This window comes from Bos grunniens, chromosome 11 (assembly GCF_055505025.1).
Source record: "Bos grunniens cultivar Pamir isolate PY7600 chromosome 11, Bosgru_T2T1.0, whole genome shotgun sequence".
NCBI lineage: Eukaryota > Metazoa > Chordata > Mammalia > Artiodactyla > Bovidae > Bos > Bos grunniens.
In genome coordinates this window covers 16,601,819-16,673,907 of record NC_141175.1, presented here as the reverse complement: position 1 = coordinate 16,673,907, position 72,089 = coordinate 16,601,819, and positions in this window count along the sequence as shown.

The following is a 72,089-nucleotide window of genomic DNA, read 5'->3' as shown; positions in this document are numbered from 1 at the left end:
CTTCCCAGAGAACAACCAGAGTTGAGAGAGACATTGAGACCATTCCCACAAAGCTGGTTCTACGGCTTTAATTCTGAAACTGGAACTAACATCTTCCCTCTCTCACCATCTGCCACAGTATCGCTGAAGTCCAAGCTCCAATGAATTACATGTTATAAGAACAGAGCAATGAAGCTCTATTTGCAACCTGGACCAACTTTAGGCCTTTCTCATATTTTAATTTTACAGTGTAATGCGATATGAAGGACTTGGGCTTGTTTACTTGATAGGAGTGAGAGGATTTAAAAAGGACCAGATTTACAATTTGAGAGCAACTCATGCTTGTTTGGAATGCACATGAATTTATATCCTTTTCCCTTTTGGCAGGAATTGTGTAGGCTTAGAAGTAATATCAAAATGAGGTAAAGGGAATCAGTAATTTACTATAGGATGAAAACCATTATTTCTACTTCTGTTACATATTTAGCAATGTAAGTCAGGCTATATGCCGCTTCCAGAGGCTCAAAAATATCAGGAATAAAAAGAAATGCATTTAAAGGCCTCAGTGAATAGTTTGGGGTTTATTTTGTCAAGACTGAGGTATACACAATTTGGTAACTTAAAAAGTCAATTCCTGATGTTTGAATGTGTTCTATTAAGAGCCTGGTTTAGGACTATGTACATAATACCACTTCTCCCTACTCTCTGTCACTTGGTCATTTAAGTTTTATTTGAGAAATTATCTGGCCACACCTGTTCAAACACATTGCATACCTTTGCGCATTTCTGCGCTGCTACAAAGGTTTACAGTTTTTAAGTGTCTTCTTCATTCATCTGTACATTCCTTGAGGGCATGGGGTGAATCAATTAATATCGATCTTTGATCCCTCAAACTTTGCATAATATCTGAGATGTAATCCATGTTAAATATGCTCATTAAGTAAGGGAAGGAAAGAATGAACAAGGAAAGACTAGAGAATAAGCTGAGAGAAAATATATGTAAGCTCAAGAGTTGCAATTTTTACCTTCAGAATAATTTTACTGCTTCCACTGACTTAAAAAGAAAAAATAATAATATGAAAGTATAATCTCTCTATATGGGCATCTAAATTCATATATAGAATAAGAATTTCTGTATATTTTAAAACTATATTTCACCTCACAAGGGCCCTCTCATCTCTAGAAGACAATTTTATATATATATATATATATATATATATATATATATATGGGCTTCCCAGGTGGCACCAGTGGTAAAGAATTTACCTGCCAGTTCAGGAGACATAAGAGATATAGGTTCAATCCCTGGGTTGGGAAGGTGCACTGGAAGATGGCATGGCAACCTGCTCCAGTGTTCTTGCCTGGAGAATTCCATGGACAGAAAAGCCTGGCTGTACACAGTCCATAGGGTCACAAAGAGTCAGACATGACTGAAGAGACTTAGAACACACACATATGGTTTATATATATATGGTTTATCAAATATACATATATATATATGGCTTATCAAATATATATTACATACATTACAAATATATATTCCTAGATGGTACACAGGTAAAGAAACTTCCTGCAGTGCAGGACATGCAGGTGTGATCCCTGGGTTGGGAAGATCCCCTGGGGAAGGAAATGACAACCCACTCCAGTATTCTTGCCTGAGAAATCCCAGGACAGAGGAGCCTGGCGAGGTACAGTCCTTGGAGTCTCCAAGAGTCAGATATGACTAAGTGCACACACACAGACATCCACACACACACACACACACACACACACAGACACACACACACACATGCTGCAGTTGCTTTTGTAGCTCAATTACTAAGTTGTGTCTGACTCTTTGCGGCCCTATGAACTGCAGCACGCCAGGCTTCCCTGTCCTTCACTAGCTCTCAGAGTTTGCTCAGACTCAGGTCCACTGAGCCAGTGATGTAGATAAATGTTTAATGGAAACTAACAGCACCGAGTTTTTCGGGCATAAAAAATGAGCTATATTTAAAAATAAAAGTAAATGCCTCGATAAGAAGTACAAGAGTAAATGCTCTGCCGTGGATGCAGATTGGGAGGGTGACCAAGAGATAGAAGAAAAGGGTGGATATTGAGGAAAAGAGGAGAGGTGAGGGGCAAAAACTGCAGGCAGAAGAGAGGAAGCCACGAAGGTGTCTGCAGATGAGCTGGGAGGGGATGGGAATAGCACTCAGGTTCCAAGCACCACTGTCTCCAGCCTGGGTTGCTCTGTCAGCCTCCGGAACGCCCGCCTTCTGTCCTGATTCACCTTCCACTGAGTCCCAGCAGGGCAGCCGAAGGAGCCTTTGAAAACCAAGTCTGACCCTGTCTCTCCTCTTCCTCCAACGACTTCCACCTCACAGAAGGCAAAGCACAAGAGCTCGTGTTTCCCCTGACTACCCTGCCTGTCTGAGTTCATCCTCTGGTACCCGATCAGCCCCAGCCTCACAGATCCTCTATGGTCCAGCTCAGCGCGCACGTGGTAGGAACTGAGTATCTTACGTGGGGAAGAGTAGGGCGAGAACTCTTTGCGTCAGTTCCTTTCTGCACATCGGCCACCACGAGGGACCCCAGCCCCTCTGCGTTCCTGTTCTTCTTCACTTTAAATTAATTTTTATTGAAGGATAGTTGTGTAACAATGTCGTGTTATTTTTTACTGCACAGCAAAGTGAATACATATACCTATGTGAGTGCTCAGTTCGGGGGATCTTCCCCACCCAGGGATCAAACCCACGTCTCCCATGGCTCCTGCACTGTAGGCGGATTCTTTACTGCTAAGCCACCGGGAGAGCCCCATAAATACATATGTCCCCTCTTTTTTAGGTTTCTTTCCCATTTAGTAGAGCACTTGAGTTTCCTATGCTATACAATAGGTTCTCATTAGTGATCTACTTTATACACAGTATCAGTAGTGTATATGTGTCATTCACAACCTCCCAGTTCACCCCATCCTTGTGTCCCTTCTTAGATTAGTGGTCAGAGAAGTCACAGCTCTCATCTGTGACTCTGGGTCCCAGCTGAGCGAGCGCTCCAACCCAGTGCTGAAGCAAGAGGGCTTGGATTTCTCATGTGTCACTCAGAGAGGACCAGTGAGGGGGTCTGGATGCAGGCAGTCCTGGGTCTTGACCCTAACACTCTCCTGATACTGCCCAGAACTCACCCCTCCCCTCTAATGGAAAAGAGTGAACCGCGTTCTGCCTTCTCTCTCACTATTGACATCTTCTGCACACTCCTCACATCCCCTTGATATGTCTCCATTGGAGCTTTTTCTTTACAGGAAAAAAAAAAAAAAGGCAAATAAGGTAAAAGGAAGAAGACCATGATTATAGTCCCACACGGGAACCTTACAGAAACTTTCATTTTATTCTTTGTAAGTAGCCGGTACGGAGGACAAGTCTTTCCAACCAAAATGTATTCCACACAGTAGGTCTGTTAAGAATAAAATAAGAAAGAAGAGTCACTTATTTGTAATTTTATTTTTCTCCTCTTATGCACCATTGTGATTTAATTAATAGTTTCTCTGAGGTGAAGTTTAAGAAAAAAATGTCTATTTAATTATTTGAAAAGTATTGAGTATAAATTATTTTCTTAACGAAGCTGCAATGATCTCTTTGGCTTTTTCTTGGACATATTCCCACTATCACTCTCTCCTTCTATGTCCACATAGAGACAGGCTTCTTCACTTTTCCCTGAGTCCTGCCGGCTGTGCTGTGGTTAGCTAATTTATTTTCATCTTCCAGCAAGGTCAAGAACACATTGATATTTGTGGGTGAGCCAGACATCACGTCTCTGTAAGCTCCCAGAGAAGGTTCATCATCTTGTTGGGGGTTCTTTTCTGCAGCAAATGTTGGAGTTGACTTGGAGGAGGAACTTGCCTGGTTCTTAAGTCCCCAGGTTAGTTACATCAGGGGTGCCTTAATAAATTAACTGGAGTCCTTCCTTTGATGAGAGAGTGAATGTCAAGGCTGGCTGACCGCCAGCACCCCATGTGTCTCCTCTTCTCCCTGATGCAGGGAACCGGCGAGGCCAATATTCAGTCACTCCTTGCCCTGACAGTTCATTGGCACCAGGACAATCACAGCAGAAGACCAGCTGTTTAACACTGAGTGTCTATGATAAAGGTCCTATCTTATTTGATTTGAGAGCTGCTTTTAAAAAAAAGCAATCATTAATCAAGTATTGCATTTGTGCTTAACTATGGTTGAGAGATGGGGAAGGCAATGGCACCCCACTCCAGTACTCTTGCCTGGAAACTTTCATGGACAGAGGAGCCTGATAGGCTGCAGTCCATGGGGTCGCTAAGAGTCGGACACGACTGAGTGACTTCACTTTCACTTTTCACTTTCATGCATTGGAGAAGGAAATGGCAACCCACTCCAGTGTTCTTGCCTGGAGAATCCCAGGGACGGGGGAGCCTGGTGGGCTGCCGTCTATGGGGTCGCATAGAGTCAGACACGACTGAAGCAACTTAGCAGCAGCAGCATGATTGAGAGAGACAGAAATCTATTTTTATAGGCCCCTCTGTCAAACGGTTATCATTTGGAATTGTTTTACAAGGATATAATATCTAGACAGACAATACTTGGCTTAATTCTACATGCTGGTTTGAAAAAAAAAAAAAGGCATCTAGTCTACCACAAAGAAAAAGTCATGTTAGTTCCTTGTAGAAAGGTGAGAAATTTTTGTTTTCTGCAGCTCAGCTACCCCTTCAGGAAATTTTGGGTATTCGTGGGTTCTTTTTTAAACAATCATATGGGAATACTTCACAACAGAGAATAATAATCAATGAAGCTGTTGCCTTTATCAGGCTGTTTGAAGACCCAAATCTGGTTGGAGTGCCAGGGAAGGAATCCTCCCTGACACCTGATGCTTTGTGAAGCACTTTTCAAGGTCATTGCCAGGTGCCCTGAAGTGGGTTTGTCTTAGGTGAAGCTGAGCACAGTTTGCATTGGACTTTTCTTTACCTCATTGGGGAATGATATGAACAGAGAGTCCCAGAGTCCAGGTTACCTTTTCTACTCCCAACATCACAGAGACCTCGCACCACAGTGCTTTCCTGCTGCTTCCACAGCGCTGGGATTTCTACTGCCATAAACTTCATTCCATTGGATTTACTGAAGAACAGGTGAGTTCAGCCGGGCTGACAGTGAAACTGATCCTGCCCGTGCTGGTAGAAAAGTCCACTGGCTGGATGTTCCCCAAAGTCAGTTTGTTCTTTCAACCGTATGAAGTTCGTTCTTTCATCCATATACTTCCTGAGGATCCATAAAATACTAGTTGCAATTCAAGGTACCAGAGATATAACAATGCACAAAGCAGATGAAATTCCTGCCCTTGGGTTGTTTATATTCCAAGGCAGAGAAACAAACAACAATATAATATAAACAAGAGGTGGATAGACATCAGACATACTTAGTTCTGTGGAAAAAAGAAAAGCAGAGAAAGGGGTTGGAGACTGTAGCGGGTGGGGCAGAATTACATTTTGAAGAGAATGTCTGAAAGGTTATATAAATTTGTATAAATTTAATATTTACAATATCTTATAAATATTTTAAAACACTTAATATATGCTTTAAAGCTTTAAAATACACTATAGAAGGTTTTTGTTTGTCTTTTTCCTTGGTTTGCTTGTTTTCAGAGGTTGAGAAGAGAAGTTTATTCCGTAAAAAAAAAAAGTGGTGATACATCCCGCATTTATTCCTGGTCAATCTAGAAATTCACAGAGGAGCTATTTACATGAAACAAGTAGGTAATAAGTGAATAAACTAATGAGTGAATGAATGAATGATGTTCACCAAGGAGAGTTTTCAGAACAGGAGAGAGAGACAAGCTTACATCCTCAGGGAAAGTCAGACTCACAGGTAAGCCCTGGTCAGAGGTTGTGTCGTCTACAGGGGGACCAAAGGGCAGAGGTGGCTCAGTTGGTAAAGAATCTGCCTGCAATACAGGAGACCTGGGTTCGATCCCTGGGTCAGGAATATCCCCTGGAGGAGGAAACAGCAACCCACTCCAGTTTTCTGGCCTGGGAAATGTAAAGGGCAGAGGAGCCTGGTGAGCTATAGTCCATGGGGTTGCAAGAGTCAGACTTGACTGAGCAACAAAACCACCAGCCAGAGAAGTGGGACGTCGGGTGCAAAACGGCCAACTCAGCTCTGAAAGTGAAGGAACCGGTCCAGCCTCAAGGAGAGGAAATGGTGATGTGACCAGCTTTAAAGGCTGCGGAGATCAAAGAGGTGGGAACAGAGAAAAGGCCCCTGGATCTGATCTCCGGGGGGTTATCAGTCACTGAAAGCACAGGATGAAAGCCAGGCTTCCAGGGCTAAGTGAGAGGGGGGCAGGGTGAGAGGGGAGAGCCCCCTGCAGAGGGAGGGCAGTGCTCATCAGCCTGGAGACTCTTCTCTCAAACAACTGTAGGTTCTCAGCCATTTCAAACTTCACTCTGACCTTCTGGGTGCACCATTATGCAAGGAAGGAAATGGCAGCCCACTCCAGTACTCTTGCCTGGATAATTCCATGGACAGAGGAATCTGGCAGGCTATTAGTCCATGGGGTTGCAGAGCTGGACACAAGTAAATGACTATCACTATCATGCAAAATAAATACATGCATAAATATACATAATTTTTGAGATTTAATATATATTGGAAATATCACTGGACTTGGTCTACAAAACTACTTCTAATCAAGTCAGAAAACTCATAAAGGCACAGTTTGTTTATCTATACAATTAAAATAATACTCGTTCCACTCCCAGAGAAAATGAGAAGGTCAAATGAAATGGTATGTATGATCTTGATTTATAGCCTAGAAGTGTAACAAAAAATAAGCATCTTTCAGTTCAGTTCAGTTCAGTTCAGTCACTCAGTCATGCCCAACTCTTTGTGACCCCACAGACTAGGCACAGTATGCCAGGCCTCCTTGTCCATCACCAACTCCCAGAGTTTAATCAAACTCATGTCCATTGAGTCCGTGATGCCATCCAACCATCTCATCCTCTGTCGTCCCCTTCTCCTCCTGCCTTCAATCTTTCCCGGCATCAGAGTCTTTTCAAATGAGTCAGCTCTTCGCATCAGGTGGCCACAGTATCTGCATCAGTATGCTATTCGTGATGGTGGTGCACCCTCTACATCTTGGCTTTTTTCCTGTTTTACCAGTGAAACCATCTTATTATACAAAAATTCTTGAAAGCCCCCTCCAGACTAGTAAACAGCTTTGAAATACCTGGCAGTCTCTGCTGTGCTCCTAACAATTCTTCTAACCAAACTGGTTGAAAAGATTTTGCCAACTGATGATTTTTCACTCTTGGCCACTTCACTCTCCACCATGCCCCCTCCATGGCATGTGCCCAAGGCCATCTTTTCTGTGTCTTGTATGCTGGCACCTCGGTCCACCCTGTGCTCTTGTTTGCCTTCTCCCATCATCGCCGTTCCACTCAGGCTCTCGGTTTCCGCTGAATCTCCACTTTCTGTCTCTCTCTCCTTTGCCGTGAGTTGCTCTTCCTGCTGTCCCACGGCACTTCCCTCACAGCACTTGTATTTTCTGTCTCCAGTATAATCGGTTGTTTACATATTGGAGTTTCCTGCTACACTGAAAGCTATTTGAGGATGAGGACCAAGCTGCATTCATCAGCATAACCCTATCACTAATTGTGCCCTACAGTTAGTATGTGAGGGGATCAAACACACGATCGCATCTGCTCATCGTTTATCATCTCTAGGTCTTCATTTCATCACCCATGAAAGAGGGATGCTAGAGAGGATGATTCCAAGACCCGACTTGAATTCTGATGTCTGCAATTCCATTTGCCTACACTTTTCCCAATCTCTATTCTTTTCATTGCAATCCATGTTCACATATTTTGAGAAAGCACATTGCATATAATAGTTATACATATATAATTGAAGGAGAAATATCCCTTTGCACCACGAATACACACAATGTGATCTGAACGCAGCTATAAAGTGTGAAAGACTTCTCTTACTAGGACCAGTAAAAATTCATTCTATAGTCAGATGTTTCAAAGATGCTTTTGATACATTTATCCATAAATTCAAACTCTTTGGGCTTAGAAAAGCGTAGACTGAAAAAAAACTAATGCCTAGTTTATCACTGGGTTACGAAGATTTACACATTGCTTTTTATATAAAAAAAATTTTAATTTACTATCTAAAAACTGTTATTTACCCCCTCTCTTCTAAATGAGGAAGCTATAAAATTAGTTGACATTCTATAATATGGAGAAAAGGCGTTTTCTCTGATATTTCCTAACGCCGTCTTGTCAGTGTGGCATTGTGCTGGTGGCTGCACTGTGATATTACTTTGCAGTTTCTTGTTACAGTAAAAGTTAATGCTGTACTGAAATTCTGCTTAATATTCACACTTGCGTGAGCCGTGGAGATGATGCATTATCTTAAGTGCATTACCTCACCGTGTCTGTGAATCAGCATCATTAGATCAGGATGAGATCATTTTTAAAGAAAGATTGAAAAGAAATCAGGGTTCTGGGAATTGACTGGGGAGAAGGAGAGACCCTGCTAATGACACTTAGCGTTTATTCAAACCTTTTGACACAGACAGCTTTGTGTCTCTCTTAGCTTGCTGTTCAGTGTGTGGAATTTGCATGATAATGGGTGCAAAGTCGTTATCAGATCAAACCTTGGAGCATACACCGGGAGACATCAAAGTAATGGAATGCCGTATGATGGGCTACCCTCGAAGGAAGGGTCTCGATTAGCAAAATTTCATGTACTTTGCTCCCAAAGAAACTTCATGAAGAAATTAAAAGCAAAGATTTCAAGCACTGTTGAACCCTACAGCAATTTTAGTTTGCGTATTTGGCATCTAGCAGGTCCTGAAAGGTCTCACTTACCTTGGCTCTATGACAGATGTTCCCGAGTGAACTGGTCTTGGGTAATTTCGGTGCGTTAATCAACGTGAAGTGGATTTTAGCAACCTCAAGCATGCAGACCTGACTTCCTTTCTTACTTTCTCTTATTGCAAGCATGCATTGCCAGAAAAGTGATCACTTTTGTATAGTCTTGGCTTTTTACTAAGAAAATGTAAGTCTGAGGATGAAATGGATATTTCTGTTGGTGAAGGAGAGGGCAGAAGAGAAGTACTTATTTCCAGAATTCACCAACCATGGAGTAATAATACATGAGTGTTGATATTTAACAGAACTTATGGAGTACTTAATGGTTGTGCACAGACGTGCTAGGTTGCTTCAGTCGTATCCAACTCTTTGCGACCCTATAGACTGTAGCCCGTCAGGGTCCTCTGTCCATGGGGTTCTTCAGGCAAGAATACTGGAGTGGGTGGCCATTCCCTCCTCCAGGGGATCTTCCTGACCCAGGGATCAAATCTGAGTTTCTTATGTCTCCTGCATTGGCGGGCAGGTTCTTTACCACTAGAGCCACCTGGGAAGCCCAGTTAATGGTTATAAGGTGTCTTTCTCTTACTTTTCCTGTTGCTCCTTCTTTAGCTTCTGCTCATAACCAACTGAATCTTCCCTGCAACCCCAGCTCAGATCTGCAGAGGTTTTAATAGTGCCTTTTCCCTATTGTTCATCTATGTCTTTGAACTAGCTTTACGTAATCATTTTGGGATATAGACACAGCAGAGTTTCCAAGTATTAGATATGTTAGTGATTAAAAGGCAGGAGGATATATTTCACCCTAGTTGAACATGTCCACTCATGTAAATGTAATTTCACAGTAATTGCAGTTATTTCCAGACCTCAGAGTACAGCACCAAAGGGGCCTTCCTCTCCAGGATGCCCCTCATCAGCAGCTGTCCCAGGAGACAGCTCACCTCCCACCCCCACCCTGGGCCATGCATGCACAAGCTGCTTTGGGGACAGGATGTGTCCTGAAGACATTTTTCTTTCATTCATATTCAAATCTTGGTGTCTGCGACATTTCACTCCCAGGAAGAGTTACCTTGAACTCCATCTGTCTTTAAGTTTTAATTTTCCCCCACATTTCCATACCAGTGTGAAAACAACCTGGCATGTCCTAAATTGGTTGAGATGTCCTATCCAAAGAGCTTGTCACGGTGGTCTATGGTCACCTTAAGACGATGACATTTTAAGAAGTGAACGTCTTTACTTGCAGAAGAGAAAACTCAGGGGATAAGTGCTTATTAATGTATGATACAGTGATTTGACTCATCCAATGTGGCTCTGAATGACAGAACTGCCCAAAACATGGAAGAAATAAACCCAGTGACTTTAAAGGTCTTTTGTAGTGTATCATAGAGAAGGAGGTAGCTAGTTTAAAAATCCCAGTGTAAAATAAAAGTGGGACAGCTGTTTAAAAACTGGAAAAAAACTGAGAAATTAAAGGTACTAAATAAATATATATATATATATATTTTTTTTTTTTTTGGGGTAACTCTCTCTTGACCTGATGTGGAATTCTTCATTTGTAATTTAATGTTGTTCTTCCTTCAGGAGTGGGCATTTTGTGGGATGAGGGCAGACTCTGGGGGTGCCTGAGACCTCCACTCTGCCACCTGGGGTTCAGAGACAGCAGGCTGTCTCCCACCACCTCCAACCCCTGGCAGTGTGGTCTCACGCTCTGTGCCCCTCAAGGGACTGTACCTGCCCCCCGCCTTCTGTGCTGGGTCAGGGTGCATGACTGGCAAGTTGCCTCCAAAAGCAGTGAGCAGGGCAGCCTCCAGGTGGGACAGTTCCCAGTGGTGACCCTGCCTGAGCCCCCGGAGCAGTTAAGTCTGGACTGAGGCTGTGGGGGAGCCGGGCTGGGTCCAGTGAGCCAGGGGGTCAGGATCAGGCAGCCAGGGACCTTTCTCAAGGGCTTCAAAAGTGGCTGAAGTAGGACACGCCTGAGCCGAGGCTCCAAGGCCCTGGCAGATGCTCTGCTGGACCAACTTGTCTTTCAAAGCTAACATTCCCAGAAAAATAGTTAAGAATTTCAGGGCAAGAAGAGCAGAGCATTAAGCCCCGAGCATCGGGTCCTTGTGAGCTCGGGGCCACAGGCTCCCAAGCCTGAGTGGCAGATGTGTGGGGGGTGCAGGCATGGCTGTGGGCAACCCAGTTCCAGCAGGTGTGGGGTGAGCCCTCTGACATGCGGGGTGAGCCCTCGACCAGACGGGGACGCCAGCACCTGCTACAGTGCTGCCGTGCGGACGCACCGCCTGGAACACCCGTAAGTGCTACACCGGCATTGGTTCTGATGGTCAGCGGTGCTGTTGTTACAAACCCTTTCATAATTGTTGCCCCTTATATGCTCGTGAGGTCCAAGGGCTAGGTTTTGTGGGGTATGGATTCTCTGAGACTCACAGAGAACACCTGGTCTACACTCAATCTTTGCAGATTTTGTCATTACCAGATGATAATTCATTAAAGGAGGGACACGGACAGTTCATGGAAATAAAATATTGGCAATGGAGAAAATATACGGAAACTTACCAAAAGTTGTGTGCTTAGTCACTCAGTCATGTCTGACTCTTTGTGATCCCATGGACTGTAGCCCACCTGGCTCCTCTGTCCATGGAATTCTCCAGGTAAGAATACTGGAGTGGATTGCCATTCCCTGCTCCAGGAGATCTTCCTTACCCAGGGGTAAAACCCGAGTCTCCTGCCTTGCAGGCATATTCTTTACCATTGAGCCACCAGGGAAGCCCTATGAAAAGTTACATAGAGCAAAATTAGGATTGAAAAAAAAGCACAGCTTCCTGCACCTGCCAGGACCCTCACCCGAGGTGGCTGCTTCACCTAAAACTGTGGACACATCTGTGCCCTCAGAAGACCTGGGCGTTTTATCCTCACAAGGGGAGCACTGTTCAGGCTGCATCTTCTCACTTCTACACCAGCTTTCATTTTCAGACTAGTACCATCCTCTATGCGTTTATGTTGGCACCTTTAATTCACAGATTAATGGTTAGAATTGCTAGAACTGTTGCTGCTGTTGTTCAGTCGCTAAGTTGTGTCTGACTCTTTGTGATCCCATGGACTGCAGCATGCCAGGCTCCTCGGTTCTCCGCTACCTCCCAGACTTTGCTCAAAGTCATGTCCACTGAGTTGGTGATACTATCCGGCCAGCTCATCCTCTGTCGTCCCCTTCTCCTGCTGTCTTCAATCTTTCCCAGCACCAAGATCTTTCCCAATGAGTCAGCTCTATGCATCAGTTGGTCAAAGTATTGGAGCTTAAGCTTTAGCACCAGTCCTTCCAATGAATATTCAGGGTTGATTTTGTTTAGGGTTGACTGGTAGAACTTTTAGAATCATACAGTTCTGTGTCAATCAGGAAAGAAAGTAAGGAGCTAAATTTTTAGACTTGACAAACTTTTGTTGGCTCTCTTGGCTTTTCATTTCAGATGAAGCTATGCTAAAATCTCCTCCTATGATTATAATTCACTTTTTTATGCTTTATATATTTTGACATTATGGTGTCAGGGACATAAAACATATGACTGTACAAATTCTTGGTAGTGGAATGTTAATTTCATTATTACACAGGATTCATTTTTAATCTAATTTTCCTAATATTGATATTTTTATATCACTGTACATGCGCTTAATATTTATGTAGCAAAACTTACCATTTGGTATTTTGTGTTTTAATTTGATCAGTCATGCAATTTGATCATCTTTCTTCCAGTAGCTTAGTTTAGGACCGTTACATTCATTGTTACTTTGGATTCATGCACTTGGAATTATTTCTACTGCCTTTTTGTTTGCTTTCTATTTTTATCTTTTTCTTTTTTGCACTGCTGTTTCCTGGATTGATGACTTGCTACAGCATCTTTTCCCCGATTAAGACAGACTTCTCCTCTTTCAAAGAGACCTGTGTATCCCTGACATACGTAACTCTATTTTTTGCTTATGAATAAAGTTATTTGGTATTTCCTCCTGACCTTGCTTGCTTTACTCATTGAATATTTCTTCTGACCATATCATTGTTGTTTAGAGGTTTATTTTTGGCCCTTTACAATGAGAAGTGGTTTTCTTTGAAGGATGAATTGAGCACAAGTATATTCAGCGTATGTCCTCGCTCCGTTCAGCCACACACTCTGCCTGGTTGTCTTTCCCACGTGCTGACCTGTACCCTTTCCCAGCCCCTCGGGTGAGGCTGTGAGTCCTGGGGGTGGGAAACTCCCATAGTGAGCGTGTGTAAGAAAATACCTTTATTTTGTACTTTTAAAAAATGTCATGTCTAAATTTTGACACTGCTGATGGACAAGTAAGATAAACATACTATTGTTCTTGAACTCCTTTCCTCCTGATGTTTACTCATCATATTACTTTCAAGTGTTCAAAGTTGATAATGTCAAATGTGTTCTGTCATGTGAACATACCTGGTTTGGGTTCCACATTTCAATAGGTTCATGGCTCCTCAGCAGTGATACTTTGATCGAAGTTCCCTTCTCTGTGTTATTTTGTCCCCTTCTTGGTTGCTTACCTGGAAATTAGACATTTCTAGGTGCTGTTACTTTTGCTTGAGTGTTTAATTGCACACACTGGTCTAGACTGACCTGTCTTCAGCTGTGTGAGGCCTCTGCCCAGATGTACTCACTGACATCTATTATTCCCAGTAGGGAGTATGCTATCAGTCTAACTGTAGTTCTTTGGAGGTAATTTATCTTTATTTGTTATACTAAGTATACTTTCTAAATAAAAATTACACATCTCTTGACATCCTTATAAAAATGAAGAATTATTCCCATTTTCTCTCTGACACTCCCTTCACTCTCTTCTGGGATTTTCGCTAAAAGAATGTTGGACACAGTCTTCCACTGTTGGAGGAATAAGTGGGAAGGAAATGTTTTTGATTTCGCAAGTATTCATCCCCAAATAATAAACTACGGGTGTGTGTGTGTGTGCTACTTTCCCAAATGAATTGTTCATCCTGTCTTCCACTTCACTAATTCTCTTTCCAAACTCAAGTCTGACCCATATTTGGGATGCAGAGTTTTAAGAAAGGCCCACGATGACCCTTCACCCCTGTGAAATCCTCTCCTCTTTGACTGTGGGTTCAGTTCAGTTCAGTTCAGTTCAGTCGCTCAGTCGTGTCCGACTCTTCGCAACCCCATGAATCGCAGCACGCCAGGCCTCCCTGTCCATCACCAACTTCTGGTGTTCACTCAGACTCACATCCATCGAGTCGGTGATGCCATCCAGCCATCTCATCCTCTGTCGTCCCCTTCTTCTCCTGCCCCCAATCCCTCCCAGCATCACAATCTTTTCCGATGAGTCAACTCTTCGCATGAGGTGGCCAAAGTACTGGAGTTTCAGCTTTAGCATCATTCCTTCCAAAGAAATCCCAGGGCTGATCTCCTTCAGAATGGACTGGTTGGATCTCCTTGCAGTCCAAGGGACTCTCAAGAGTCTTCTCCAACATCACAGTTCAAAAGCGTCAATTCTTCGGCGCTCAGCTTTCTTCACAGTCCAACTCTCACATCCATACATGGAGCATCTGAAAAGGATGTTAGTTGTGAATGATTGAGTGAAATGGTGATTATCTGAATGGACCGAATGGCATTGTTTGAGTCTTTTCAAAACACAGAGCTTCTCTCTGGTGTTAGCAGGAGAGGAAGTCAGAGATATTCGAGGCATGAGAGGGGCTTGCTCTACAATTGCTGGTGTGGAGGAAGGAGTAAGGCTAGTGGCCTCCACAAGGACAGAGCGGCCTCAGCTGATGGCCGGCAAGTAGACAGGACCTTTACCAATGGGGACCAGGAATAGGACTCTGCTAGCAACTCCGGTGAGCTTGGATGGGGATTCTTTTCCAAACGCCATTTTTTTTGCTGTGAGATACCGCAAGCAGAGAATCAGCAGAGACCCCCCTGATCGTCAGACATGTAAGTAACAAGGTGTGGTTTTAAGCAGATAAATTGGTGATAATTTTTATGCAACAAAAAGAAAGCAATACTGAATCTACTACATAAAAAAAAAACATCTATATTTTTCTTCCTCAAATTTGTAATTGGCTGTTTTGTATAGCAATTTAGTATCTAGTGGTTTAGATAATCTGCAATTTAGGCTTGTTTTGTTTAAGACTACCTTTGTAACAAAAGTTGAGTTTTTATCCTTTAGAACATCTTATCCATATTCACCTGAAAGTCACAGTCTGCAGAATTAACTCTACCTTGAGTGAGCATCCCTTCTGATCATGTACTTCCTGTGTCTCACCATCAAATGATGCTTAACTTCTTCTGATAATTTGCTCTGCAGTCATTGTGCATGCTTTTTAATTATTCTCTCTCTCCATCCCTTTCTGATTATTCTCCCCAGCCTATGGAGCTGCCACTGCCTTCACCTGGCCTACTGTGCTGCCCTGTCCAGAACCAGAGCTTACAACTGTCATTCAGGGACTCTGTCTGTATGCTCTTGGTGACATTGCTACTCCGATTACAACGAGCTCGTGGGCATCTTGGTGTAGTTTCTTGTCGCAGACTGTTCTGTGTCCTCTCCCTCTTTTTAAAAGTCATTGTGGAAGATGGAATTGGCAACCATTTTTGGATTCAGGCTCCTTTTTGGACAAGAAAAGACTTTGCCTGGCCTCTGGCATCAAGATACAAGACTGGAGGGGGCACCTGACTCCTTTTACATCTGGAGGTGGACCTGTTTCCAAACCCAGCTGGTGTCCTGCTCCCACTTCTCTTGCCTGTTGAAGTCTACATCTGGCTCACAGGAATGCAAGAGCCCCAAAGAAGGTGGCGTCTTACTGCTATTCTCTGCTAATATTTTACCCATCAAAGTGTCTTGAGCAGAGGGGTAGGTCGAAGGAGAACTCTGCCTCCATCTTAGAGAGAAGTTGTAGTTATTTCATCTTTCTTGTTTCAGTTTTCTCTTCTCCAATGCAGAGAGGATGCTATCTGCTCTGCTTACTTCAGAAGTTTGTCAAGAGAGTCAAGAGGGATGCTGCTGCTGCTGCTAAGTCGCTTCAGTTGTGTCCGACTCTGTGCGACCCCATAGACGGCAGCCCACCAGGCTCCCCAATCCCTGGGATTCTCCAGGCAAGAACACTGGAGTGGGTTGCCATTTCCTTCTCCAATGCATGAAAGTGAAAAGTGAAAGTGAAGTCACTCAGTTGTGTCCGACTCTTAGCAACGGTATCTGAAAATTTTGAAAGCAGTAACGTTTAATACAAATGTTAAACTGTAGCATTAAAAGTCCTGTGCGTTACTTGTATCCATCACCAAAGGCTGGGAATGTTGGTACCTGGAAGGAGACTTAGCGATCTTAATGCCTTTTGCTTTAGAAGATTCAGCTAGGACACTGAGGGAATCAGGCCGCTAACACAGACTTCCTGATAGTTTAAGGGGTCTCAATCTATAGGATTTGTGCTCTCCATGACATTTGTCAAAATGCAGACACCAATTTCATGTACTGGAGGAGTTTTTTGGTTCAAGTCTGTGAAATGTCCCTTGAATATTCAGAATGGATTCAGACAAGTTGGGAAATAGTTTCAGATCATTTTCAGTGAAGAATTACATGAAAGAGCGTGTCTACTTCTCATGTGGGTTTGCAGCTGGAAAAGAAAAAAAAAATTAAAAGAACTCTCAGGATACACGTTGGATACAAATAGACTTGTTGCCAGACAGCCAAGTGGTAGGTTTTCATTAAAAGGGACCAGATGTTTTTAGGCAGTGGGTGAATTTATTCTGTTTCATTTTTTATCCAAATAATCCAGAACTTTGAATATGCAGCATTCCCAGATGGACCCAGACCAATACTATTTATGTTCAAAAAGCTTAAAATGAACTAGGGTCTGGGGCTTAGAAACGCACTCTGTAGGAACAGGGTCAGCCCAGGCAGGAGAGGCCAAGACACTGAAATCAGGCAGGTCCCAAAGGGAGGAACCATGCTTCTCTCTGTGATGATAAAAGGAACTGACAGCCCACGGGCAGACAGACAGAGCAAAGAGCGCAGCCGTGTGTGAGGATCACAGGAAAGGGACGGTATTAGACAGAGGGACACAGAGATGCCAGTTTCCCAGATGGCAAAGAACCCACCTGGGTAAAGAACCCGCCTGCCAGTATAGGAGCTGCAGGAGACGTGGGTTCGATCCCTGGGTCAGGAAGATCCCCTGGAGGAGGGCATGGCAACCCACTCCAGTATTCTTGCTTGGAGAATCCCATGGACAGAGGAGCCTGGCAGGCTACAGCCCAGAGGGCTGCAAAGAGTTGGACAGGACTGAAGTGACTTAGCTTCAAACATACACAGATGCCACGTGGCCAGTGCATAAAGGGATGTGCTGCTGCTGCTAAGTCACTTCAGTCATGTCCGACTTTGTGCGACCCCATAGACGGCAGCCCACCAGGCTCCCCCGTCCCTGGGATTCTCCAGGCAAGAACACTGGAGTGGGTTGCCATTTCCTTCTCCAATGCATGAAAGTGAAAAGTGAAAGGGAAGTCGCTCAGTCATGTCTGACTCTTTGCGACCCCATGGACTGCAGCCTACCAGGCTCCTCCGTCCATGGGATTTTCCAGGCAAGAGTACTGGAGTGGGGTGCCATCGCCTTCTCCGAAACGGATGTGGTTTGTGTTAAATATTTCTAGAAACAGAAGTAGAACTATAATGTATAAACTATATATTTATTCACATGTAAAATATATAATATTTCTTGCTGTTCAATTATGTCTGACTCTTTGCAATCCCATGGGCTGTAGTGCGCCAGACTCCCCTGTCCTTCACCACCTCCTGGAGTTTGCTCAAACTAATGTCTATTTAAGTATAAAATATATAACATGTATACACATATGCATATATATCATATAATAGCTAATATGTAATATAATTATCCAATGTCTAATAGATAGTATAATTATATATTATACAATGAATTTAGATTCTATCTTTATAATTATGCATAATATATGATGATTAATGTATTTATATTGTTCATCATTATATTTCGATAACAATATATTACACACTACATAAATATTTCATATACTAAGTACATATATTTTATATATTATTTATACACACACACCTTATGTATACACCCACATACACACATATGAACACACACACCTGAAATTTAAACTGAGATATTTTGCATTTTAACTTCTATTCTAATTTAACCCATGCTTAATGACTGCTCCGAGCCTTCCTTATGGGACCTGAGGGACGCAGGTTTGAAGTTGAAGTGGATTCTAGGATCCCATCTGAAAACAAAGTTGAGTAAAAATAGAAACTCTTGTCTGGGCGGCCGGGCCGGTGGGCTTCCTGCTTTAATCAGAATTTGCACAGGTCCCTCAATGGGGGGAAGGAAGTGCATGGTGACTGGGATGTGGAGGTCACAGATCTGTGTGCACAAGTGTGCAATCACACACGCACACACACGTGCATGGGCCATGAGTGGAAACAGAAGGGCGGGAGGAGCCGAGTGGGCCCCAACCAGGCGGTCAGCAGGAGCCCCTGGGACAAGGACCAGGGATTGGCAAGCGTGAGTTATTTTCTCTTTCTCTCTGGGTTGGAAGCTGTTGACAAGCTTGGCTTTCTGCACTAGGTCCTTTGCTGGAGAGCTGAGCTGTCACAGAGCCCTGAGAGCTGACAGCCCCACGGGAGAGAGGACCAGATGCTTCAGAAGGATGTCGGCTTCTCGAGACTCCGGGAGGGTCACCCTGCGGAGGATGGGCTGTCCTGCCTCCAGAAGTCAGGCGTCTTCCTGCGGCTTCTTGAAGGCAGCCTGGAACAGGGAAAGAGCGTGCAACTGTGGCCACACGGTCTGGATCCCGTTTGTCAGGATCTCTTCTCTGACTTCAGACATCTTCATCTGTCAAGTGACTTAAAAGTAATTTCCTGGTCTGTTCCTCAGGACTACCTGGAGGAACAAAGAAGAGGAAAACATTTGAAAGTGTTTTAAAAACGGTTTTTAAAAAGTGAATTAAGCCTCTTCATGTATTTCTCTGTGTGTATTTCTACCCCTTGCATTTGAAGGTCCGTAAGGCGGGGGGGACCCGCCATTCCTTCTGGGTCCCTGGAGTGTCTGCGTTCGTGCCTTGTACAGGAAACACAAACAGGTGAGTACCTGCTAAGTCACAGATGAGCGCAACCCTGGAACATTGCTAGAAGTTCACATGTTCACCTCAGGGACAGTCCTCAAATTCCTCAACGAACAGGCTTGCCATGGACTGCTTTCTCCTGAGAAACACTTTAGAAGTCCAGCTCTTTCCAAAAAGAATTTTTTGGAAGGAATGAGTGTTACAGTTTCAACCCCATTATGTTCTGAAATCTGGCATTTCTGAGGCCCCTTACTTTCAACTTTTACTGGTTCCAAATAGGTGGCGGTTGCATTTAATTTCAGCAGAGCTCCAGACAAAATAATACCCTATATTTGTAAAAAGTTAAGCTTATTATTCTAAAAAATTTTTGCAAAACAGATAGCTAAGGGAAGAATCTTGTCTTAAAAAGTCAGGAACATTGTAATAATCCTAAAGTAAATAAAACAAATTTCCTAAAGAGAATTTTTTTTAACTTTCCTTATATTCATGCTTGTCTTCTAATTGGATATGATAAATCATCTTCACATTAGAAAGATAAGGACAATTTAATCCTATCCATCTTTTCCAACATTTGGGAAGCAATATATAACTTTCTTTAGCTTTAAAATTCCAAATGTGATCTTCTCCTTAAAAACAAGTTTAAGGGAAAAAAATCTCTATGCATTCATTGTTTATTTACTAACTTATTTTTCTTCCACTAACAGCTCATCACCTGCTCTCTGTCCTGAGTCTTGTGTCCTGTTGTGTTGTCCACCTTGAAGTCAGGAAGGTCAGGTGAACTAGGTTTCTCACCTGGGTTAGCACGTCTGTCTATAACTTGGACTAGACTGAAGGGCAGGGTAGCCTTTGGGGTTCATGTTTGGAAATATTAGGTAGGGCTCCTGAAACCAAGTTTCTAAGTGAACTCCAGGCCCATTGCGTCTAGATCCAGGCCAGGATTTGGAGGCAACCAGGTCCCTGCAGGAGGTTTTTAAGGGCACAAAAGCTGGTGCCTGGTCTCCCAGGGGAGGTTGATAGGGACTTGAAGGCTCTGATGGTGTCCTGCGGGGTCCACCAGGGGCCTTGCAGACCAGCTGCAGAATGGCAGGGAAAGGTACATTTTCAACCCAGCTTGAGAGCTCTGGGAGGATCTTTACACTGAGGGAAAAAAAAAAAAATCATTAGGAGCTTGTAGCAAGAGCCACATTCAGGAACTCCTGGCTCTGCAGGCTGTGGGGGGAGATGGAGATGGGTGGTGTTTCCAGGTCCCCTTTCTCCTCATGTGGACACAAGCACACGGCTCACAACTCAAAGGTCTCTCCAGCACAGACACAATTTTTTGTCTTTGTTGTTGGAATTTTAACCTCTTTGCTTGAGAGTATTTTCTTTTTCCCTATTGACTTTGCTGCATGAATGCAAGAGATTAAACCTGTGGGGTATTCTTTCTTTTTAGGGAGAAAGTTGGCTTTAATTTTTTACTATAACTTTACCTAAAAAATAGTATTATGCAGAAAACATTCTTTTAAATATTATTAACTATACAGGTTGCTGTTGATAAAAATAGTTTCATACACTTGTTAACCTTGATCTCTTGTGAGAACTTGTTCATAAATACATATTAATAAGAGACATAATTGCCACTAAGACACCAAGGCTGCAAATTCTGCCTCAAGCCCTCTCCCTGACACTTCCCCCTGCTCATGTAGCTTTCTAAGATCATTTGGAGAAACTTGAGATGCAGTCATAACACTCTGGATGTAATGTACTCAGTTCAGTTCAGTCGTTCAGTCGTGTCCGACTCTTTGCGACCCCATGAATCGCAGCACGCCAGGCCTCCCTGTCCATCACCAACTCCCGGAGTTCACCCAAACTCATGTCCATGGAGTCAGTGATGCCATCCAGCCATCTCATCCTCTGTTGTCCCCTTCTTCTCCTGCCCCCAACCCCTCCCAGCATCAGACTCTTTTCCAATGAGTCAACTCTTCTCATGAGGTGGCCAGAGTACTGGAGTTTCATCTTTAGCATCATTCCTTCCAAAGAAATCCCAGGGCTGATCTCCTTCAGAATAAACTGGTTGGATGTCCTTGCCGTCCAAGGGACTCTCAAAAGTCTTCTCCAACACCACAGTTCAAAAGCATCAATTCTTCGGTGCTCAGCTTTCTTCACAGTCCAACTTTCACATCCATACATGACCACTGGAAAAACCATAGCCTTGACTAAATGTACTAATATATGTTAAAATACTCTTATCATTTTAAGGATCATAAATTCCAGAGAGAATCTGAATTCTAGAATCCAATTTCCAAATATGCTCTGCAAATGCTTTCCTTTGTGATTGCCAAAGTGTTCAGACTTTTAGTTAAGGAAATGCCATCACTATCTGTCTATTAGTTGAGATTTTCTGAGTGTGACCAATGCAGGTATTAATTTAAAAGCCTAACATTCAGGAAAACTTCACAAACTTGTTTTTGGCCTCTGCGTTTTCTGAGGTGACACTTGATATCATGTCAAGAGGTACGGATTGCCATAAACCAGTAAAAGACAGGCTTCAATTCTTCCATCATTGCTTACAACTTTTTTTTTTTTAATTTCTTATTTAGACTCTACAAGAGTCGCAGCCAATTAACAAAACAATCATTGATTGCCACACTCTCGCTCCAAAAGTGTTTTCCTTCTGGTCCAGTCAAATCCACAGGAAATGCCATTTGCTATCATAGACGGTATTTATAAAACTATAACCAAAACATAAAAGAAAATTTCAAAACTGATTAAACAACTGGAAATTCATATTAAAGGAATGACATTTTAGGGATGCAAAGAATTATCATGAAAGGGCCAGGATTACCTCATACCTTATATATAATTAAAAGAAGGTTAACTTTCAATGCAACTTTGAAGTCTACCACAGTCATCATTTATCCAGCCAGCAAGTATTTTTTAATCACTTACACATGTTATTTTTTCTTCTGTGGTTCTCTGTCTTTCCTACTGAAATGTAGACTATCATAATAATCAGAGTGTTTAAAAACTTGAAGGCAATGCCATGTTCAAGGGTTCGATATTCTGATTTTATTAAGAGGAAGCTGAAGCCCTGAGAAATAATTTTGGAGATTCATAATTGGCAAAGCTGGTGCTTTTTCATTATATATCTTTTCATTAGTCACTAACATATCCTAATCAATACTATCTCTATTGTACACCCCCTTCCCCCCCATACTGGGTTTTCTATCTCTAGAAAGACTTTGAGTAAACAAACATTTCCATTAAATTCTAGAATATAAAATAATAAGATGGTAGACAGCTAGATAAGAAAGGGAGACTTTGTCATTTTAATAATATGTATTTTTCAATTACATAAGAGTTTCCAGTTTTGTGGTTCATCCTTTTTTCTTGTTGTTCAGTCACCAGGTCATGTCCAACTCTTTGCAACCCCAAGCAGCACTCCAGGCTTCCCTGTCCCTCACCATCTCTTGGAGGCTGCCCAAGTTCACATCCATTGAATTGGTACCATCCAACCATTTCATTCTCTGTCGTCCCCTTCTCCTTCTGCTTCAATTTTTCCCAGCATCAGGGTCTTTTCCAATGAGTCAGCTCTTCGCATCAGTCAGTCGGTTCAGTGACTCAGTCGTGTTTGACTCTTTGCAATCCCATGGACTGTGGCACACCAGCCTTCTCTGTCCATCATCAACACCCACAGCTTGGTCAAACTCATGTCCCTCAAGTCGGTGATGCCATCAGGTGGCCAAAGTATTGGAGCTTCAGCTTCAGCATCAGTCCTTCCAATGAATATTCAGAGTTGATTTCCTTTAAGATGGACTGGTTTGATCTCCTTGCCATTCAAGGGATTGTCAAGAGTCTTTTCTAGGACCACAATTCAAAAGCAACCATTCTTTGGTGCTCTGCCTTCTTTATGGTCCAACTCTCACATCCATACATGACTACTGAAAAGACCATAGCCTTCATCCTTATGCTAATGGTGGTAAGTCTAATGTTGTGGTAATGGAGGTGTGTGTGTGTAAACATATCACTGTGGCTGCCCTCTCTGATGGAAAGTTGAGGTAATTATTGCCTCATAGTAATCATCAAATCATATTTAGATATTTAGCTAGAACTAGAGTGGCTTCCCTCATCACTCAGTTATTAAATCATCTGCCTGCAATGCAGGAGACCTGGGTTCGATTCCTGGGTTGGGAAGATGCCCTGAAGAAGGGAATGGCAACCCACTCCAGTATTCTTGCCTGGAGAATACCATGGACAGAGGGGCCTGGAGGGTTACAGTCCTTGGGGTCACAAGAGTCAGACATGACCTAGCGACTAAACCACCACCACCACCAGCGTGGTGTCCAGCAGAAGGATGGGCTATCCCATTTGCAGGACAGGCTACAGAGGGGTCACTGTATATATATAAACCACCAAGGATCACAGCACGATGAGTGAACTTGAACTACAGCAAATACCACAGTTTGATCATCTCTATATATTTGAAGGAGTTAAGTTTTGTAAACTTACCTTGCACAGGTAGGAAGAGGACAACTTTAGTTTAATTTAAGAGAACACTTTTTTAGTATTGAAAATTTTATAAAAACAAATGAACTTTCTTATGGAACCATGAATTTGGCATCTTCAAAGCTTCTGAATGCAAGAAAAGCTTGGATTTGGGGACGTTGTATAAGAGCTTTCTGCAGCAGGTGGCAGCTGTCGTCTGACAGCTCCTATGAAGCTGCCATAGGTTCAGGGGTAAAGCTGTCCACTGCCGGGACGCAGCAAAGCCAGCCTCAGGCCACTGCACACAGGTCACCGACCCCCCCCCCCACACCCTCCACCCCCCCACCCCGCCCCAAGGGACTGGGGGCAGGCAGGAAGATCCCCGCCCTCTGCGTGTTCTCAAGGAGCTCTGCTAACCAGCGAGAAGAGACGTCCAACTCATGAACATTCCTCCCAGCTCAGGGTCACAAGCCATGGCAGAAGGTTAGAAGGGGTGTGTCCGACGTGCAGATGATTTCCAGCAGGGCCATGGACGGAATGAGAACTGGTGTGATTCTAGATTTTATCACTCTGGAATGGTATTCTTCAAGCAGCCACAGGAGCTGACCTTCTCTGCCGCGTATCAAGATTCTTCCTACTGAGTTGGACACTGTGGAAAAGCGGTCATAATGCCCAAAGCAGTCATCCCAGCACACATTATCCCTGCCAGAATGGCTGCCCTCGTAGATAGAGATACCACTCCGACGAGTTGCTAAGCTACGGACCATCGGAGACTGCAGCAGGTACAGGCGCACCTTGGTAGGGGACCCACTTGGTTAGAGATCTGTCAAGATCCACACGTGCTCAAACCTCTTTGAGAGCACCGTCTGCTCTCTGATGCTCTATTTTATTATGACATTGTACATCACGTACTTAGTCACTCAGTTGTGTCCAACTCTTTAAGACCCCATGGTCTGTAGCTCACCAGGCTTCTCTGTCCATGGGGATTTCTCCAGGCAAGAGTACTAGAGTGGGCTGCCATGCCCTCCTCCAAGGGATCTTCCTGACCCAGGGATTGAACCTGGCTCTCTCGTATTGCAGGCGGATTCTTTGCCATCTGAGCCACTAGGAAAGCCCATTGTACATCTTATCTATATTATATTATTGTTATCTGTGGTCATACATTATTATAATGTTTCTATATTATATATTCTCATTATAATATTAAGTTATTTTATGGTGTGATTGGAACTACCCAAAGAATGGGGAAATGCCATGATAAAAAGTTAGCTGGCATATGAAAGTGAAAGTCACTCAGTCATGTCTGACTCTTAGTGACTCCATGGACTGTACAGTCCATGGAATTCTCCAGGCCAGAATACTGGAGGGGATAGCCTTTTCCTTTTCCAGGGAATCTTCCCAACCCAGAGATCGAACCCAGGTCTCCCCCATGGCAGGTGGATTCTTTACCAGCTAAGCCACAAGGGAAGCCCATATACATGCTGGCATATACATGCTACTCTATAGAAAACAGATAACCAACAAAGATCTAGGAACTCTACTCAATATTTTGTAATAACCAATAAGGGAAAAGAATGTGGAAAAGAATATGTATGTATACATATGTGCGTGTGTGTGTGCGCGCTTAGTCTCTGACCAGCTGGAGACGGTGGAGATGGGGACCAGGTTGCTGACCCAGCTTCAAGCTGGCAGCTATGACATGTTCATCAGTGGCTGACGGAAGGCTGCGGGGGCCGGAGCAGGGAGGGAGGGCTCAGATGTGTATTCCATGCTTTGTTTTAAAATGAGAAAGCCTGCACCCTGACAAATTTAATTTATCTTCTTTTGACCTCTTCTTCCTACTTCTTCTTTGCCCTTTCCTTTGTTCTCTGTCTTCCCTTTCCTTTATTATTTTAAACAGATTGCATGTTTTGGAGCAGAGTTGAGAGGAAAGTACAGAGATTTCCAGTACAACTCCTGCCCCGTCCCCTAACATGGGCATCCTGCCCTCTTCAACACCTCCCTGCACCAGAGCAGAGCATCAGCTCCAAAGGATGAACCTACTCAGACACGTAGTCCCAGTCCACAGCCTGCTCTAGTGCTCACCCTGCATGCTGCAGGGTCCAGGGCTTAGTAGCCTGTCCTTTTTGTCTCCCCTGCTCAACACCTGCCTTCCGTCTCCCCTTCTTTTCTCTGTTCCTTGTCAACTCCTTCTGAGGACCTGCCCCAGCCCATGTGCTTTGGGAGCCTGAGAGAATTATTTTTCTGCACAATTGATATCTCATTCTGAAAAGGCAAACGCTTTCCAGAATAGTTTCTTTGGTTCCTACTATTCTCACAGTGTAAGTCTTTGTACTGTATGTGCCTCTCTCATCGAAGGTAACCCAGGGCTCACTCGCACAGCACCTTCGTCAGACCATCTTTATCTGTCATATCTACATGGTGGCCATGTGTCAGAGAGATGGAGAGAGAGGAGAACTTTCTAATGAATTTTTAGTTCACCTTGAGCCTGAAGAGTACCAGGAAATATGTTCTTACAGCCTGGCACTGCAGGGTCAGACTTGGCCAGCAAAACGTTCTCCTGGAAATCTTTGAGGGGCTGATACAAAGACAGCATATTTCCTCAGGAGACTCGATGGCCAAACTGTACAGCCTGGGATCTACTTACTCTGATGTCTTTTACTTTTACCTCGACAGAGGCTTTAGTCCTTCTTGATTGGAGGGTAACTCCCCATCACTTTATAAATACATTCTTCTTTAGGCTGCTTTCTAAAGTATCAGAAAATGTCTCTTCCCCAAACAGTAAGTGAGCAGGTAAGGGCATGCAACCCAGCCATAGCTGATGAGGGAAGAATGCAAGTTGGAATTCGTCTTTAGTAGACGGATTTGCAGCTTATTTGGAGAAATATGAGATCCTAGAGGAGGAGACAGACCTCTGGTTATTCAGAAGTCTCCAAAAGTCTGCGAGAAAAAGAGGTAGAAATGGAACAGGGATGCTCTTGAACTGCGGTGTTGGAGAAGACTCTTGAGAGTCCCTTGGACTGCAAGAGATGAAACCAGTCCATCCTAAAGGAAATCAGTCCTGAGTGTTCATTGGAAGGACTGATGTTGAAACTGAAACTCCAATACTTTGGCCACCTGATGCGAATAGCTGACTCATTTGAAAAGACCCTGATGTTGGGAAAGATTGAAGGCAGGAGGAGAAGTGGACGACAGAGGATGGGATGGTTGGATGGCATCACCGACTCAATGGACATGAATTTGAGCACGTTCTGCAAGATGGTGAAGGGCAGGGAAGCCTGGAGTGCTGCAGTCCATGGGGTCGCAGAGTTGGACACGACTGAGTGACCAAACAACAAGCAGTCACCCTCCATCCAGGAGAAGTGCAGGGATGCTCAGGGCAGCAGGTGACCCCAGTTTCTGCTAATTCAGCACAGGCCAGGGTCAGCAGAGACCCACAGCCCTTTCCTGTCTGTCTCAGGGTTTGGTCTTTAAGACACTTGTACATTGAAGACAACACTTTAAACATCGCAACACCTGACTAAGAACTACCGTTAGTTTATCTTCCTGCTTACATTCTCTTCTTTCAAAATATCTTCCTAAATAATATTTTGAAATAATCTATGTATTTTAATTTCCTCAAAAATATTTAATCAGAGACACCCTCTTACATTTCTTTGAACTCTTAAAAAAAAAAAAACAAAGCTGTGTTGAGGGAGCATCTATTCCTTAAACCCTACTCATTCTTAGATTTCTATATTAACAATCAGAATATTCCTTATATTTTTCCCCTGGGGGTATTAAAAAATTATAGATTAAAAAAAAATTCTTCAGTATCCTGTCAGTTCAGCCCTGCCGACTGTATCATGCATTCAACTCCTTTTCAAAAGGAATATACCATTGTATTTTCAGATACTCAATTTTCCTTTTTGGTTGGGCAGTATAGAATAACAAAGTTTATGTTGTCACTTAACACAAAACTTCTTTCAGTTCAACAGTCTTCACTTTTTCTCTTAGAGTAAATAAAACCTGCCCAAAGCTCAGCAGAAGAGCAAACTAACCTGGAAACTCATTTTAGGGGAAAAGGCAGGCAGACCCAGGCCCTTGCCCTCTCCCAAATCCTAGCCTAGGGGTTTCTTCTGAACAGAATCCTGCTGATTGTTTCCTGGGGAGGAGGAGGGACTGCTGCATTCCTCCTGAAGCTTCTGGGCTCCCCACTCTAATCCTGTCTCAGATGGCGCAAGTCAGCACCCTCCCTGCCCCATCTGCAGAAGGGCACGCATCTGCTTGTCCCAGAGCAACGCCTCCCAGGACAGTGACTGGGGGCTCAGAGGGCAGGGCGTCCAGTGTCCGTGATCACACAGAGCACCCTGATTCCAGGTGCAATGCCCCCCTGGCAAACAGTGTGTCCCGATCTGATGTTTACAGATCTAGTCTTCTGGGGGGGAAACACGCCAATTCAATGAGCTTATTTCAATGTTTGATCTTCTCTTCTCCAAACTGTACAGCCAAAGAAGGGCCCCCTCCCTTTCCTTGCTGCAGAGAACATGAAGCCATCAGCATTCTCCTCTAGAGAGAACTGAAAAATGTCGGTGATAGATTCTCAAAGAAACTTCTGTGGATTTTTTTTTTTTAACAAAAGAAAATAAAATCGAGCTAAATCTAACAGGGAACCCATAATCATGTTGTCATTCCTGGACTCTGAGCACTTTTTTTTCATGCCCTGTCTCGTTGTCAAAACCAGAAATACCTTGTATTCTGTCTGAGCCTTGGTTTTTCTCACCTCTGAAAGAGACTAGGCAAGATAAAATCCAAGTTCTTGAATCATTTTATCTCCTGCAGATGGAATTTGAGTGAGTGAGTGAAAGTCGTATCTGACTTTTTGTGACCCCATGGACTGCATAGTCCATGGAATTCTCCAGGCCAGAATACTGGAGTGGGTAGCCTTTCCCTTCTCCAAGGTATCTTCCCAACCCAGGGATCCAACCCAGATCTGCCGCATTGCGGGTGGATTCTCTACCAGCTGAGCCACAAGGGAAGCCCTAAGGGGGCTTTGCCAACAGATGGAACTTGGTCATTTTAAAAACATTAAGCTTTCTGCTGTTTCGGAGAATGGGTGTAAAGGGCGGTCCTCTCGAACCTCACTGGTGAGTCTCTCAAGGTCGGGTCTAGGGGATGGGGTTTCCTTACAACCTGAAGAAGTTCAGGTTGTTCTCTCATCACCTTCCCTCCAAACTCCTTGTCACAAAGCCCACACATTTTGTTAGCTTTTCACACCGAAGAGCCACATTGGATTGAATCCCAATTAACAGTCTGCAGTTTTTCATTTTGGAGACCAGTGATTTCAGATATAGGAACGTTTCTGTGTGGTCCTGCCATGCGATTTGCATCTATAAAGACAAGTATAAAAATGCAGGCGTAGGGGAAAGCTCTTTCTCACCACCATCCTTACAACTAAAACGTTCAAGACGGTTTGTGCAGATCCACCAGGGGGCGCTCAGCCCACTGACTGCCCAGGGTGGAGGCACGCTAAGCCCCTTGACTTCACAGTCTGATGGAAGACTCCGGCCTCAATAAGGAGCCCCACAATCTTCCCAAAATGCCATTATTATGGCTATGTCCAGAAAATCACATTTTTAAAAGAGTGCAAATACAACTCTTTGCTTTAAAAATTGCTGCTTGTGAATACATAATGTTTCATAGCTATAAAAATAGTAATAGAGTCAAATCCATTATATCATTTCAGATATTCCTGCATCAAGCTTCATTAACTTAAAGAGGTCTAAAGAATAGAGAAAACACTGGCTTAAAAAATGTGTTTAATCTTGAACATTCCTTGTTAGCTATTTTTCCAGAAAAGTCCATCAAATTAACACATGCCAGTGGACAGTACATAATGATCCTGGCTTTTAAAATCTTTTTAATGATAGCATTTGCTCATGATTATGAAAAAGAATACAGTCAAGTTTAATGTCACTCTCAAGCCTGCAGATTCTAAATTTGGAATCACAAAAACACTGTGATTTTCCACAATTTTTGTTTATAATGAAAGATGGATGTGGTACAAAGAAAAATGCATATTCTCCATGGCTTCTGGGATATATGATAGGGAATGGCTAAAACAGAAGGGCACTTTTGAAAGCACATAAATGAACAGTATTCTTCAATCTCAACATTTTGATGTGCTTTAAAAAAAGTATATATATATATATATATATACATATATAATATACACACACACTTTTCCCATCAGTAAAAGATTTCAAATAAACATTTAAGCCCTATTAGAAAAAGATCTGGCAGAAGGCAATGGCACCCCACTCCAGTACTGTTGCCTGGAAAATCCCATGGATGGAGGAGCCTGGTGGGCTGCAGTCCATGGGGTCGCTAAGAGTTGGACACGACTGAGCGACTTCACTTTCACTTTCCACTTTCATGCATTGGAGAAGGAAATGGCAACCCACTCCAGTGTTCTTGCCTGGAGAATCCCAGGGACGGAGAAGCCTGGTGGGCTGCAGTCCATGGGGTCACACAGAGTCGGACACGACTGAAGTGACTTAGCAGCAACAGAAAATGATCTAGTTGGTCTGTTGCTTTTAAAGCACTAGTTTTTTCAGGAATGATTTGTGCTCTGCACCTTGTTCCCCACCAGATGTTCGTGGTTCATGTTTAATGTTAGAAAATTGAACTTAGTTTATCAGAATAATACACAGAACTTAGTTTGGAAAGCTTAGATTTGGATAAGAGAAAGTTTATTATTATTTTTTTTAATTTTGGTGACCAATTAATATGAAACCAAGATGATGCTTTTAAAAATGAAAAAAAAAATCTTATAAAAGCTTTTAAGATGATTTTTTGTCTCTCTTTTGTCCTTTAGCTTCTGTGATTGAGATCCATCACCCCCTGACACACCATCTATTTGTCGGAGATGTTTCTCTTCCTGCCTTTTTTAGGCAACTGGGCTTAGTGTGTGAATAGCTGGTGTGTGGCAGGGGGAAGAGGGGCACAAGGGCAAGATCTAAGGAAAGAGAAACGAGAGTTGGATTTATTTTTGGCTTTGGCTTAGAACTTTTTAATCTTCGTTTTCCTGGTATAAAGGGGTTGGGCCAGTTGTTGTGTAACATTCCTTCCAAAGCTCAGACTTAATGGATCTATGAAAATCAGTGTTGTGGTGTAATTGCAGGACTTCTCCTCTGTTCCCTTAGAGACAGCTAGCACGTTGCCCTCATGCTGGTCTAGCTGCTAGCATATGGACATTCCTAGTAATTTATCTATCATCTGTCTGTCTATTGATCATCTATTTTATGTACTATAAGGTATTTATCATCGATATAACCTCAGATATGCAGATGACACCACCCTTATGGCAGAAAGTGAAGAACTAAAGAGCCTGTTGATGAAAGTGAAAGAGGAGAGTAAAAAAGTTGGCTTAAAGCTCAACATTCAGAAAACTAAGATCACAGCATCCGGTCCCATCACTTCATGGCAAATAGATGGGGAAATAGTGGAAACAGTGGCTGACTTTATTTTTCCGGGTTCCAAAATCACTGCAGATGGTGATTTCAGCCATGAAATTAAAAGACACTTACTCCTTGGAAGGAAAGTTATGACCAACCTAGACAGCATATTAAAAAGCAGAGATACTACTTTGTCAACAAAGGTCCATCTAGTCAAGGCTATGGTTTTTCCAGTGGTCGTGTATGGACGTGAAAGTTGAACTATAAAGAAAGCTGAGCACTGAAGAATTGATGCTTTTGAACTGTGGTGTTGGAGAAGACTCTTGAGAGTCCCTTGGGCTGCAAGGAGATGAAACCAGTCAATCTTAAAGAAAATCAACCCCGGATATTCATTGGAAGGACTGGTGCTGAAGCTGAAGCTCCAGTACTTTGGTCACCTGATGTGAAGAGAGGATTCATTGGAAAAGACCCTAATGCTGGGAAAGACTGAGGGCAGGAGAAGGGGATGACAGAAGACGATATGGTTGGATGGCATCACCGACTCAATGGACATGAGTTTGTGCAGCTCCAGAAGATGGTGAAGGACAGAGAAGCCTGGCGTGCTGCAGTCCACCAGGTCACAAAGAGTCGGACACGACTTAGTGACTGAACAACAATAATTATTATCTACATGTCTATCTATCCATCTATCTATCTAAAGTGTTCCTATTTATCATCTCTCTATCCATCTATATATCTACCATCTGTTTATGTGTCCTTATCATTATCATCTTCTATAAATGAGTAAATTCTATTCCCTTGCTTCATCTGTTCACAGAAGATCTTAAGCTTTGATCATTCTTGCTTTCCACCACCATTACTTCTCCTAAACACCATCTGTATATGTTAAAATGAAGTCTTTAGTAACAGTATTAGAAAGATGTGAGGAAAAGGCAGACATGATTTACTATGTGAACCTCTGTGAGTCTCTGGAGACCTCACCCCCCTTGCCCAAATAACATAGGACTGTATGTTTGCCTTCTTCTCAAGGCAACACATGCTGGTCAATAGAGACCCAATCTTTCATGGGAGATTTGGCACTAAGCAAAAGGGAATGGTTCTGGGTCATTTATTCCTGGTCATTTTTGTTATTTCTTAAAAGGAATGCATTTTTTAAAAAATGAAGATGACAACCAAGTATATTGTTCTAAAAATGAAAAGATCTTTTCACAATTTTATCTCTGTTGTCCAGAAACTCTCTTGTGTCTGAAAGGCCACATAAATATCAGATGCTAAATGTCAACTCCAATACTTTGGCCACCTCATGCGAAGAGTTGACTCATTGGAAAAGACTCTGATGCTGGGAGGGATTGGGAGCAGGAGGAGAAGGGGACGACAGAGGATGAGATGGTTGGATGGCATCACCAACTTGATGGACATGAGTTTGAGTGAACTCCGGGAGTTGGTGATGGACATGGAGGCCTGGTGTGCTGTGATTCATGGGGTCGCAAAGAGTCAGACATGACTGAGCGGCTGAACTGAACTGAACTGAACTGAAATGTCAACTTATTAATTTTGTCATTCTTTGGGATAGTATTTTAGATAGTTCAAAATATAGAATGTATGCGATACTTTATACCATACTTCAAGGTCCATTGAGAATCATGCTTGTCCTTTCCATTAAAAAAACCCTATAAATTTGGCCATTAAAATATATATAGGTACATATATCTTTTATACCTTTTAATACTCATATATGTACACACACATACACATACATACACAAGACCCTCTAGGTATCTTCCTATGTAGGTAGCCACAGCAGAATGTACCACTAAAATCACATTCACTGGCTACACATTCTCACACTTTATTATGAAAATCAAACAAACGAATGATCCTTATTCTTTCAGAATTTGAGTGTTAGAGTAAACCAAAGCAGGCTTCCATAGGTATTAGGTCCCAGGACAAGGGGTGTAGGCCATGACCCCAGGTTGACTCGGCCACAGTGGGTCACGAGAGCAGAAAGGGCCCTAAGGTCATCATTCATGTTAACTTAGGGTGTCAGTTTCCCCTGTATTCTGCGTTTACGCTTCCCTTTTCCTTGGATTTTCCCCTATCATCTAACTAGAAAGCTGGTTGTGAATTGCATCATCTCAATTCATTTCAGTTCAGTCACAACAGTGACTGACAGTTCAGTTCAGTCGTGTCCGACTCTTTGTGACCCCATGGACTGCAGCACGCCAGGCCTCCTTGTCCATCACCAACTCCTGGAGCTTACTTTAACTCATGCCCATTGAGGTGGTGATGCCATCCAACCATCTCATCCTCTGTCATCCCCTTCTCCTCCTGCCTTCAAACTTTCCCAGCATCAGGGTCTTTTCAAATGAGTCATTTCTTCGCATCAGGTGGCCAAAGGATTGGAGTTTCAGCTTCAGCATCAGTCTTTCCAGTGAATATTCCGGACTGATTTCCTTTAGGATGGCATCATCTCAGAGCCGAGAAAAGAAGTACTAGGCATCTTTTTGGTGTGAATATCTCCAAGTCCCAAGACTCAGAGGAAGGCAGAGAGTGTGGGGAGGAGGTGAACATGACAGAGAAAGGGATTCACAAGGACAAGGGATGTGTTTTCATGTAAAATCTGAACCTTCCCTGTGATGGAGGAGTCTCTCTATGTGCATCTTAGTAGGATGTGAGGCCTGTTTCCTATCACACCATAAAAAAGGGCAGAATAGCTACTTTTCTGACTTTCCGGTCGGCAGTATTGGGCACCTGGCTCCCGCTTAGGGAATTCCATGCTCCCATACAGGGCTTGTCACCCAAGAAAGCAGGACACGGGAACTGGGCTTATGTGTCTCCACAGGAGCCCAGGCTCTAGCAGTGCCAGTTAAATGGCAGAGGTGTTTTCTCCTGCCCACTTCCGGCCCAGGGCTCCTGCCTGCATCTCTGCCTGCCTTGCCTCCTGTTCATCAAAGTCTGGCTCTACACAATCCTGGATATTCTGGGACCTAGCTAAACTCGTTTTAGACTCAAATTCATGAATATGAATTTTGTGTCTTGCAGCTAAATGTCACAATGGATACAGATATTAACGATGGAGTCTATGAGAAAAGCAAATCCTATTTATCTCCCACTTACACTTGAAAATATGACAACACAACAGCCCAAGGAGCAACACACCCATCCCTATCTGGGTCTTTCCATGAACCATCAATTCTCAATGATGTTGACCACAACAATGTTAATTCCTTGTGTCCTTAAATATTATTGAGGACAGCAAAGAGTGAGTGTTTATGTGGGTCATGTCTGGTGATGTGTACTCTGTTAGTAATTAAAAGTGAGACATTTTAGAATATTTATTAATGCATGCATAATAAAATTTCATGGTATGAATAACATATTTTTATGAAAACTTATCAAGAAGAGGAGCGACTGTTTTTGCAAATTATGTCAGTGTCAGGTGTAATGAAAGGAGCTGGAGCTTCGTCTCTCTTCCTGTATCGACTTGCTGCAGTCAATTATTAGGTTAAAGTCAGTTCAGACAGAGCTGAGTGCTTTACTGGCCTTCTCAGGGGGTTGTGTGTGTTGCCCTCTGACAGCGCATAGAAACTTGAACAGAGCTCATTCCTGTTAGTGAACAGGTGTCACTAACAGTGGTTGTGTGGAATCTGGACCTACGTCCTCAAACACTTTGGACTCTGTTGTATTGATTTATCTTGTACTTGGGCTCTTTGACTCACCCAGGAATTTTTTAATATCATGCATCGCTTTGTTTGGGAAAACAGATTCACAGAGTTATCAGATTCACAGAGTTATCCAGATTTTCCATATGTGAACATATATCATTGTGCTCAGTTGCTCAGTCATGCCCCACGCTTTGTGACCCCTTGGACCGTAGCCCACCAAGCGCCTCTGTCCATGCAATTTTCCAGGCAAGAATACTGGGAGTGAGTTGCCATTCCCTCCTCCAGGGGATTCTCTAGACCCAGGAATCGAACCCATGTCTCTTGTGTCTCCTGCATTGGCAGGCAGATTCTTTACCACCAAGCCTCCTGGGAAGCTCCCCATATATCATATATCATTACATAATAGTGAAAAAAAAATCACATTTGTTATCACCATTCATCTCATCAGAACTGTCTGTAGGTACTGAGAAGCTGTCAAGCTCAGACGAATAGATATGTTTGCCATATTTCTAATTTTCACTGGAAAGTTCTAACATTATCATTGGCAACAAATACAGCCTGTTGTTTTTCCTTATAGCGACAGGCTCATTTCATTTATTTTCTAGGAAATGTCTTCCAAGCACCCCAGCTCTGAATGATCAGTTTGTCTGTCAGTCATTCTTTCGAATAAAACTGCTACCCCATTCAGCCGGCAGCTCAAATGCCTGATGAGTTCTTTTCCTTGACACACGCTTGATAAGCACCGTCCCAGGTACACTGCAGACAAGCCTTGTGTGTGCCCTGAGCTTACCACACGGAAGATGGAGGAGACGCGTACAAGAGGCTCGAAATTTAATAATGTTGATCTTATTTATAGCTTTATCAAGGTCACTCTTCTGTGTGTGTGTGCGCACAAAGACACATACACCAAGCTGCAAGGGCACAGCATAAATAGAGAATACTCGGGTTACTAGTCCATTTTGGTGCTACAGTCTTGCCTTCTGCTTGGACAGCCTTCTTGCACATCACTGCCTTTCACCTTCATGCAAACATAAGCATAGTGAAAAAAAGCAAGTAGCATCTTAATTTTACAAGGAAAACAGTTTGACCTTGCAGATATCCTGCGGCTGTCTTGGCACTCAGGGGTCTGTAGACCATGGAGAATGGCCAGTCCAGTCACTTTTGAGGCTCTGAGAGACTATTTTCCACCTGCCCTGATCCTAAAGCTTCAGGTACCCCCTTCTCCTTTTTGTATTCTTGTAAATTTAGAAGCAGTCTGCAGAGACCCTCCCCCTGTACCCACGGGCCTATCTCCTCCCCTAGCCTCCGTGGATCGGTGCCACGGGCAAAGCCTCCTGTCTTTTCCCAATGGATAGCTGGTGCTCCTGTCTAAGGACCCACCACTGGGACTTCCATCTTTGTCTACTCAGGTATAAACTTGCAGCTCCTGTCTCCAAAGAGCCGACTCATTGGGAAAGACCCTAATATTGGGAAAAATTGGGGGCAGGAGAAGAAGGGGGCAATAGAGGATGAGATGATCGGATAGCATCACCGACTCAATGGACATGAGTTTGAGCAAACTCAGGAAGATGGTGAAGGACGGGGAAGCCGGGTGTGCTGCAGTCCACTGGGGTCACAAAGAGTTGGGTACGACTTAGTGACTGAACAACATCAGTGGCTTCTTCTAGAGGTATAATGAAGATGTAGTTTGTGTTCATGCTGAATTCCATCCTTAGATTGCCTTTGGGGCAGGGTTACTAACAGTCACACAGCAGCAATGAATTTTTTGTTTATAATGGAAAGCATAATAAATAAAAGAACTTCCCAGGTGGCACAGTGGTAAAGGGTTCGCCTGCCAGTGCAAGAGATGGGGGTTTGATCCCTCGTTAGGGAAGATCCCTTGGAGAAGAAAATGGCAACCTGCTCTAGTACTCTTGCCTGGGAAACCCCATGGACAGAGGAGCCTGGGAGGCTACAGTCCATGGGCTTGCAAAAGAGTCAGGCATGACTGAGCATGCACACAGATAAAATTAATAAATACAATAGATTTATAATAAAATATAAATAAATGACTATAAATGCACATCTTTATATTTTATACATTTTAGATTTATCAATTTGTTAAAAGGCATAAATTATTATATATAAGATTTATAGTTTAAGTATGTCTGAGCTGAAGCTTTTAAAAAATAAGATTTTTTTATCATATAATATTTTTTGTATAAAAGTTCAACTTCTCTAAGTTAGAGTGTTGCTAGAAAGACTCACATTTCAATCAAATTGTTTTCAATTTTTTGGCACACATTACTGCTTACTTTGGCTATTTTTTTTTTTTTTTCAAATTGATCATCCCAGATGGAATTGTTAATTTCAGTGGGAATTGTTAATCCCCGTGCAGGAGACCAGGAAAATCTGGTGAGAAAGCAAGGCCACTCTTGGCTTGCACCTTCCACCTGTCCGGTGGTTTTGATTTGTGAGCAGGCAGGACACCGCCACCCAACCTTCAGCCAGGGCCTGACAGGCAGACTCACTGGCTCACCTCTGATAGCATCACTGGGTTGTTTCGTGCTGGTGAAACGTATGAGGAAGACAGCCAGTGTGGTCAAGGGTGAAATTGAAAGCCTAGGAGATCCCAGTCTGCCCTGAATCACTAACCCCACATTTTAAAAGCCTTTCTGCACCTGCAGCAGCATGGAGACATGAGGGTGGAGCAGGCTTTCTCTTTTACCTTTGGGCTTCATCGCCCTTGGAGAGCTCACGTGTCTGGGAAGATGCTGGCATAGGGCTCCATCTACAAGAAGTGTATTTTCCCTGGGGAGAATTAGAGTTTTCAGTGAGCTTTGAAAGCACCCAGGGCGAGCCAAGCATGTTCACTCTGCTAACCCTCCCTCCACCTGTCAGTTTTCCGTGGTTTTATCACTTTGCAGTAGTTACAGTTCACGAATCCACACATCGTTATGTGGGATCTGTTCATTTTATTCTGTTCTGTCAGCCATACAGGTCAGTCAATAAATGTCCCATAACTTGGGGGATGTGTTTCCTAGTCGGTTTGGGCGTACAGAGACCTCACTTAGATCAAGTCCTCCGTGGGAAGGAGAAGAAAAAACAGACTTCATCGTGTAATGTGAGCCTCCTTGAAATGGTCTAAGAGCAACATGATTGTCTACATGGTATAATTTTCTAAAATTTTGAAATAATAAGTAACATAGATTTTATGAAGGGGAAAAAAAAGCATGAGCAGTTTTCTAAAGAAAGGCACTGCAGGAATGCTGAAGCTGTGTTGCACATACGTGTGCCCAACTCACACATGTGGCTGGGGGGCCAGCAAAAAAGCAACACACACAATTACACTTGTCTCTTTGAAATTCCACGGCTCCTAACGGCAGAATCATCTGCTCCGCACCATCTGCCAGCTGAGGAGGGAGCAAACACAGCACGTGCAGGTACTGTAACAGACAATCTAATTAGTGTACTAAACCCTAATTTATTGGGGAAATTGTAAATATAAAAACAATTATAATTTAACAAATCTATTCCTTCACCACTCTAATGAGCACTCTGCCTGTGCTGAGTTATTATGCACAATTGTCTGTATTCTGTGGCAAGGTACCCTTTCTCACTACATCACAGGGACGATGGAATTACACTCTACTACCTGTCTGCACATTTCATTCACATCTGCAATCACGATCGGAATTCACCCGACAACGGAACTGCTTCGTGGCAAATATCGGAGCTGAATTGGAAAGTTCTGTGCCAACCTGTCGTCAGTTCCGAGGAAGCTTGGGGACTCCCCAGAGGTGAGACCCTTCTGGTGACTTTTCAGCCTGGGAAAGAAGCAATCGGAAACCATTTCTGTCTTGTGACTGCTTCCACCAGGTTCTTCATCCTCCTCCTCTCCTACACTCGTGTTTTCCTAGTTTCTGTTCACCTCCCCTTCCTCCTCCTTCTCCTTCTTTTCTTCCCCCCCTTAATCTTTATCTTCTTTGTAAACCTGGGCACCCGGGCCCTTGTTTTCCATCTGAATGAGAAATAAGTGAAGAGTCATAGGCTGTTCAATGGACCACCTCCTACCTTTGTATTTTGGTAACAAAACAAGCTCTTGGTTAACAGGGGTGCCTTTAAAAGATGAGATTAAATAATTCCACACAGGTGTATTTGGAGACTATCAGACACTGAAATTACATGGGAGAAATTAAGCTGGATTTTGCATCACGTGTGAGCTAGGACGTTTATGCTATAAATTCTAAATACATTCTAAAACGTGTTGCTGCTACTCCTAAGTCACTTCAGTCGTGTCCGACTCTGTGCGACCCCATAGATGGCAGCCCACCAGGCTCCCCTGTCCCTGGGATTCTCCAGGCAAGAACACTGGAGTGTGTTGCCATTTCCTTCTCCAATGCATGAAAGTGAAAAGTGAAAGTGAAGTCAGTTAGTCGTGTCCGACTCTTAGTGATCCCATGGTTTGCAGCCCACCAGGCTCCTCCATCCATGGGATTTTCCAGGCAAGAGTACTGGAGTGGGGTGCCATTGCCGTCTCTGAAAATGTGTTGCTAACCAGGCCAAACTCATCCTGATCGGGAAGCATGTTTGGCAGGTCGGTCTCCCTCTGTTGTCTATAGGAGTTTCACAGGTTCATTGCATCACATGGCTTCATGGACCATCTTACACACAGGCAGGACAGGTGGGTGCCTGTGGTTTATTGTCACAGTTTTGGGAACGCTGTGAAATTCAGCAAACATGGACAGGTAGCACTTTTTTTGCAGGGACTGGCTTAAGTTTGGACTCCTGGACATAGCTCTCAGATGACAGTAGTTTTGACATGGTTGTTGCTCGATGCTCCTCCTTTAAGGAGATAGAGACTAAAAGCGGCAGGATCGATGGAGCATCACCACTAAGGCTAGTTCACGACCGAAGGCACCCTCCCTCTAGACTGTCCCCTAGCCCGCCTCATTCCTCGGCTTAGGAAGCCATCTGTGAGACATTTCCTTTGGAACTTGTGGCCAGAAAAGGCCCTGCTTGTTCCAGGAAACACGCTTTCCCTTTCTCTCTGACAGCTAAGAATTATACACTTCACATTTTACCTTGCCAGCAAGCAGGATTACCATCGAGCATAACACTCCACTGTGCCAGACACTGTGTCCCTCCTAGTCTGCACGTTTGAGCCTTTCTTTTCCAAGATCTCACCGTCTATCCCTGTTTGCTTGAGTTGTATTAATTTGTTAGATGTGCTCTCTGTTTGAGGAACTCGAGCTGTATATCTATTTCTCCCTCATCTATCTGATTGCCTCTTATTTGTCAGGCGTGGAGCCAAGGACCACACAGCCATTCTGATGTTCACGTCTCTGCCCCTCAAGTGTCTGAATGTGGGGGAAACCGATACAATCAGACAATCGTAATGCTCACGGTAGCAGCTGTGATGAAGCGTGGTACAAGGGAGAGAGGAGGAAGAAGGAGATAGAAGTGTGAGCCAGGTATCAGAGAAGGGATGGAGCAAAGGGTGAACTAAATTAGAAGAAAGAATTTCTCAGGGAGACAATCACAAAAAGGATACTTCAGCAGAGAACCCCAGAAGCAAAGGCAGCGTCATAGGAAGGAAATGGCCATGGTCAAAGAAATGCCTCTAGGACAGACCTGATGGCCTCAGAGCTAGACCCAGAGATGCCACTGATAGGATGTACACATCATAGATTTCACTATTTAAAAAAAAAAAAAAAAGAAGGAATTTTAGGCTGGGGGGTGACATCATTGCATGCTCATGTTGGTGCTGTGTAAAAATAAAATAAAATCTGTAAATGTCAGCTGAATTAAAGTGCATTTTAAAATAACCCCAGTAACATTTATGGCAGAATTCTAAGGCATTCCCACATGTATTCATAACATGAGGATCCAACCACGTGACTCAAGCTGGTGTGATCGTCTGATGCCCCTTCCTAGAGTACAAGGTATAAATAGCCTCTACTTAGGCACAGTTTAGTTATGTTTCTCTGATGGTCAGTTTATAAAAGTTTGATTTTGCTAATCTCGGCTACAAATTTTAGAGTGCTTTGAAATCTGCTCTCTCTGTGTTTGGTGGCCAACACATACTGAGTTTTTCCTGGAGGAGGTAGCATTTGGGTCTAGGCAGATTATACTCTCCTTGGAATCAGTCTATCTTGATAGCCCATGGAGATGGATTTGATCATCTCTAGTGATACCCGGGAGTGCCCCATTCATATTTCAAGGGAACAGTAACCTTTTGGCTGCATACTGTCCAGCTGCAAGGAGAAGGCCACATCGTCAAAATGACAGGAATTACGGTGCCCCAGGTTACTTGGCATAGACATTACAAAGATGCGCTCAGTCCTGGCCATTCCAGAGCACATAAAACGTGCAAATAAATGCTCAGGCGGTCTGGATGTGGGCCCCAGCCTTTGTTGTCCCCATGCTTTGCCTGCCCATGGCTTAGGAAGCGAGGCATTGACTTGCCTTTTGGACAAATCTTTCTGCCGCTCTGCTCTAGTTATTCAGTTAAGCTTCAGGAAACATTGGCTTCATTGTCTTATCCTCTGAACTTGTTTTCAGCCGAATTCCCTGTGTGATAGAGCTGAGAATGTACCCTTGCCCTTGGTGTAAGTTCTCTCATACCGCGTAGAAAGTGCCTGTTTCCTTATGTCCCTTTTGTTGCTGTTGTTTGGTCGCTAAGTTGTGTCTGACTCTTTGTGACCCATGGACTGCAGTGTGCCACGCGTCCCTGTCCTTCACCATCTCCTGGCTGCTCAGACTCGTGCCCATTGAGTCAGTGATGCCATCCAACCATCGCATCCTCTGTTGTCCCCTTCTCCTCCTGCCTTCAATCTTTCCAAGCATCAGGGTCCTTTTCAATGAGTCGGCTCTTCCCATCAGGTGGCCAAAGTATTAGAACTTTAGCTTAAGCATCAGTCCTTCCAATGAATATTCAGAGTTGATTTCCTTTCGCATTAACTGGTTTGATCTTCTTGTTTTCCAAGGGACTCTCAACTGTCTTCTCTAGCACCACAATTTGAAAGCATCATGTCCCCTTTACTTCATTCATTTGTTATAGTAGTCAACCAGCCAATAAACATTTACTGAGAAAATAGAATTTTCTAGGCACTCTGCTGGGCTCCAGGTACATACGCATGGGTAAGATATAGCCCTGTCTTTGCAGAATCCACAGTCTGGTAAAGACAAGCCGGCGGGTGATCCCAGTGCGATGGACTTCATGTACTGACAGCTGGTGTTTGAGAAGAGCAGAAGCAGTGAATAACTTCCAGGGTGTGTGTGCAGTCATGGTGGTGGTGAAAAGTTGCTTTCACCTGTCTAAGTAATGTCTGGAATTATGGGGAAAGTTAATCACAATGTCTTCAAATGCTTTTCCACGTTCCATGAATTGCCCTGCAAACACTCCCCAACAAAGATGGAAGGCCATTGCTGCAAAGCTGTAGTTATCACCTGAAGGTTATCTTGTGCTCCCATTTCCCTTGTGCCCAGGGACATGAGCAGAGTCTAAAGACATTTTTGCTCATCATATCTGGATGGGGCTGCCAATCTGTTGGCATTTAGTGGATACAGCTTGGGGATGCTGTTAGATATCCCTCAGCATACAGATCAGCCCCCACAGCAAGTCATCACTGGGGGGCCTAAAGAATATTCATTGGAAGGACTGTTGCTGAAGCTGAAACTCCAGTACTTTGGCCACATGATGTGAAGAGCTGAAGACCCTGATGCTGGGAAAGATGGAGGGCAAAAGAAGAAGGGAGAGGCAGAGAAGGAGATGGTTGGATGGCATCACTGACTCAGTGGGCATGATTGTGAGCAAACTCCAGGAGATAGTGAAGGGCAGGGGAGCCTGGCATGCTGCAGTCCATGGGTCACAAAGAGTCGGACATAACGACTGAATAACAACAACAACAAAAGCATCAGTGTGCCAAGAACATAATTTATTTTACAGTATTAAAGCACACACACACACACAGAGAAGATGGCAATGCTAGCCACAATATGTGGCCAGTGGCAGTGAAGTACATTCTGTTATATGAAAGAAATCTCCATTTACATTTGCTATACTCTCCTGTGCCCCAATCATTTCTTGGGCCCCAGATAAATGACTTTCTTTATTGGACCAGTTTTTGAATGTAGATAGACATTTTTTTCCCCAAGGTTCTTCCAAGTGAAAGTCGCTTAGCCGTGTCCGACTCTTTGCGACCCCATGGACTATACAGTCCATCGAATTCTCCAGGCCAGAATACTGGAGTGGGTAGCTGTTCCCTTCTTCAGGGGATCTTCTCAACCCAGGGATCAAACCCAGGTCTGCAGCATTGCAGGCAGATTCTTTACCAGCTGAGCCACCAGGGAAGCCCTAACCTGGAGACAAACAGGGCTTCTGTGGCCACCCAGTGGGCTTCCTGAGCCCGAATCCACCTTAGTTATCACTGCTCTCCTCACTCTCTCCCCCAGGATCCCCGGAACTGAGGCCTGGCCTCTCAGGGGCCATCTGTCCGCCCTCCAGCAGCTGACTTTCTCTAACACTGGTTGTGATGTGCTGATACCTGGTCTCTGCCTCCTCCATCCTGCCACCAACTGGTCACGGTCCTGAAACCAGTCTTTGATGGTTTATTTCTAGTGACCATAGATAACTCTTGGAGGAACTTGACAGATGAGCCTTTCTTGCAAAATTTCCCCTTTTATTTAAAAAGCATCTATAAATGTTTCAGGTCCTGCAGTCTAAGCACCCGTGCCTTGCTCACATCCACGCGTTGTTTTCAGATGAGGCAAAGCAAGAAGGCTTTGGTTCCTCTTCTCGAGGGTGACTCCCTGCTTCTCCAGACCAGGCTTTGCTGATGGTTGGGTGACTGGAAAGCTCCTTTGGAATGGCTAAGCTGACCATCTTAATGTTTACTTAATAATGCATTTTTTAATACAAATTCTTGTTGTTCACATAAATAATTGGATGTTCTGGGCCATTATAAAAATCAGATCTTCATGCACTGCTCTGATGTATCAAACTCAGATTTGGTCTTCACTATTATCTTAAATACAGTTTTTGTGCCTTATAATCATTTTCAGTTCAGTTCAGTTCAGTTCAGTCCCTCCGTGGTATCCAACTCTTTGCAACCCCATGGACTGCAGCACGCCAGGCCTCCCTGTCTGTCACCAACTCCCAGAGTTTACTCAAACTCATGCCCACTGAGTCAGTGATACCATCCAACCATCTCATCCTCTGTCATCTCCTTCTCCTCCTGCCTTCAGTCTTTCCCAGCATCAGGGTCTTTTCAAATGAAAAGACTTTTCTTTGCATCAGGTGGCCAAAGTATTGGAGTTTCAGCTTCAACATCAGTCCTTCCAATGAATATGATCTTAGATGTAATCATTTCATTCAACCTAATAGTAACAATGATGATAGTGGCAAACTTGTATTAACCTCTCACTAGATACCAGTCATTTTGCTAAATAGCCACATGACTTCTTAACATTTCAATATCACAAAAGCCCTATGAGAAGAATCTTATATTCTCTTCGTTTGGCTGATGAGAACACGGTACCTTTGAAAAGCTGTTTTGTTTCCTGAGGTCACATGTGAACCTACCACTGACACCCAGTGGGGGACTTGATTAGAATGAAAATCATCTTTCTTTTAATTTTGTCATATAGTGAATCATATTCCCAAATGTTATTATAGCTTGGCAATGGTCATGATTGTCATAGAAAGTAATACACAAGAACTCTGAATTGATGCCGTAATCGTCTAAAATCATTGCTAATGAAAATGTCGTGTATCTTGACTGTATTTTACAAACATAGAAAGGGCATTCTGACATATGCATGGGTTCTGCAACCAGCCACCTCTCCCAAATTTATTTGTATCCTTTGCTTACGGCTATCATTATAACTTTATTTTATCCCCTGTCACAATATGTATGCCTCAATATCAAATATTCACTGGGAAATTTGCACATCACATTTAGAGCTGCTATGTAGATTCATTTTGCTATTGTTTATAAAAATATTGCACATAGATGTTTGAAAATGTAGCAGTGTCAGTATTTGTATAAAACAGATTAACTGGAAATCACAGCTGAGTGAACTAAATAAATGGTTTAAAACTGTTGTAGAAAAAGGGAGCCCAATAGATACCCAGCTTCTTGGAAAACCCATCTGCTGTTCACCTCTGCTCCCAAGTCTGCATCACCCTGTGTCCCAGCAGGGCACACCAGGGTCTCGTGAAGATTCTGAGTAGCTCTCCATCCTCACTCCCTCATATCTCCACTGCCAGCTCAAACTCCTGCCATTTTGAACTAACAAAGAGGCCTCAACACAATGCAAACCAGAGTGGCAATTAGTCAGTTGAAAAATTCAGAGTACACAGGGAGTCAGAAAACTGATACAATGTGCCTTCAGTATTTTATTATAACATTAAAGATACACATTTACACTCATTTATCAATGTTCTGATGTAAGGCCAAAACGTTTTCTTTGAGTGAAGATTGGCTGACTCCAGACTGGTTGGAGTTAGGTGTCATTTTTCTTGGATAAACCACAATCATAATGCCTTCCATATAATTTCCAGATTAGTACTTTAAAATGGAATGCACAAAATTTTGAGTGCATCACTCTTTAAGTTTTGTAGACTTCTCCCAAACTTGTACAGAAGTTTTACTCACACTTAATTTGTGTCTTTCCTTTTCATATTTACTTGGTTTGTTTGATATTTAATACCATCACAGTATAAAAAGAACCCTGCATGTAAGCAGGCTTGTGAGTAACAAGAGGGACTCGGTGAGTCAGTAAGCCAACTGAGAAGTGTATTTGGTGCTTGAGAGAGGCCTGCGGGTTGGAAGAGGGCGCTTTGTGGACTTTGGGATCTGTATTTGCTGTGGGTCTTGGAGACCCACAGTGAGCTGGAGGAATGTAGTTCATGGCCCAGGTTTTATTGGTCCTGCAGCTTCCAAGGTGTGTTAGCCTGCCAGTCATCTCTGAACATTTCCTTGGTCTGGAATGCTCTATAGCAAGCGCTGAACGTACGCACTTTCAAGTTGCGAACTTTGAAAGATGCAAACACGCATTCCATCCACGGCAGGCGAGAGTGAAGCTGCAGCTGGACCTCCGTCTCCTGTTGCTGACGGTCCTTCAGCTCTGCCAGCTCCCACCTCCTTTCCTTCCTTCAGTCAGTAACTCTTCTTGCCTGTTCGCTGGATGCCAGCCCCTGTGTGCCAGCTGTTGTACTGTACTGCTCTACTTTTCAAGGTACAAAACTGTAAGATTAAACATGTTTATTTTTTGTGTTTGTTTTTTAGGTTTTGTGTGAAAAGTATTATAAACCTACTACAGCACAGTACTGTGTAGCTGGGGCTTCCCAAGTAGCTCAGTGGTAAAAAACCTGCCTTCCAATACAGGGTATGTGGATTCAGTCGCTGAGTCAGAAAGATTCCCTGGAGAAAGAAATGGCAACCCACTCCAGTATTCTTGTCTGGAAAATCCCATGGACTACAGTCCACGGGCTAGAAAAGAGTCAGACATGACTTAGCGACTAAACGGCAACTATAGAGCTGATTATGTTAGTTAGGTACCTAGGCTAACTTTGTTGGACTTACAAACATGCTCTCGGAATGAACCTTGTTCCCTCATTTGCCAAACTCCTACTCCCCTTTCAAGACTTAAATCAGTCCTTTCTCAGCAAAGCCTGTTCCCAAATCCCACCACCCACTCACCTCTCTTAATTCTTCAGAGACCTCTGTATGCCTTTCTTTCTATATTCACACTTTTTCATGAAAAACTGTACTATATTTGCTTTTCCTTCCTACTAGACTCTAAACTCTCAATGGCAGAACATTTTTCTGTCTTTTATCTCTGAGTCCTGGTACCAAACATGGTGGCTAGCATGTCCAGTGAATTCTGCTCAGCTGAATGAATGCATGGGCATCCAGCTGACGGGAGACATTTTCTGTCTCCTAAGGCTCCTGTGACCACGATCTAGCACGGGCTCTGCAAGCTGTGTGTGGCTGTTGACACTTAGATTAGTTAAAATTGCTGTGAAATGAACACTTGACTTCCTCGATGGCACCAGTCACAGTGCCCAGTGGCCCCGTGAGTCTGCTGACACAGAGCCTGCCCATCCCTGAAGTGAGTTCTGATAGAGGTGGCTCCTGGTCCTTTTGAAAGCTCTGGTTGTCATGCCAAGGAAGAAGCATTGTCTCTGCTCCTTCCCCAGAGGATGGGTTGTCCTTCTTGATTTTTTTTTTTCCTGCTTCTGCATCACTTATCACAGCAGTTCCTTCCTTCCGACAATTTTGCTGATAAGTTTAGTCCTTCCTATTGGGCTGTGGTTCCAAGCTTTCTTAACACGTTTTTATGGAAAGTGGTGTGCTTTAATAGCTTTGATGTTGAGGGCTATTTGAGATAAAGGCTGCAGTTTGCTGGTCTAAATCCCATTCACACAATCTCAGTTGCAAACACCGTTATCCATGGTCATCCGGTATGTAATAACACACAGCTTCACAGCTGATTTCTTCCCATCCCAGCTCTTCGAGGCGGTGGCTCTGGTTTGGGGCAGCTCAGAGGGATTTGAGTGTGTGTGATGCTCTAGTGAGACTCTAGGATAACTGACCAAATGGTGCTTCTAAAAACATTCAGCTTTTAAGAAATATTCCATACATAGTATCTTATTTGTCTCTCTCAGCTGCCTCTTTAAGGGCATCATATTTAAAGCTGCTGGTCTGAACGTAGCAAAATAGCAAAATAACAGCTACTTTCATCCCTCCTGTGCTTTGTAGTTGTGTAAAACACTTTCAAAGAGCAGTGTCTCTTTTCTAGGAATGAGTTGTGGCAATTTTCTCATCAGCTGAAACATGAGCCAGTTGATATGTCATTCTTTCAGCTAAAGCCAGAGATATTCCTTTTACTGTGCTTTTTTCAGTTCATATTCAACAAATTAAGTCATCTTTAATGATTTCATTGCATCATAATTTATGCTAATTTATGTTGGAGCTTGAGGTGGCAATAGCTCCTAATATAACTTTTACTGTCTGCTTTTAAGCCCTTTTCTCCCATCTAGTATTTCCCTTGGTTAAAAACATGTATGACTGACTCATGTTGCTGTATGGTAGAGACTGGGACTATGTTGTGAAGCAATTGTCTTCCAATGGAAAAAAAAAAAAAGCTAGATTACAAAAACAGCCATCGGAAAACAAAGTATTAACGGAAACCATTTTTTAGGGTGTGTGTTCTTTGTCAGCCTTACTTACACTCGTGTGGATCAGTTCTGGAGCTCGGATTTTTGTGGACGTTTTTGGTTCCATGGATTTGTAGAACTGGGGGAGCCCAGGAGCGCACAGCCAGCGGGTTCTCTCCCCGACTCCACCTCCCTGGCCCACACGGGGGCGTCTCCTTTCTCCTGGCCCGCTCCCAATAATGCTTCCCTCTGCTCCTCTCTTCCTTCTCCTCCAGGCCTCTGTCAATCTCTTTTATTCCCAGCGTGTCCAAACAAACAAACATTAAACACACACACAGAGATGCACACGCCCGGGCTGGAGTTTGTGAGCCCGATGTTCATGTGTGAAATTGGGGCACCCAGCCCACCCGTCATCGGTATTATTCTGGGCACCAGTTGCTGGAGTGATGATGATATGGGATGAGATTCAAAGTGTTCCCAGTGTTGTCCCCACAGATGCATGATTCACTCCAGCTACAGAAAGAAGGCATTTCTTCAGTTATAAGCAAACATCCTACTTCCCTTGATAGTAGTCAATGAAACAGTGAATCCCAAAGGACAGGACATGGGAGGGATCTGGGCCCCCAGGGTCCCACCCCGGCTCTGCCCAGAGTGGCCACATGCTCCAGGTGGGACACTGGTCACCTTTACTCTTTCTGATGCTTTTCAAACCAGGATGCTTGGAGTTGTCTGGTTGTCACTATGATTAGGGGATTCTGTGTTCGGGGGCCAGGATTCCCCATGTCCTGAAATCCACAATCCTACCTGGAAAGGACCCAAATGTCAGTGACCTCCCTGTTGAAAAATATTGTGTAGAGTACCTCTAGGTTTCTTACTAAACTTAAAATTCTGTGATTAGAAATTAGGGATACTTCTTGAACAATGAAAATGAGAAATGATTAAGCTAAGTATAAATATTTCCCAAGTTTAAAAACCAATGTATTTATATCTTTATTCATTAAAGGATGCATTTAAAAATTATCACTCTTGTGTTAAAAATTAAAGAGCAAAAAGTTAAAGGATGAAAAATAATAAGATCTGTGGAAGTGAATGAATGATACACTGAGAGAAGATATACCATCTGAGGTCCCAGAAAGATTCTACTGAATGGACACATACTACATATATGTACCTTTTGTGTGCAAAGCGTGACTTATCCCACAGTCTAGATGGAAAAGAGCCAACCTACAGAAAATGCAGCAATCAGGGCAGAACAAAGGCAGAGACGGAGATGCACATAATATTAATATAAGCCATGGAAGGACTTGAAGGCAAGGCCACCAGAGAAGTGGTAAATGGAAAGAAAGGGGAGCAAGGACGTTTGAAAGACAGGAACAGAAACGGGAGAGAGGAATGAAAACATTTGTGGATATCTGTCAGGGACAGGAATAAACATTCCGCTGTAATTTATCCCACTTAATCCTCATCATGGTCCTGGGATGGAAGAGTTATCATCACCATCTTACAGACAAATATACCGAGGTTTGATGAGGCTGAAGAATTGGTGAAAAGCTACACAAACAAGTAAATGATGGTAGATCCAGGTCTGGAGAGGAGAGCGTTTCAGGAGTGGTATGGTTTGCTGCTCTGTACCAGCTCCCTCTTTTCCTAAGAGAGTACTTATCTTTTTACTTTTCAGTGACTTTTTTTTATATTGTGGTAAAATACACATCACACAAAGTTCACTAGCATGAGCACTTTATCATGTAAATTCCATGATATTAAGTACGTTCACACCATTGTGAAACCATCACCATCATCGTCTCCAGGAGATTCTCATCCTGCAAACTCTGACCCTTTGCACCCGTTAAACACTAACTCCTCATTCCCCTTCCCCAAGCCCTTGGTAACCACCAGCCTGCTTTCTGTCTCTGTGTATTCGCTCCTCTCGGGACCTCACACAGGTGGACTCACAGTATTTGTCCTTATAGGTTCACACATGAGTCCAGATTTTGCCTATCTGGTCATCTGTCAGTGGACGCTTGGGCTGCTTCCACTTTAATCTATTGTGAATGATGCTGCTATGAACATGGGTGCGCAAGCATCTGTTTGCATCTCTACTTTCAATTCTTTTGGGTAAATACCCAGAAGCGAATCGATGGATCATAGGGAATTCTATGTTTAAATTTTAGAGAAACTGTCATACCACTGTCCACAGTGGCTGCACCAATTTATAGGCCTACCAGCAAGACATGAGGGTTCCAGTTTCTCCATAATGTTTTTTTTTTTGTTGTTGTTGTTGTTGTTGCTTGGTTGGTTGCATATTTGAAAATGGTCATATTGATGGGTGTGAAGAACTATCTCATCATGGTTTGAGTTTCATGATTTTTAAAAACTCCTTATATGGGGAGGCTGTTAGTTCTGGCTTATTTTCTCTCTCATCTTCTTCTCCCTTAGGTCTCCTGGGTCCTCCCATTCAACTTTGATCAACACCCCCAGATTGACCACCTGTTGGCTTCCAAGCTCCTGTCTTCATTTCCTGTGACCTTCCTGGCATATTCCAATTCTCTCTGATGTCAAGGGAATAAACCTCTTGTGCACACACCAGTTCAACCCTTTAATCTACATCTAGATCAGTCCTAAAAGCCCCAGACAGGACCCATGGAAATAACATCAGAGTTTAAATCACAACTCTCAGTATAAGGTCAGTATAAGGTCAGACATAGCAGATTTTCCTGTACACTCACTAAGTTTTCAGTATTTATTAAATAGATATGTAATGCCCATAAAAATTAGGTCACATTTCACCTATTGCAGAGGGAAAGAAAAAGAAAACCCTTTCTAATGGCCTCACTATGAGTTGCTGCAGGAAGAATTAGCCATCAGGTTGAGTATTACACATAAAACAGCAATAAATATGATATTCACAACCCGAAATGAATCTCATCAACCATTTACTAAGAACACCCAGTATATTTAATGAAGTTGTATTAATACATTGCTGGGCAGATAATGGCTCCAGACTGCTTGTTTTAATGAGACGGCTGCCACTGGGTAGACATTCAGGCTTACTTTCATAAGCCTACTGAGAAGATGCGATATTTTAGTCCTTTTCCTTCCTTGTATGAAATAAAAGAAGTAAGTCAGAAACTTCCATGCTGAAAGGTGCTGGAAATGATTTATTTAGAGAAGTGAGTCACACATGGCTACCCATGTTTTTCTGTGAAACCCAGTTTATTCTGGGTACTCCTACCTTCCAGTCTTCAGCAGAGAAGGATCAGTTGTAAGGGACCAGCGGTGTTAAGACATCCTGTCTACTGAGACATATGAAGGTGAAAGTGTTAGGCGCTCAGTCGTGTCCGACTCTTTGCGACCCCATGAATCGCAGCATGCCAGGCCTCCCTGTCCATCACCAACTCCCGGAGTTCACTCAGACTCACTTCCATTGTCAGTGATGCCATCCAGCCATCTCATCCTCTGTCGTCCCCTTCTCCTCCTGCCCCCAATCCCTCCCAGCATCAGAGTCTTTTCCAATGAGTCAACTCTTCACACGAAGTGGCCAAAGTACTGGAGTTTCAGCTTTAGCATCATTCCTTCCAAAGAAATCCCAGGGCTGATCTCCTTCAGAATGGACTGGTTGGATCTCCTTGCAGTCCAAGGGACTCTCAAGAGTCTTCTCCAACACCACAGTTCAAAAGCATCAATTCTTCAGCGCTCAGCCTTCTTCACAGTCAACTCTCACATCCATACATGACCACTGGAAAAACCATAGCCTTGACTAGATGGACCTTTGCTGGCAAAGTAATGTCTCTGCTTTTGAATATGCTATCTAGGTTGGTCATAACTTTCCTTCCAAGGAGTAAGTGTCTTTTAATTTCATGGCTGCAATCACCAACTGCAGTGATTTTGGAGCCCAAAAAAATAAAGTCTGACACTATTTCTATTGTTTCCCCATCTATTTCCCATGAAGTGATGGGACCAGATGCCATGATCCTAGTTTTCTGAATGTTGAGCTTTAAGCCAAATTTTTCACTCTCCTCTTTCACTTTCATCAAGAGGATTTTGAGTTCCTCTTCACTTTCTGCCATAAGGGTAGTGTCATCTGCATATCTGAGGTTATTGATATTTCTCCTGGCAATCTTGATTCCAGCTTGTGTTTCTTCCAGCCCAGCGTTTCTCATGATGTACTCTGCATAGAAGTTAAATAAACAGGGTGACAATATACAGCCTTGACGTACTCCTTTTCCTATTTGAAACCAGTCTGTTGTAGCTCCTCCCAAATACCCTGGGGTGCATTTTCAAGATTCAGGAACCCTTTGGAATCTGGTTAATGTCAAAAGTTTGGCTTTTTCCCCCCCAGAATTATGAAGGCCAGAGCTTGAAAAGCCAGCAAAAACAAACAAACAAAAAAACTGCAGTGAATATTAGATTATCGTGTTGATCTTTCAATAGTCAGTGAAGGTTTTGTTCTCTGGACATAGTTTTGTTTTGACTGAATTTTTGCTCCATGTCATCTCCATATCTTTCTGACTTTCTAGAATGCCATGTCTTCTTAGAATGCCATTCCATTATCATCCCAAATGTATTCTGGAGGGAAAACTAATCTCTAGTTACTTTCGATTTTTGGAAGGACAGCCTCCAGAATGATCAGAAATACTTTCCTTTGGTTTTATAAGCCATCAGTCTACATTGTTCTGTTACAGACACTTTCCAATGGCTTCTCCTGCTTCAGATTTGTTCTCTGCAACTCGAAATGACCTTCTTAACAGACAAAATGCTCCCCTCCTTCCCTCCAACGTCCTCCCTCTCTTTCAAAGTCCTCCAGTAGGTGACCATCGACTGAGAACCAAGCCCTTACTTCTTCCCAGGGCCTCCGAGAGTCTCAGGAGCTGCCCCCTTTCCACCTCTGCCGTTTCCTCTCCCTAGGAGACGGCATCTAGATCAGTTTGTCTCCAGCAACCCCATCGCCACACATTTTCTTCCTTGCAGAAAGCTCAGCTGAAATCATCTTGTTCATTTATTTGTTGATTGTTTTCTCTCTCTCTTTCCATTAAAAATAGAAGCCCAACCTTGACTGAGTTGTTTACAACTCACGTCCAGAATAGAAACTGGTGCATGAAAGGTCATCAGGAAACACTTGTTGAATGAATGGTTAAACATGTGCCAAACTGGCTGGGGGTTTAGCATGGTTTGGTTTGCAGAGTCACTGGGCTGAGGGATCAAGAATGGAGAAATCTCCCAAATGTTCCTTGGAACTCACTCTTGCAAATTTAATGGCCACCATGCTTTCTCTCTTTCTTGACCTCTGAGTTAAAGGTCTTACATGGACTCAGTGGGGACCATTGCTCTACATCAAGTTGAAATTGGGCTCCAAGCTTATGATGTTGAGGTCAGAGGAGACATGTCCACCCTACTTTTCCACAGACTTTATCTGAGAGTGTTGATTAGGGATGATGATCAGCTTTTCCCTGGTTGTAGGCTCATGGTTTGGGTACCATGCTCACCTGTGCAGGGACCCCAGCCCTGTGATAGGTGAGCAATGCTGGAAAAGGATCCAGGTTCCAGAAACTTTGAAGGACCTCAAACACACTTCACCTGAGACCATCTTAGGTCTCCTTGCTCACATTCCCTGCTTGGGAAAGAGGTACTTTCCCTCTTAGTTAGGAAGAAGAATCACCAGCAATACAGGAGGCTTGGGTTTAATCCCTGGGTCAGGAAGATCCCTTGTAGAAGGAAATGGCAACCCACTCCATTACTCTTGACTGAAAAAAATCTCTTGGACAGAGGAGTCTCTTGGGCTACAGTCCATGCGGTCGCAAAAGAGTTTAACACAACTTAGCAACTACTCACACACAGAAATTAAGATGCTTCCCCACTGACTCTGAAGGCAGATGTGCATAAGTTGATGGGAACAGTTGATACAACATACTAACAATTAGGCTGAGAGCCAATACAATGTAGATCTCAAAAACTATACTGACAAATCTCTAACCTAACATGGTTTCCTATAAAGAGAGAAAATCTGTCTGTTTCTGGGACCCGCACCTCTGGAGAGAATTGCAGCTTTCCTTGTAATCTGAATTCTCTCACTTTGCTGCATGCTTGTTTTATTTTATTTTGAGTTTCTTGGAAATCTGGAACGTGCTAAGGCATGATAATCACTGGCATATTTGGAGCAGTTATGAGAAAAAGGTGAAGTTGTATCTTATTAAGTCAGAAGTTGTGGATTTGGGGTAACTCTACAAATTGTCCCTCAGAAGGGGACACATTTTCGGACCAGAGAGGTAATATTAGTATATACCCCAATCCCCCAATCCTGGGCAAATCACTGTATATGGCTGCCCTGTAACCATAGGCTAGTTAATGCACACTGGCAAGCCACTGTCAGAATTGAGGAATGTCTCAGATGGAAAGCAAGAATTCTAATTGAATGGAAGAAAGTTTAGAACTATGGCATTAGATAACATTATTGTTATTTGTCAGGACTTCCCTGGTGGCTCAGTTAGTAAAGAATCTGCCTGCAATGCAGGAGACCCAGGTTCAATCCCTGGATTGGGGAGATCCCCTGGAGAAGGGAACGGCAACCCACTCCAGTAATCTTGTCCAGAGAATTCCATGGACAGAGGAGCCTGGCAAGCTACAGTCCATGGCATCACAAAGAGTCAGATAGAACTGAGCGACTAATACTCACAGGGTTTTATGTCAAATGACTTTTATTTATTTGTGTCTCTGTTAAGTAAATTTATTTTATATTTTTTATTTTAAAATTTTTGTCTATATTTAGATACAGTCCCCATGAGGCATGAGGGGACTGGCTTTCCAGAAAATTGAGCTCCCTTTTAACATCTCAGGACTGTGTGTTTGGAGTCAGGCTGCCTCAGGCTCTAACCCTCATGCTACAAGTTGTGCCATTTATTTTAAACTCCCAGCCACATTTACGTTGCTGGGGGAACAACTTGCTCCTACGTCAGTACAGGGGCTTGGATGGAACAGCCCTTGTGGGTGTTAATTAATGCAGCCCCTGCCCTTTGTGTAGCATTAGGAAATGTTCATGATTTCTCTTTTCCTCCTTTCCCCAACATTTTTCTCTGCTCATGAGCTGGCTAACCCGGCTAGACCCTGTGTGTTCTCACCACCCAGCCTTTAGAGAATTCTGTACTGTCATTGGCCTAGGTGACTGTTCTAGAACTTTACTTTCTTTGCCAACTTTCATTTTCATCCCTCTGCAATCCACCCCAATGCCGTTGTCACAGTTCAGCGTTCTAAAATTTAAGTTTTGCTGCTTACTAGATTTGTAAACTTGTCTGTTAGGTCTCAGTTGTCCTGGTGAAGATCCAAACTCCTCCGCACGGCTGTTCAGACCCTTCTGGGCTCCTTCTTCCCCTCCAACTTCATTTTCAGTCTCTCTTCCCACATTCACCAAGTTCAGTCTTCACCCCCAGTTCTGAACAGAGGTTCTTCTCTTGCTTTCTTCTTTTTTTTTGACATCAGACACACGTATCCTGCGAGGTAAGACTGGGGTTCCTTTGCCTTTGTGCCTGCCTTGCATTTCAGTTCAGTTCATTTCGGTCACTCAGTCTTGTCAGACTCTGGGACCCCCTGGACTACAGCACGCCAGGCCTCCCTGTCCATCACCAACACTCGGAGTTTACTAAAACTCATGTCCATTGAGTCGGTGATGCCATCCAACCATCTCATCCTCTGTCATCCCCTTCTCCTCCTGCCTTCAATCTTTCCCAGCATCAGGGTCTTTTCCAATGAGTCAGTTCTTTGCATCAGGTGGCCAAAGTACTGGAACTTCAGCTTCTGCATCAGTCCTTCCAATGAATATTCAGGACTGATTTCCTTTAGGATGAACTGGTTGGATCTCCTTACAGACCAAGGGACTCTCAAGAGTCTTCTCCAACACCACAGTTCAAAAGCATCAATTCTTTGGCATTGAGCTTTCTTTGTAGTACAACTTTCACATCCATACATGACTAATGGAAAAACCATAGCCTTGACTAGACAGACCTTTGCTGATAAAGTAATGTCTCTGCTTTTTAATATGCTGTCTAGGTTGGTCATAACTTTTCTTCCAAGGAGCAAATGTCTTTTAATTTCATGGCTGCAGTCACATCTGCAGTGATTTTGGAGCCCAGGAAAATAATGTCTGTCACTGTTTCCATTGTTTCCCCATATAGATGGGAAATAGATCCCATGCAGTGATGGGACCAGATGCCATAATCTTCATTTTTTGAATGTTGAGCTTTAAGCCAATTTTTTCACTCTCCTCTTTCACTTTCATCAAGAGGCTCTTTAGTTCCTCTTCACTTTCTGCCATCAGGGTGATGACATCTGCATATCTGAGGTTATTGATATTTCTCCAGACAGTCTTGATTCCAGCTTGTGCTTCATCCACCCCAGTGTTTCTCATGATGTACTCTGCATATAAATTAAATAAGCAGGGTGACAAATACAGCCTTGACATACTCCTTTCCCCATTTGGAACCAGTCTGTTGTTCCATGTCCAACTCTAACTGTTGCTTCCTGACCTACATACACATTTTTTAGGAGGCAGGTCAGGTAATCTGGTATTCCCATCTCTTTAAGAATTTTCCAGTTTGTTGTGATCCACCCAAAGGCTTTGGCATAGTCAATAAAGCAAAAATGGATGTTTTTCTGAAACTCTCTTGCTCTTTTGATGATCCAGCAGGTGTTGGCAATTTGATCTCTGGTTCCTCTGCCTTTTCTAAAACCAGCTTGAACATCTGAAAGTTCACGGATCACATACTGTTGAAGCCTGGCTTGGAAAATTTTGAGCATTACTTTACTAGTGTGTGAGATGAGTGCAATTGTATGGTAGTTTGAGCATTCTTTGGCATTGCCTTTCTTTGGGATTGGAATGAAAACTGACCTTTTCCAGTTCTGTGGCCACTGCTGAGTTTTCCAAATTTGCTGGCATATTGAGTGCAGCACTTTCACAGCATCATCGTTCATGATTTGAAAGAGCTCAACTGGAATTCCATCAGCTCCACTAGCTTTGTTCGTAGTGATGCTTCTTAAGGCCCGCTAGACTTCACATTCCAGGATGTCTGGCTCTAGGTGAGTGATCACACCATCCTGATTATCTGGGTCATGATCTTCTTTGTGTAGTTCTTATGTGTATTCTTGCCATCTCTTCTTAATGTCTTCTGCTTCTGTTAGGTCCATACCATTTCTGTTCTTTGATGTACCCATTTTTGCATGAAATATTCACTTGATATCTCTAATTTTCTTAAAGAGATCTCTAGTCTTTCCCTTTCTATTGTTTTCCTGTATTTTTTTTTTTTTTTTTGCACTGATCACTGAGGAAAGCTTTCTTATCTCTCCTTGCTATTCTTTGGAACTGTATATTCAAATGGGTATATCTTTCCGTTCCTCCTTTGCTTTTTGCTTCTCTTCTTTTCACAGCTATTTGTAAGGCCTCCTCAGACAGTCATCTTGCTTTTTTGCATTTCTTTTTCTTGGAGATGGTCTTGATCCCTGCTTCCTGTACAGTGTCACGAACCTCCAACCATAGTTCTTCAGGCGCTCTATTAGATCTAATCCCTTGAAACTATTTATCATTTCCACTGTATAATTGTAAAGGATTTGACTTAGGTCATACCTGAATGGTCTAGTGGTTTTCCCTACTTTCTTCAATTTAAGTCTGAATTTGGCAATAAGGAGTGCCTGATCCGAGCCAGAGTCAGCCCCCGGTCTTGTTTTTGCTGATTGTATAGAGCTTCTCCATCTTTGGCTGCAAAGAATATAATCAATCTGATCTTGGTATTGACTATCTATTGATGCCCATGTGTAGAGTCTTCTCTTGTGTTGTTGGGAGAGGGTGTTTGCTAGGACCAGTGCATTCTCTTGGCAAAACTCTATTAGCCTTTGCCCTGCTTCATTCTGTACTCCAAGGCCAAATTTGCCTGTTACTCCAGGTGTTTCTTGACTTCTTATTTTTGCATTCCAGTCTCCTATAATGAAAAGGACATCTTTTTTTGGTGTTAGTTCTAGAAGGTCTTGTAGGTCTTTATAGAACCGTTCAACTTCAGCTTCCTCAGCATTATTTGTCAGGGCATAGACTTGGATTACTGTGGTATTGAGTGGTTTGCCTTGGAAATGAACGGAGGTCATTCTGTCATTTTTGAGACTGCATCCAAGTACTGCATTTCAGACTCTTTTGCTGATTATGGTGGCTACTCCATTTCTTCTAAGGGATTCTGGCCCACAGTAGTAGATATAATGGTTATCTGAATTAAATTCACCCATTCCAGTCCATTTTAATTCACTAGCCTTTACACCCCAGATTTTACCTCCTAAGCACTACTCTCTCTTCTACTAATCTTGTGAGCTCCTTGATGGCAAGGACTAAGTTTTCTTTTTTCTTTTTTCACTCACTTCTGAACTGAGCAAAGATCACCCCAAAACAGGCATGAACCGTTGGAAGAGTTGACATGGAACCCATTATTATCCTGGTCCAGAACAAAGCCACGCTGGCAGGCTGGAGGATGAGACCCTACCTGCTCTGCCCTTGCAGCCCTTTCCCTTTATTTCTATCTCCCCTCTTTGTTGTCACACCATAGTTTTCACCCCCTTTTTTATTTAATATGTTGTTGGCAGGAAAACCACATCATCAGCTTTATTTTCACCTACCGCAAATATTTCTTTGGTGTCTACTATGTGCCTATATGCGTCTACTTCCTCTACTGAGGAAGCCTGCATGAACAAAATCTGTTCCAAAGCATTGCTTTGTGGTACTTGCGTGGCATCATTAGACTGGTGCATAGAGTGTGTTGTGTGGCTTTGGCGAAGAAGCAGATTGATTTATAGGCAAAGTGAATGACTTTGAGTGACCTTATAATATTTGCTTTTATTTCTCAGAGTTATTGTTTAGCTTCTTTCTTTTTTTAAAGATTTTTTTTATGTGAACAATGTTTAATGTCTTTTATTGAATTCATTACAATATGGCTTCTGTTTTATGTTTTGGATTTCTGGCCCCAAGGCATGTGGGAGCTTAGACCCCTGACCAGGGATTGAATCTGCAGCCCCTGTATCGGAAGGTGGTGTCTTAACCACTGGACCTCCAGGGAAGTCCTGGCTTATTTCTTTATCCTGCTTTATAAACTGGTCAAAAAAGTTTGCCAAATTGCCGAATCTACACAGTCATGGTAATAGCAGGCTTACAACAGCAAACAAGCTCTGGGATATCAATGTCTCCACAAAACAAAGGTTTATTTCTTGCTCATCTCCTGGTCTGGGGAGAGTTGCGATTCTCCTCTCAGAGGCTCTCCTCTGAGCAGAAGAGTCCCACAGTGAGTCCTCTTGCAGTTAAGTCATCGGAGCCCCTAGCTCCCCAGGATGAAAATGTGGTTAAGAAGGCCAACCTTGTAAGTGGCTGGCTTTGTTTCTGCTCACTTCCCACTGGCCTGACCCCAGTATCCTGGACCTAACCTAACTGAGAGGGGCCCCAAGAAGTCAAGAGCATGTGGCTATTTGGTAAGCACTAAGAGTAACTCCTGCTGGAGAAGGCAACGGCACCCCACTCCAGTACTCTTGATTGGAAAATCCCATGGCTGGAGGAGCCTAGTAGGCTTCAGTCCATGGGGTTGAGAAGAGCGGACACGACTGAGCAACCTCTGTTTCACTTTTCACTTTCATGCATTGGAGAAGGAAATGGCAACCCACTCCAGTGTTCTTGCCTGGAGAATCCCAGGGACGGGGGAGCCTGGTGGGCTGCCTTCTATGGGGTTGCCCAGAGTTGGACACGACTGAAGTGACTTAGCAGCAGCAGCAAGAGTAACTCCTGCACTGAAATATTGTGAATTTAGCCAGAAGAAATAATCAGGCATGTGCTTTGTAGACTGTGGAACACTATACCAGATTCTAAAGGCAGCAAGATAGGGTATTAAAAGGGAGGAGAAAGAACTTCCATTTCAGGTAGGTCACACAGCGAGTATAGATTTCAGCTTTCTCACTGGCAAAGGGAAGATATTGGACTTAATGAAGTACAAAGTCCAGTTTAGCTTTAAAATTCTTCTTTCTAGGAGCTTGAAATTCAGTTAGAAATATGAAATGAAACAAAGCAATACTATGTTAAAACACTTAGAATTCCTAAGTGCAGATACAATCAGAACAGAGCTGGTTTCACCAGCTGGTGGGGTACCATTTATTATAAACAAAAGGGCTTCATGCTCCCTCTGCCAAATCACAATGGTGTGTTTAAATACTAGCAGTATTTCACACTCTCATGTTTCATTTATTTTATTTTCCCAGAGCATGACTTTTTCCTTTATGCTTGCCATAGGATGATTTTCTTCATTTGTAACATAGGCAGCTTCTTTGAATAAGTTTAAGCTATGGTAGGACTCAGCAATTGTGTGTGTGTGTGAGAAAGAGAGAGAAGGGCCAGCTATTTCAATAAACATTTTAGTCCTTACAGTGCACACAATCTCTTTACAATCTCTTTACAGTGCATGTAATCTCAGAGATAGCTACTTATCCCTGAGGTTTCCCTCAAAGCAACTGAGAACAACATGTAAATATATGATCTGCTGCTGCTGCTAAGTCACTTCAGTCGTGTCTGACTCTGGGCAACCCCATAGATAGCAGCCCACCAGGCTCCCCCGTCCCTGGGATTCTCCAGGCAAGAACACTGGAGTGGGTTGCCATTTCCTTCTCCAATGCGTGAAAGTGAAGAGTGAAAGTGAAGTCGCTCAGTCGTGTCCGACCCTCAGCGACCCCATGGACTGCAGCCTTCCAGGCTCCTCAGTCCATGGGATTTTCCAGGCAAGAGTACTGGAGTGGGGTGCCATTGCCTTCTCCAAAATATATGGTCATGGCTGTTTTAAATAAAACTTTATTTACAAAAACAGAATGTGGGCTAGTGTGGCCACAGTTTACACACTGCTGATCTAGGGTCTTGGATATTAAACTCTTTAACTTTTATGTACATAGCAAACTATACGCTATTTCCATCCTTGCTCTGTGTATTAATAATGAAATGTACTTTTAAGGATGACTTTCAGACAATATCAGTTTGGAAGTTCTTTAGGGTAATCTGCTACCAATTCTATCACCCAAAGTGTAAAACAAATGAGTGGCTTAAAACAATGCACATTTTTTATCTGACAGTTTCTGAGGTCAGGAAACATGACAGGTCTTGGCTGGATGTCCTAGCACAGGAGCCCTGACGGGGTGCAGTCAAATCTGCTGTATCACCTGGGCCCAGTCCTCCTAGGGTTCGCCTCGGACAGGTTCTGCGTCTCGGCTCGCTCAGTGGCTGTTGGCAGAACTCGATTCCTGGGGACAGTTGGACGGAGGGGGAAGCCTCTGCTCCTTGCCAGGTGGACGGCTCATAGAGCTCTTGCTGGCCTCACCTCAGTGGGGGCCAGAGCAAGAAGATGCAAGTGCCAGTGCTGTCACCTCTGCCCAGAAAGGCACCCCTCCTGCAGGAGAGGGGTCTTATCAATGTGACCACCGTAGGTGAGGACCGCTGGCGCACCTTCAGCAGCTGACCATCACAAGGACCAACAGATTCTTAGGGTGGTTTAAAGCAAGGCTCTATTCGGTGGGCACGAATTTTTCAAGGGCCATTTTATACAACTCCTGAAGGTACAAACAACCAAGACAACCCATTGTCCAATCACTGGTGTAACTGGGTTTCTATGTGCAAAGAATTTTTCATTCTAAAATGTAGCATGTTTCTATGATACAAATCACTTAATTAAATGCTTCCCTAGAAAGGCATAAATAAACTTTTTTTCCTAGAGTTGGTTCTTCTGCCAATAGTTTTCTGTGATCAGCTAGACGTATAAAGGAGACAGAATACTACACCTGACAAACAACTTTTCATTACCTCCACTGATCAATTTTCCAGTGTGCCAAGGGACACTTAGCCCATGTGAAAGACTGGATTCAATTCTACCCTTTCATAATCAAAGGGACATTCATTTCTTACACATTAAATGCCAAAACATCATCTCAGAAAATAAAGTCAAAGAAGGAAAGAAAAGAAAAAAAGGCTGGCTACAGAAATCTTGCAGCCAGATTGTGAGATAAAGCTAACCTTATACAGTTTGCAAAACACTGGCATTTCATCATCTTTTATTTATGGAATTCATTAAAGTGGGATGCTAATCTATCATGCACTAAAAGAGATGCTGTAACCAGTCCTCAGGAACATCTGGGCCATGAACCCTGAGGTAGCAGGTGAATCAGCTGCCTCAGCATGAATCTTAACAGCCGGGGGTGACCGGTGAGTGTTTCCCTTTCGTTTCCAGATTCAGCCGGGACCTACCCCCGGCGCAGAAGACACTCAGCTGGTATGAATAGAAGCCCTTATTTCTTCTATGACTGTGCACTCCTGTGGAAACAATGATTATTTTTATTAGACCCTGAAGGAGTCCGTTTCCTCAGACATGGCAGAGGCACCTGTTAAATCATTCAGCATCAGAAAGGTTAAATATTTATCTCTGGATGTATTATGATAATATGCCTCCCAGATTCAGCTCCTCTAGGCAGAATTGGATCCAAAAGGTCAACCAATGAAGCCTTTGGAAATCTGAATGGCATTCCCATGATGGCAATGTTTTCTTTGGTCAAAGACCTGCAGGCTGGACATGCAGCTGGCTGGCAGGGAGGGTGGTCAGAGCAAACCAGAGGCTCTCTCCCATCACTGGCAGGGACGCAGCCTCAGGAGGCTTTATGCTGCCCTCACCACCCATGGGTGAACGTTCTGAACACCACACAAGACAAGGCTCTCAGTAGCCCTGTGTCCTGTCAAAGATGAAGTCCAAGTTCACGTGGAACACAAGGTTCCCCATCATCCGACTCTCATTTACTTTCCCCTGGGGTCTTCCTCCACCTCACTGTTTGTGATCTGGGAAGACAGCCCATTTAAATTCTTCTCACACATTCCTTTATCTCTCAACTCTTAGTCTCTGCCAAGAATGAGCTCTCATTTCTCCTCAAAACAATCAGCTTTTGGTCAGCATTTTAAATTGACTCAAATCTCAGGTTCTCTGTCCACATCTCTTAGAAGATGCACCCCCTCCAATGACCCGCTTTTTTTTTTTTTTAATACTTATTTATGTGCATATCTTACTTGATGGGCTTCCAGGGTCAGGACTCTCTTCTTTGTCTCTGACCACAGAGCCTGGAACAGAGTAGAAGCTCAATAAATATGCATTGAGTGAATGAGTTAATATGATCAGTGGAAATGCCACAAAGACACTCAGCAACATTAAAGGCAATTATGAACGTAATGATGATAATATTGAATAACAGTGGTGAAAAGTGTGAGAAATTCCACCAAGGATAAATGATTTCATATATCTGTGATGTAATCTAGCTGCAGGAGATTTTGCCTCAACTGTAGTGAATGAAGTTATGCATCAGTAAAGTGGTAATATTGATCATTTATACTGGGCTCTGAGGGAACCAAGAAACACCTTTACAATCAGATTTTGCCCCTACGCTGTCTCTTAGGGCTGGCAGATCTGTGATTTCTTCCCAGCACACTCTTCTACCATCATTTGCTCTTCATTTCTCTTGCTTTTTGCTCTGGTTTTTATTTTCTAATTTTTTTTTTAATTGTAGTGTAGTTTATTTACAACATTGTGCTAGTCTCAGGTATTTAACAAAGTGACTCAGATATATGTATCTATACATATTCTCCATTATACATTTTTATAAGATTTTGAATATAGCTCCCTGTGTGATACAGTAAATCTTTGTTGTTTATTTTATGTGTAGTGGTTTGTGTCTGTACATTTCATGCTTCTAACTTATACATCACCATTTCCCCTTTGGTAACCAAAAGTTTGATTTCTATGTCTGTAAGTCTATCTCTGTTTTGTACATAGATACATTTGTATTGTAGCTCAGATTCCACATATAAATTTCTCTGTCTGACTTCACTTCATACTACATTCTTTAGATTCGTTCATTTGTTGCAAATAGCAATATTTCATTCATTTCTATGGCTAATATTTCATTATATATGCATATATATGTGTATATGTATATATATACACACACATACACACACACACATTATATGGGGCTTCCATGATGGCTGAGCAGTAAAGAATCCACATGCAATTCGGGAGCTGCAGGAGATGCGGGTTCGATCCCTGGGAGGGGAAGATCCCCTGGAGGAGGGCATGGCAACCCACTCCAGTATCCTTGCCTGGAGAATCCCATGGACAGAGGAACCTGGTGGCTACAGTCCATAGGGTCACAAAGAGTCAGACATGACTGAAGCGACTTAGCACGCACACAGACATACACTATATATACATACATACATATATGTCATAGCTTCTCAAACCAACCATCTCTCCATGGGCATTTGAGTTGTTTCTATAAACATTTGAGCTGTCTTCTATGTCTGTGAGTCCGCTTCTGCTACCGTAAGTCTCCTAGTACTGGCATCACATCATGTAGTGAAGATGTGGTGGCCATACCGGGCTTGTGAGCTAGAGCCCAGACACAGTGCTTCCTGCACCCTTTGCATCTGGGTGAGGCAGCGAGTCTGTCCTCCTATGACTCAGAGGACAAGGCAAGAAATGACTCATCTTAGAGGAGAAGGGACTTGGGCAGAGCTTTTGACACATACACCTTCCTACACATCACTCCCGCTGAGCTCCCTGGAGGCAGTGTGAGGTTGGTCTGTGACAGGGAGCCCCAGCAGGGCTGTTCACATTACTGTTGTTGGCATTCAGATGCCTTTATGAGCAGAGCACGCCCGGAACTGCTGGGACCTCTGCCTGCTGTTACACTCTGTTAGCTCCAGCGGTCACCCCTGTTCATGTACTGACACGTCTACGTGAGGGGCTCACGGGGGTGGGGCGTGCCAGATGTGGGGAGCATGGCTCCATCCTGGCCTTGCCCACCTGCTCTCTCTGGGACTTGGGTTCTCACGCTCTACATGTCATGATCAGACTGGAAAGTCTGTGGGTCCCAGGAGTTGGTGATTCTAAGGTGTTCCCTGCATTGATGTGCGTGTGAGCAAGAACAGGAGTCAGTGTGTGTGTGGGGTCTTTATAAAGGCAGTCCATATATGTATTCTTTTTCAGATTCTTTTCCTTGATTGGTTGCTGCAAGATATTGAGTATAGTTCCCTGTGCTGAACACACAGTGGGTCCTTGTTGGTTGTCTATTCTTTATATAGTGGTGGATACGTTCATCTCAAACTCCTGATATATCCCTCCCCCTACCTTTCTCCTTTTGGTAACTGTAGGTTTGTTTCTTATGTCTGTGAGTCCATTTCTGCTTTGTAAATAAGTTCATTTGTATCTTTTTGGAAGTTTTCTTAAAGACCCATTGGATATATTTTCACTAAACCTGGAAGGCTTCCAGTTTCAATATTTTCTGATCTGGGTCTTATCTCAAGACTTGATCAATGATGGTTACTAGATTTATTGTGGTGATTATTTCATAGTGCATGCAAATGTCAAATAATTAAGCAATACACCCTAAACTAACATAGTAGTGTACATCAACTATATTTCAATTAAAAAGACTTGATTAAGACCAAAAAGAAAGACAGTTCAAATTCCAGAGCCCCATGGAAGGCCACGAAATTCAGGGTTTCCCTGGTCTCTCCTCTTAGAAATAGGCTTGGCAACGTCAGGGTTGAGGTTGCCTCACCTTTGACAGCTCAGGATGGAGAACCCCTGCCCCTTTACTGAGAAGTTCTCTAGCCACCTCAGGCTTCTCCCTGAAACCATTCAGATGCTAGCTTCCCCCATGAATTGTTCTTCAGGATCTTACTCCTTGCAGAGGAAGGAGAACGTGCCCATAACTTGGGTGAGCTCCTGAGCGAATTTAGTTGCCAGGAAACACAGAATCTCCACAACTTAAGTTCCAGGAACTGGGGGCAATTGTAGAACTTCAGAGAATCATGGCAGCTCGGTAGAACCAAGGATACTTTGTGGACCCTGTCACTCTGCAGAGCATCTAAAACAAGATGAGAAACTTCCCCAGTGGTCCAGTGGTTAAGTCTCTCTGATTCCAATGCAAGGGAACATGATTCAAAAGTCATTGTCAGATCTTCAGTGATCCATTTATGGAGGAAAACACATCCCACTTAATATACAGATTCATCTAAGAAGGGTTTCATTTTGTTTTTTATTTTTGCCCTGAACATATATCTTGGTCTCTGAAAACACTGGAATGGTTCCTAGCAATAAAGCATGTACTAAATGTACTATTATTTGAGGGACAGATGTCACAGCTATCAAACCTGATATAAAAATAAGAAAAGCAATTGTTTGCTCTGTCACAGAAACATATACACCCTGAGAAAACTCTGAGCAACATATCCTTTTAGTGAGTCTAATAATTTAAAAGAAAATATTCACTCAAAAAGAAGGGAATTTAGTTCAGTTCAATTCAGTTCAGTCAGTCGTGTTCGACTCTGCGACCCCATGGACTGCAGCATGCCAGGCCTCCATCACTGACTCCCGGAGTTTACCCAAGCTCATGTTTATCGAGTCGGTTATGCCATCCAACCATCTCATCCTCTGTCATCCCCTTCTCCTCCTGCCTTTAATCTTTCACAACAAGTGGCCAAAGTATTGGAGTTTCAGCCTCAGTCCTTCCAGTGAATATTCAGGACCGATTTCCTTTCGGATGGACTGGTTGGAACCCCTTGCTGTTCAAGGGACTTCAAGACTCAAGAGTCTTCTCCAACCACAGTTCAAAAGCATCAGTTCTTTGGTGCTCAGTTTTCTTTATAGTCCTACTCTCACAACCATATATGAGTGTGTATTTAACACTTGGTCTTCCCTGGTGGCTAAATGGTAAAGAACTTGCTTGCCAAACAGGAAACATGTGTTTGATCCTTTAGTTGGGAAGATGTCCTGGAGAAGGAAATGGCAACCCACTCCAGTGTTCTTGCCTGGAGCATCCCATGGACAGAGGAGCCTGGCGGGCTACAGTCCATGGCTGTAGCCATCGGACATGACTGAATGACTAAACAACAAACAACAAATACTTAGAGGTAACAGTCTTTCCACTGGAAGAAATCAACTTTCCCTTGCCTCTTTTCAATCATCTGCCTTCATTAAACTACTGTAGGCATGCGTGCATGCGCGCGCGCGCGCGCGCACACACACACACACACACACACACACTGACCCATTCTATACCCTGTATAAGGAAGTGAATGGTTTCAGCTGCTTTCAGGCCATTTGGAGGGAGAACCAACTTGACTCCTGACATGAGCACAGCAAGAGCTTCTCCCCAGGCCATCTGCTACTGACCATTCATCCCTAGTCGCCAGCTCCATCCCTCTTCCTGACTGGAATCAATGGCCTGTGACAAGAATTCAATGCTGTCTTCAGCTTCCAGATTGAGTGATTTCAGGGCTTTTCCTCCAGAGAGCACCTTCAGGACTGCTCCCTAACCTTGAATTTCAGTCTCCCAGCTGTCACTGGTGCAGCCAAGTGAGAACTAGGTCTCCAGTCTTATCTCTGGGTTTCCCCTGAGTTGCCTGTTCCCCAGCTCCTCCCACCCAGGAGAATACCCTAGGATACACGGAAAATCTTGTGTCATGAAGCTGGCTCCTCTTATCCTGTGATGTCACACTCAGTCTCATGTCCTTGGGTTTTCATTGCAGTTCTAACATTAGTTACTGGTGTTCCATAACCAAAAAAATAACTACTTGAAAAATTAATAGAGTGAATAGAGAGAAAAGTAGAAGGATAGATTCATTCTTTTAATTTTTGAGAGTTTGATATTGAAAGTGAAGTCATTCAGTCATGTCCAACTCTTAGTGACCCCAAGGGCTGTAGCCTGCCAGGCTCCTCTGTCCATGGGGTTTTCCAGGCAAGAATACTGGAGTGGGTTGCCATTTCCTTCTCCATTTGATATTGAAACTCCAACTAAAAATCTTAATTTATTTACTTAAAGAATATTTGAAACATACAGTGGAACTGTATGCAATTTTGTTCTGTATTTCCCAAGTCTCCTGTAAATGTATTATCATACTTTCATAATTAAAAAAAATAAATAGCTACTTAAATATGAAACAGCTATATTAAATTAGATTAGAATAAGGACTAACTTAATTCTGACTTTTTTTTTCTTTGTTAAAAAAAGAAAGCCCTCTGCAAAATATTATGCACCAAATATACTCAGCAATAATCACTATTTCTCAGGCTAGACAAGTGAGTAAACCTAAGTTTCCATGGGTTCAGAAATCTGTTCAATAATTCATGTTCTTGGACCAAAGAAATCTTGGGACATGGAAAAGCACTTTGTTTCTTCTATGCTCAACTCTGTACCAAAGGGTATGTTGCTGGATCTCCAGAATGTGAGTTTATTTCAATTTGCATCATTAGGCAACATTCAGGGCCACATAAATTATATGTGCTACATATTTTTATTTTGCTTCTAACTTTAAGGATATTTCAAAGATAATATTGCTTTCTATCAACCCTGTATAATGACTTTCATTAATAAACAGCCTGAAATCGGATTTACTCATTTAAATCACCTGTGTAACTTTGCCTAGTTACACATTTCAATCTCTGTGATATTATTGCATAAATATGTGAAAATCATTCCCAGTTCCATTATAATTTGCTGTATGTTCTTATATAAACAAGGGATCACATTCATGGAAGCATTCACTTCCTTGCTGAAATCTTGAGACAGAAATATCATGCCTCACAGAACTAAGGTCAAAAATCAGTAGACCAAGCAAAACCTTCATTTTATTTCTAGTGGGTCCTTTAATCAATGGTATGGATTCAATTTTCCAGCTGCATTTTCAAAGACCCGTTTTTACCTAAGCCTGGCTCAAATGCTCAATCAATAATCATTTAAATGTACAGCTAATTTCAACCAGATAGTCATCTTATTTTTGAGTGAGCTTTTGGATGAAAGGAACCACTGACAGTTCCTTTGGTTTGCAATTTGAAAAATTAATCTTTACTGAAAGTTTTCCTTTTAATATCGAGAAGAATTAAATGATATTTTTCTTGCAGCAAGCCTGAGTCCTTCACATAAATTTCATCTCTCCCTAATATCTGTCACACAAGCAAGCTATTGTTTTCCATTAATAGGACTTTTGAAAATATGAAGGCAGACTTGCTGTTACAACTCCTGGACTCTTGCCTTGGAGGTCCTTTTCTCTGGACCACTCCCCTTGACTCACATTACTGTTACTGCACATTTCAAACATACACAGGGAAACGTGCCTGTAGGTACTAGGAAGGGAAAGGAGAGCCAATTATATAAGCCTTTTAAACACTAAGCTTAATAATTTCACATGGAGAGAATGCATATCTTTAACAAATTGAATCCTCTGAAATACCTGCAGCATAGTCAAGGTTTATGAAAGCCAGTATTAGGAATGTTATTCTTTGGCCACCTCATGCAAAGAGCCGACTCATTGAACAAGCCCACAAGGCTGGGAAAGATTGAGGGCAGAAGGAGACGGGGACAACAGAGGATGAGATGGTTGGGTGACATAATTGACTCAATGGACATGAATTTGAGCAAACTCTGGGAGATAATGAGGGACAGAGACTCCTGGTGTGCTGCAGTCCATGGGGTCATGAAGAGTTGGACATGACTGAAGGACTGAGCAACAACAATAATCTGTTTAATGAATCATAGAAGGATATAAACTATAGTGGGGAAACAGTGTGTGTGGAAAGCGCTTGTAGGTATTAACAACTAGTCCTGAACTTGAATTTCACCCTGCTGCTCATTGGCATAGATGCCTCTAAATGCTGAAGGTCCACTGCTGAGTTTGTCTTGTTTATCATGACATTCACAGAATGACAGTTCTCTAGGATGTCTCTTTGTTTAACCATTTATCTGGGTTACTGTCTGCCAGGCGCCGTGCAAGGAAATGGGGATGAGCCAGAAGAAGCTCCTGTCTTGGAATCTGCAGACTCATGGGATTAAAGAAAGAGGACAGCTGTGAAAAAGGCTACACGAGGCACACACAGGTCAAAGAGAATAAGGTGAGATGTGAATCGGACTGGAGGTGAGAGAAGACTCCCCTAGGGAGTAAAGATTAAGCTGAGGCATGCTGAAGGAGCAGGAAGACAGAGGGAACTCTGACACAGGGGGGTCCAGGAGGCAGAGAGAGTGATGGGCAGCATGAAGGGATGGACACAGGTGAGGAGGAGATAACGAGGCACAGCGGTTGGGGTGTGGAGGGGGGATGTAGACATACCTTTCATCAAGTGTGTATATATAGAGAGATAGATATAGATGTCTGTGTGTGTTATCTCATCTAATTTCATAGCAACCTCCCATGTAATGACTGTCTTGTTTTTCATGAAACTGAAACTCAGAGAGCTTGAGACAACTATTCAAAGTTCCACAGCTGTTTATTGGAGAAGCTAGGATCAGAACCCTGATATATTTGAGTCTTCTCTGCAGAGGTCTGAATGGAGCACAGAACTGTAGAAGAAACACAATCATAGGTTTAGAGGGACTTAGGTGAAAGTGTAAATAGTGCAAAGAATGTGGAGGAAGGAGACAGAAGAAGAAAGTGAAATGTAGGATGAGTAAGTCTACGAAATTTCTGATAAGCTATGGAAATCCTGGGCCTCTGCATGTCCTCACATGGGTGGGGAGGTGTTCACAGAGGAATCAGTAAGTGTAAACCACTCAGGTATTACCTAAGCTCTACCTCTCCAGTTCTTATTTTTGTTTTTGCTTTCCTTAGTAGAAATAAACCCATAAGGCAAACCTTTGTCCACTGATCTGCAGGAAAACCTAGATTAAAAAAATAAATCAAAGATAATAAAATATTTTAAGTCTATTTCTCTCTTGACTCCTCTGGTTTGAATTCGCTATCATTTTTTCATAGATGATTAGATTAGTCCAACTGGAGTCATAGCAGCTCTGACCATCACCTGCTAGACCCTCCTTTGCTAAGAGCTTATAAACTATGCTTTTGATTTTATTGGGTGTTTCCCTGGTGGCTCAGAGGGCAAAGAATCTGCCTGCAATGCAGGAGACATGGGTTTGGTCCCTGGGTTGGGAAGATCCTCTGGAGAAGAGAATGGCTACCCACTCCAGTATTCTTGTCTGGAGAATTCCATGGACTGAGGAGCCTGGTGGGCTACAGTCTACGGGGTCACAAAGAGTCAGATACAACTGAGTGACTAAGCATGCACTCTTTCTCTCGCTCTCATTCTCTATATATCCTTTGAAAAAGTTGGGATGCAGCTTCCAAATAACTAAATTCAGATGTGCTTCTGCTTCTGATGTTTCCTCTAAGTAAGAAGGTAAACACAGTCACTTCTCATCAGCAAGAACAGTGTCATGGTGGGGTCCAACATATTTTAAAAGTAATTTAAACATTCTTTTCCTAACAGTTCTTACTACATCGTTGCCAGATTAAAACAACAACAACAAAGATTTAGTAACAAGTCTATAATTACACTGCAGGAAAAATGGAATTAGGAGATAGAATTCTCCACAAGCAGTAATCAGATCCCTGTTCTTGGTGATCAGGGCTCACAGCTTTCTCCCCATCTGTGTCTTTTTAAAGATTAAGTAACCAGATGGGAGGTTTCCAAAGAAAACCAAGCTGCCACCTCCCATGATCGGGGTGGTGGTCCTCTCTCCACGACCCACTAAAAACTAAACTCAGACACTCGTCTGCATAACATGAGGGCTATAATTCCCCAATTATTAGTCATTTCATTCCCAAGATTTAAGTAAGACTGTACACAAGACATGTCAGGAAATATCGATGAGAGACTAGAGTGAGAAAAGACTTGCAGGTTTTAAATCCTGCAGAGACAGCTGAGAAGTCCTTTTAAACTGTCTGCATTTTCCATGACTGAATGAGATCTCTCGTCTATAAATAAATGCACACTTCCATATTTAGCATGTGAAGACTGGAGAAAGGAGGTATAGGCAGGCATTGCCCAGAATATAATCGAGTGAGCACTAGCCTGGAGAGCTGCCCAGGGATAAGTCTCCCCGACTCAGGTAAATGTGAGCAAGGCTGTGTGTATTCTCTCTTCCTTAGACATTCACAACAAACGTGAGCACCAAGAAGACTTAATGGATTGTATTAATGATATAAAGAATTCTGTTTTACTTTTTAACTCAGTGTTTTCCAGATAGTTGCTCAAACAATTTTGGGGGATGGGGGTGGGGTGGGAGAGAGGCTCACAGGGAGGGGATATATGTAAACATTTAGCTGATTCACCTCAATATACAGCAGAAACTACAACATGGTAATGTAGTTATATTCCAGTAAAAAAAATTAAAAATAGGAAAAAATGTTCAAATCACACATGCATGGACAAACAATAAGACCCTACTGTATAGCACGGGGAACCATATTCAGTATCCTGGGATAAACTACAATGGAAAAGAATATGAAAAAATGTAGATAGTTGTATAACAGAATCACACGGCTGTACAGGGGAAATCAACACAGCTCTA